At 44.1% G+C, this 72089-nt stretch overlaps 1 protein-coding gene across 2 annotated transcripts; it reads right to left on the reverse strand.

Moving 5' to 3' along the window:
• Window positions 1–25098: 25098 nt before the first annotated feature.
• On the reverse strand, window positions 25099–35695 carry AEN (apoptosis enhancing nuclease). Of its 2 annotated transcripts, none has more exons than XM_040414170.1 (5): window positions 35584–35695; window positions 31287–31931; window positions 28839–29039; window positions 26143–26377; window positions 25099–25845 (listed from the first exon to the last, which is right to left on the reverse strand). In XM_040414170.1, exons 2-4 carry the CDS (start codon window positions 31923–31925, stop codon window positions 26180–26182), a joined length of 1038 nt encoding a protein of 345 aa, XP_040270104.1. In that variant the 5' UTR covers window positions 31926–31931; window positions 35584–35695; the 3' UTR covers window positions 25099–25845; window positions 26143–26179. The 2 variants fall into 2 exon arrangements, with proteins under 2 accessions (XP_040270104.1, XP_040270103.1); XM_040414169.1 differs by having other exon boundaries at window positions 25099–25842; window positions 26140–26377.
• Window positions 35696–72089: the final 36394 nt, after the last annotated feature.

Consider the following 72089-nt stretch of genomic DNA (forward strand, 5'->3'; position numbering starts at 1 on the left):
CCCCCTGTTGTTCCAGCCCCTCACAGACCTTTGCCCACTGACCATCTCACCTATACTTTATACAGAGCAAGAAGTGATGTCTCCCAGTGTCCCCCTCTTCCCTCTCACCAGTGGCATTTCACACTTTCCCAGCCCCTCACACCCACATAATATGTAATGTCTCTGGAGCAGTGGTGTACACACAATCCATGGGGCCCCCCACCCCGTCGTCGTCGTCCCCCAACCTCCCTCCACCAGCAGCAGAGTTAGGCTACTTTCACACCTGCGTTAGGTGCGGATCTGTCTGGTATCTGCACAGACGGATCCGCACCTATAATGCAAACGCTTGTATCCGTTCAGAACAGATCCGTTTGGCTGCAAGCAGCGTTTTGGTGTCCGCCTCCGGAGCGGAATAAAGGCTGAACGGAGGCAAACTGATGCATTCAGAGCGGATCCTTATCCATTCAGAATGCATTGGGGCTGAACTGATCCGTTTTGGCCCGCTTGTGAGAGCCTTGAAACGGATCTCACAAGCGGACCCAGAAACGCAGGTGTGAAAGTAGCCTAAATCTGCTATATTTCTGTTGGGCTGAAACTACTACACCCAACATGTTCTGGCAGTAATAGTAAATGGATATTGGTGCAATTCTGAGCTACTAGTCTATATAATACAATATAATATTATGTATTATATAGACTAGTAGCTCAGAATTGCACCAATATCCATTTACTATTACTGCCAGAACATGTTGGGTGTAGTAGTTTCAGCCCAACTGGGCAGTCAGAGGTTGCAGGCTACAGAAATATAGCAGAGCTAGTTATAAAGCCAGCCCCCATCAGACCCTACTCTGAGTCCACTCTGAACTCACTGACCATAAATGTGGTGAGCAATTAAGAAGACCTTTTTTTTTTTTTTTTACAAATCTTATCTTCACTTCCGGACCGGCACCGGCTTCTTCACGCTCTCCCGAAAGCTTTTCCGGCGCCTTCTCCCTGCTGCGTCTCGGCGTTGTTGTGCGCCTGCGCAGCCTAGGGAAACGTCATGTCCGGTGCGGCCGCCCAACAGGAAATGACTAGGCACGCCGCACCGCCGCACCCGCACGGGGAGGAGAATCAGGGGGAGGAGAATCTCACTCAAGGAGGGTAGGGCTGGCCTGGCCTGGCACTGCAGCGCAGAAATGCAACACGGGCCCCCTGAAGTGCCGGGCCTGGTCGCAACTGCGACCCCTGTATGTACGCCCCTGCTCTGGAGGTTATATCAGTACTGGAGCGATATAAGAGGAGCGGCTGATATCAGTCACATAGGATGTAATGTCTCTGGAGGTTACCGTATTTTTCGCCCCATAAGACGCACTTTTTCCCCCCAAAAATGGGGGGAAATGCCCCTGCGTCTTATGGGGCGAATGCTGACCTTTTTACATCGCAGGCTGCGATGTATGAGCGAGCGGGGAGGGACTGGGAGGAGGAGCTGGGGGCCGGCAATTGTGGCGGGGCCGGTGAAGTCACTGTACTCTGGCCCCGCCGCTCCAGTGCTGCAATATTCAAATATAAAATGTCTCATTCAATTAAAAGTGATTAAACATGCCCCCCCCCCCCCCCACTTTTAATATTACCATACACCCTAACAGCTTCTGTAGAATGCAGGCCGGGCGGGCGGCAGCATAACTCCCTGATGTCACGTGCCTGCGCCGCCTACTTTATGAATCAAGCAGGCGGCGCAGGCACGTGACGTCAGTGAGTGACGCGCTGGCCGCCCGGCCTGCCTGCCTGCGTTGTACAGAAGCTGTTAGGGTGTACGGTAATATTAGGAGTGAGGGGGCATGTTTAATCACTTTTAATTGAATGAGACATTTTATATTTGCATACTGCAGCACTGGAGCGGTGGGGGGGGGTCTGTGGATGACAGTTTTATGGGGGACATCTGTGGATGGCACTGTTATGGGGTGGGGGGTCTGTGATGGCACATATATAACAGTGCCACCCACAGATCCCCCATAACATTGCCACCCACAGATCCCCCATAACAGTGCCACCCACAGATCCCCCATAACAGTGCCACCCACAGATCCCCCATAACAGTGCCACCCACAGATCCCCCATAACAGTGCCACCCACAGATCCCCCATAACAGTGCCACCCACAGATCCCCCTCCATAACAGTGCCATCCACATATCCCCCCATAACAGTGCCACCCACAGATCCCCCATAACAGTGCCACCCACAGATCCCCCATAACAGTGCCACCCACAGATCCCCCATAACAGTGCCATCCACAGATCCCCCATAACAGTGCCATCCACAGACCCCCCTCCATAACAGTGCCATCCACAGATCCCCCTCCATAACAGTGCCACCCACAGATCCCCCTCCATAACAGTGCCACCCACAGATCCCCCTCCATAACAGTGCCACCCACAGATCCCCCTCCATAACAGTGCCACCCACAGATCCCCCTCCATAACAGTGCCACCCACAGATCCCCCCATAACAGTGCCATCCACAGATACCCCCATAACAGTGTCCGTCACAGATCCCCCCATAACAGTGCGTCATCCACAGGTCCCCCCATAAGGCCTCATGCACACGACCGTTGTTGTGTTCCGTTCCGCAAAATGGGGTTCCGTTGTTCCGTGATCCGTTTTTGTTTCCGTGTGTCTTCCTTTATTTTTGGAGGATCACCAGACATGAAGGAAAGTTAAAAAAAATCTAAGTCAAGTTTGCCATGCAAATGATAGGAAAAAAACGCACGCGGACGTGGATGACAATCTTGTGTGCCTCCGTGTTTTTTCACGGTCCCATTGACTTGAATGGGTCCGCAAAATAGGACAGGTTATATTTTTTTGACGGACTGGAACCATGGATGCGGATGACAAACGGTGCATTAGCCGAGTTTTCAACAAACCCATTGAAAGTCAATGGGTCCGAACAACGGACACGGAATAAAACAACGGTCGTGTGCATGAGGCCTAACCGTGTGTCATCCACAGATCCCCCATAACAGTGCATCATCCACAGATCCCCATAACAGTGTGTCATCCACAGATCCCCCATAACAGTGCGTCACCCACAGATCCCCCATAACAGTGCCATGCCCAGATCCCCCCCATAACAGTGCGCCATCCACAGATCCCCCATAACAGTGTCCTTCACAGATCCCCAGTAATAGTGCCATCCACAGACCACCATTAGTTCCAAACCCACCAAAAGCACACCTTTCTGGATAAAAATTTTTTTTTCTTATTTTCCTCCCCAAAAACCTAGGTGCGTCTTAGGCCCCTTTCACACGAGCGAGTATTCCGCGCGGATGCGATGCGTGAGTTGAACGCATTGCACCCGCACTGAATACTGACCCATTCATTTCTATGGGGCTGTTCACATGAGCGGTGATTTTCACGCATCACTTGTGCGTTGCGTGAAAATCGCAGCATGCTCCTCTTTGTGCGTTTTTCACGTAACGCAGGCCCCATAGAAATGAATGGGGTTGCGTGAAAATCGCAAGCATCCGCAAGCAAGTGCGGATGCGGTGCGATTTTCACGCATGGTTGCTAGGAGACGATCGGGATGGGGACCTGATCATTATTATTTTCCCTTATAACATGGTTATAAGGGAAAATAATAGCATGAATTCCGGTCATCACATGATCCATCACATGATCTTTTACCATGGCGATGGATCATGTGATGACAGGAATGAAGTCACCAAAGGTCCTGTTGCTGCACAGAGATCAGATGAAGACAGAAGAGATGCCGGGCATCGCGAACAAGTGGACTAAGGTGAGTTAAATTATTATTTTTTTAACCCCTCCAGCGATGTTTTACTATGCATTCTGTATTCAGAATGCTATTATTTTCCCTTATAACCATGTTATAAGGGAAAATAATACAATCTACAGAACACCGATCCCAAGCCCGAACTTCTGTGAAGAAGTTCGGGTTTGGGTACCAAACACGCGCAATTTTTCTCACGCGAGTGCAAAACGCATTACAATGTTTTGCACTCGCGCGGAAAAATCGCGGGTGTTCCCGTAACGTAAATCGCGGGTGTTCCCGATTTGGCTTCTTAAAGCGAAGTGCGCATGCGCCGGCACTTTCTCTCAACCCAGGTATGACCTGCACTCTGGCGCCAGCCTCTCAGAGCCCTGTGCGCACGCGCTTTAAGAAGCCAAATCGAGAAGTCCGCACGGGCGCATCAGGCAGAGCCCTGTGTGCACACGCGAGATCTTACAGGAGGGAGGAGGGAGGGAGGGGGGAGGGAGGGAGAGCGAGAGGCGGCACAGAGGATTATGAGGCGGTGCAGAAGTCTGGAAAGGCGGCGCTGGGCACGAACGGCGGTGGGTGCGGCCGGCACCTTGCATCCCTTGACATCCCCTTGGGCACCTTATTTCTTTGAGTGACAGGTTAGTAAAAGCAGTTTTTTAGCAAAATAAGGCTACGGATCACATTTAGAAGCCCACATTAGGAATCCTGATGAGGCCCTGAACATCAGCATATGTTTAGCTGACAGGGGTGAAACCTGGTGACAGAATCCCTTTAAAGAGAAACACTTTGATATAGTGCAGTGCACAATACTGTTCTGTTTAGCATACTGTTACTGTTCTGTGTGCTAAAATGCATACATTCATGTGTGCGAGACTGAAAAATGAACAAGTTATATCTCCAGCTCTAGGGTGGGCCCCCAAAACCAATTCCACTGGTGGGCCCTAGGCACTCCAGTCCGACACTGACTGAGTATATGATAAGTATATTGAGGAACAAGGTAAAAGGGGAAAGGTCAAGGCACTACACTTACCACAGGCCGCTCTGGAGGAAGGAGCCATAAGGTGCTGCGCTGAGTAGAGGTACAGCATACAACTGTATGCGATCGGTATAGGCGCACCATATTGTGGCTAAAGCGGTGCTTAAGTAGGCCAATCGAGCGCGAACGGCACTTCCGGTATCTCGAAACCGGAAGTGGTGCATTCCAACTGCGGTTCACGGGCAGGAAGTGACGTATGTAGTGTGTGCTGCGATTCATCAGCGTTCCACAGACAGGAAGTGCGTTCCATATGCGTTACACCAGCAGGAGATGGGTGATTATTAGAGCACTGAGCGTGAAGGGACCTATATCAATGCATCCAGGAAATCAAGAAGGGAACAAACGGAGGGAAGGGGGTAGAGGGAAAGAGAAGGGAAAATCTATACATGTGTAATAACTCTATATGGATTAGCTATATAATGAACACTATATGGATAAGATATCTAATAAACTCTATATGAATAAGCTATATCATAAACTCTATGAGGGTATACTATAAGAGGATCAAAACTATAAAAGGATACAGATCTCCAGTGGATGATGCTATTATGGTACCTATAAAGTAAATGGGAATATTGGTAAAGGACAATAGACTAAAAGAGGCTAATAGGAAAAACCTATATGTGTAGACGTAATAATGGTAATTGGTATCAGGTGTGCTCATCACGGGAGTGGGGGCCCATAACAGTAAATTAATAGGTGTGTGGGTAACAGGAAAATTGATAATGGAGGATGTAGGGAAATGTGTAATGGTATGAGGCTAGGAGGACTACACTAGACGTATGATGGAAAAAATTAAATGAAGCTCAGGACTTCATAGTCTCTGTTCAAGCCTTTAGGTTCTAAACAATCCAATGTGTGTATCCAGAAGGATTCTCTTTTTTTGAGTTGTGCAATACGGTCATAACCGCGTCTGTGTAAGGGGATATGTTCAATAACCTGGAATCTGAGTTGCGAGATATTGTGGCCTGCTTGGTGAAAATGGAATGGGACTGGAAGCAAGAGGTTCTGGCGTCTGATGGATGATTTGTGTTGGCATACTCGGTCTCTCACTTTCTGTGTGGTTTCCCCAATGTAAATTTTGCCACATGGACATTTTAACAGGTAAATGACAAATGAAGAGTCACACGTGAAGAAATCTTTTATAGGGAATTGATGACCAGACTGGGGGTGGTGGAAGTAAGAGCCCTTGAGGATGTTAGAGCACTGAAAGCAGTGGAGGCATGGGAAGGTGCCAAACTTGGGTGTGCCTAGGAATCTCTGTTTCGGTATATTGAGTGTTGGGCCAATGTCAGCTTTTACTAAATGGTCTCTAAGATTTTTTGGTCTACGGTTACATGCCAGAATGGGATTTCTGAATTCTTGTATTGTAGGGAATGCCTTCTTTAATATGGGCCAATGATTACGGATGCTGTTCAGAACCTTATTGATACTGGGATGGTATTTGTGTACAAACGGAATACGAGCACAAGGCCTACGTTTTTTAAAGAAGACTCAGAATTTTGCAAAAAATTCGAAATGATCCTGAACAAATGTTCATTTGACCTGATGGCACTGACACTGAAGCCATTACCAAAACCCAGACGGAAATAAAGACGATTGAAGAACAGCTAACAGCCATCCTACCACCTTAGGAAGTTCGCCAACTACAAACAAAAATCGAATCTACACTCCAAAGTCACAGAAAAGAGATAGAGAACACTAAACGGAATAAATTCCTCCGTGATACAGAGGATTACAGAATGAACAGAGTCTACAAATGGCCCGACTACAACCGCCCATCCACCTACAGACTGAGATACCGCTCACAGTCAAAGGATTCGTCCCATTCAAGTGCCAACAGCGACTCACAGAATCAACCAGAAGCACAGAGCCAACGCTTCCCAAGAGGATGACGAGGGAATCGAGGAGGACCAGCCACCACAACACGAGGAGCCATCACTACAAGATCTCAGGTATCGTCACTAGTTGTGAACATTTCATCACATACACTGGGACCGGCTGAAATGGCCCTTCTCGAAAAGGGCTTATCATACTGCCCGTCGGTTCAAGTGGACTCTTTCCAATTGGACTTAGACCTTTGCAGACTCTTTAGGAACATTTGTCTCAAAGAACATTTTGCAGAACAGGAAACACCAACTCGGAACATCTCTTGTTCCTCTAGCCCACAGGTTTCTATCAGCAACCTGGGACTAAGGAACAAGAGCCATTACATGCCGCCCAAAAACAAACCTGCAATAGAAACTTTCATCTCACTTGTGAAAAAAGATGTCACTCTATTCAAGTAAGATCTGTTCTTAGGTAAATACAAATTTCAAAATAACCTAGAGGCAACACAGCGACAGGCACTCACTTCCCTTCGCAAACAGAAAAATATTGTCATTAAACCAGCCGACAAAGGGGGAGCAGTTGTCCTCCTTGATAAAACCCAATACAAGGCAGAAATCTATCGCCAATTACAGGATGAAACAGTATACAAAAAACTCAGTTCTGACCCCACATACACAATCAGAGACAGAATCCAGAAAGTCATTACCGATTACCATGCGTTGAATATCATTGACAATGCCACCCTCACTTTTCTCACTAATAACAATCCAGTCATTCCGGTCCTCTATACGTTACCCAAAATTCACAAAAGCCTACACCATCCCCCCGGTCGTCCAATCGTTGCATCCACTAGTTCACTTCTGTCTCCATTATCCATCCTTTTGGAAAAGTCACTCACACCACTGATTAAAAAGACGAGATCATTCATTTTGGATACCTCTGAATTCTTGAGTTTCATTCACAATTTCCCACCATTACCACCTAACAGTATTTTAGTCACATGGGATGTGGCGAGCCTATACACCTCTATTCAACATCACAAGGGCCTTCAGGCAGTCTCCAAGTGTCTCCAATCTAATTTCTCTAATTCCGACACTATATCCTTTTATATGGATATCCTTGAATTGGTTCTGACAAACAATTTATTTTTATTTGAGGACACATTTTACCTACAGTGCCAAGGGACCGCTATGGGGTCCAACGTGGCCCCTCCATATGCAAATTGTTACATGGCAGAATTCGAAGAGACACATATTTACCCAAATTCTCATTTCATTGAACATGTGCTCCTATGGAAGCGTTACATTGATGACATTTTTTGCATATGGAGGGGCCCCTTTGAGTCCCTCACCGAATTTCACAGCTTTTTGAATAACATTTACCCAGAACTTCAATTCACCATCCATTTTGATACCTCTAGCATCAGCTTTTTGGACACGACAGTTATCATAACACCGACAAGCACACTGACTACTGATCTTTATAAAAAACCGACAGATCGCAACAATCTTTTACACTATACCAGTTTTCATTCTCTGAACACAAAAAAATCTCTTCCTAACTCACAATACGCCTTAAACGGATTGTGTCCAATAGCTCACAGCGTGAAATCCGACTGGGTGAAATGAATACGCCTTAAACGGATTGTGTCCAATAGCTCACAGCGTGAAATCCGACTGGGTGAAATTAGAGACAGATTCAGGGAACGAGGCTACCCTGAACACATCCTTGGGGACACGAGCCCCACAGCCCCCCGGCCCACTAAGACTATCACTAAAACTACTCTAACTCGTAATCCGTTTGTACACACATACCATTCCAGTATCAATAAGGTTCTGAACAGCATCCGTAATCATTGGCCCATATTACAGAAGGCATTCCCTACAATACAAGAATTCAGAAATCCCATTCTGGCATGTAAACGTAGACCGAAAAATCTTAGAGACCATTTAGTAAAAGCTGACATTGGCCCAACACTCAATATACCGAAACAGAGATTCCTAGGCACACCCAAGTTTGGCACCTTCCCATGCCTCCACTGCTTTCAGTGCTCTAACATCCTCAAGGGCTCTTACTTCCACCACCCCCAGTCTGGTCATCAATTCCCTATAAAAGATTTCTTCACATGTGACTCTTCATTTGTCATTTACCTGTTAAAATGTCCATGTGGCAAAATTTACATTGGGGAAACCACACAGAAAGTGAGAGACCGAGTATGCCAACACAAATCATCCATCAGATGCCAGAACCTCTTGCTTCCAGTCCCATTCCATTTTCACCAGGCAGGCCACAATATCTCGCAACTCAGATTCCAGGTTATTGAACATATCCCCTTACACAGACGCGGTTATGACCGTATTGCACAACTCAAAAAAAGAGAATCCTTCTGGATACACACATTGGATTGTTTAGAACCTAAAGGCTTGAACAGAGAATATGAAGTCCTGAGCTTCATTTAATTTTTTCCATCATACGTCTAGTGTAGTCCTCCTAGCCTCATACCATTACACATTTCCCTACATCCTCCATTATCAATTTTCCTTTTACCCACACACCTATTAATTTACTGTTATGGGCCCCCACTCCCGTGATGAGCACACCTGATACCAATTAGCATTATTACCTCTACACATATAGGTTTTTCCTATTAGCCTCTTTTAGTCTATTGTCCTTTACCAATATTCCCATTTACTTTATATGTACCATAATAGCATCATCCACTGGAGATCTGTATCCTTTTATAGTTTTGATCCTCTTATAGTATACCCTCATAGAGTTTATGATATAGCTTATTCATATAGAGTTTATTAGATATCTTATCCATATAGTGTTCATTATATAGCTAATCCATATAGAGTTATTACACATGTATAGATTTTCACTTCTCTTTCCCTCTACCCCCTTCCCTCCGTTTGTTCCCTTCTTGATTTCCTGGATGCATTAATATAGGTCCCATCACGCTCAGTGCTCTAATAATCACCCATCTCCTGCTGGTGGAACGCATATGGAACGCACTTCCTGTCTGTGGAACGCTGATGAATCGCAGCACACACTCCATACGTCACTTCCTGCCCGTGAACCGCAGTTGGAATGCACCACTTCCGGTTTCGCGATACCGGAAGTGCCGTTCGCGCTCGATTGGCCTAATTAAGCACCGCTTTAGCCACAATATGGTGCGCCTACACCGATCGCATACAGTTGTATGCTGTACCTCTACTCAGCGCAGCACCTTATGGCTCCTTCCTCCAGAGCGGCCTGTGGTAAGTGTAGTGCCTTGACCTTTCCCCTTTTACCTTGTTCCTCAATATACTTATCATATACTCAGTATGTTCTACCTCTCTGATGCTCCCTCTGCTCCATCCATTGATTCCCTTTATATGTACTCCCTTCATATGTACCACGATTATCCAGATTCCTATGTATAATGACATAAGCTTGGGGGCCGCTCCTGGACTTTTTCCTCTTTTCTCAAAAAAATTTTTTTTTTCATCAAGGCTCTCATTTTCTACACCTTCTCTGGACTTGTGTTCTGTTAAATTCATTCCCGGCTGTATTATATGATTAAGAGTGATATATCTGTGGTTTCTGACTGTTTTTCCTTAAATATGCTCCATAAGAAATTGTTCTTCAGCCTACACCAGGGGCTTCTCATCAGGATCCTGAGACTCCTCTCCTTGATGTACACCTTGTATATATCTATTTATACACTGCTCAAAAAAATAAAGGGAACACAAAAATAACACATCCTAGATCTGAGTTAATTAAATATTCTTCTGAAATACTTTGTTCTTTACATAGTTGAATGTGCTGACAACAAAATCACACAAAAATAAAAAAATGGAAATCAAATTTTTCAACCCATGGAGGTCTGGATTTGGAGTCACCCTCAAAATTAAAGTGGAAAAACACACTACAGGCTGATCCAACTTTGATGTAATGTCCTTAAAACAAGTCAAAATGAGGCTCAGTAGTGTGTGTGGCCTCCACGTGCCTGTATGACCTCCCTACAATGCCTGTGCATGCTCCTGATGAGGTGGTGGACGGTCTCCTGAGGGATCTCCTTCCAGACCTCGACTAAAGCATCTGCCAACTCCTGGACAGTCTGTGGTGCAGCGTGACGTTGGTGGACAGAGCGAGACATGATGTCCCAGATGTGCTCAATTGGATTCAGGTCTGGGGAACGGGCGGGCCAGTCCATAGCATCAATGCCTTCGTCTTGCAGGAACTGCTGACACACTCCAGCCACATGAGGTCCAGCATTGTCTTGCATTAGGAGGAACCCAGGGCCAACCGCACCAGCATATGGTCTCACAAGGGGTCTGAGGATCCCATCTCGGTACCTATTGGCAGTCAGGCTACCTCTGGCGAGCACATGGAGGGCTGTGCGGCCCTCCAAAGAAATGCCACCCCACACCATTACTGACCCAATGCCAAACCGGTCATGCTGGAGGATATTGCAGGCAGCAGAACGTTTTCCACGGCGTCTCCAGACTCTGTCACATCTGTCACATGTGCTCAGTGTGAACCTGCTTTCATCTGTGAAGAGCACAGGGCGCCAGTGGCGAATTTGCCAATCTTGGTGTTCTCTGGCAAATGCCAAACGTCCTGCACGGTGTTGGGCTGTAAGCACAACCCCCACCTGTGGACGTCGGGCCCTCATATCACCCTCATGGAGTCTGTTTCTGACCATTTGAGCAGACACATGCACATTTGTGGCCTGCTGGAGGTCATTTTGCAGGGCTCTGGCAGTGCTCCTCCTGTTCCTCCTTGCACAAAGGCGGAGGTAGCAGTCCTGCTGCTGGGTTGTTGCCCTCCTACGGCCTCCTCCACGTCTCCTGATGTACTGGCCTTCCTCCTGGTAGTGCCTCCATGCTCTGGACACTACGCTGACAGACACAGCAAACCTTCTTGCCACAGCTCGCATTGATGTGCCATCCTGGATAAGCTGCACTACCTGAGCCACTTGTGTGGGTTGTAGACTCCGTCTCATGCTACCACTAGAGTGAAAGCACCGCCAGCATTCAAAAGTGACCAAAACATCAGCCAGGAAGCATAGGAACTGAGAAGTGGTCTGTGGTTACCACCTGCAGAACCACTCCTTTATTGGGGGTGTCTTGCTAATTGCCTATAATTATCAATAAACTGCAGTCATTGAGCATGGACTCCCATATTGTTGAGTGGATTAGGCAGTGGCTGAGTGACAGACAACAGAGGGTTGTAGTCAATGGAGAACATTCAAAACAAGGTCATGTTACCAGTGGGGTTCCACAGGGATCTGTACTGGGACCGATTTTGTTTAATATCTTCATAAGTGATATTGCAAAAGGCCTCGATGGGAAGGTTTGTCTTTTTGCTGATGACACAAAGATATGTAACAGGGTTGATGTTCCTGGAGGGAAACGCCAAATGGAAAAGGATTTAGGAAAACTAGAAGAATGGTCAGAACTCTGGAAACTGAAATTTAATGTGGATAAGTGCAAGATAATGCACCTGGGTTGTAAAAACCCAAGGGCAGAATATAGAATATTTGACACAGTCCTGACCTCAGTATCTGAGGAAAGGGATTTAGGAGTAATTATTTCAGAAGACTTAAAGGTGGGAAGACAATGTAATAGAGCAGCACGAAATGCCAGCAGAATGCTTGGATGTATAGGGAGAGGTATAAGCAGTAGAAAGAGTGAAGTGCTTATGCCGCTGTACAGAACAATGGTGAGACCTCACTTGGAGTATTGTGCGCAGTACTGGAGGCCATATCTCCAGAAGGATATAGATACTCTAGAGAGAGTTCAGAGAAGAGCTACTAAACTAGTACATGGATTGCAGGATAAAACTTACCAGGAAAGGTTAAAGGACCTTAACATGTATAGCTTGGAAGAAAGAAGAGACAGAGGGGATATGATAGAAACTTTTAAATACATAAAGGGAATCAACTCGGTAAAGGAAGAGAGCATATTTAAAAGAAGAAAAACTACCACAAGAGGACACAGTTTTAAATTAGAGGGGCAAAGGTTTAAAAGTAATATAAGGAAGTATTACTTTACTGAGAGAGTAGTGGATGCATGGAATAGCCTTCCTGCAGAAGTGGTAGCTGCAAATACAGTGAAGGGGTTTAAGCATGCATGGGATAGGCATAAGGCCATCCTTCATATAAGATAGGGCCGGGGGCTATCCATAGTATTCAGTATATTGGGCAGACTAGATGGGCCAAATGGTTCTTATCTGCCGACACATTCTATGTTTCTATGTCTATCCCATTTGCACAAACAGCATGTGAAATTGATTGTCACTCAGTGTTGCTTCCTAAGTGGACAGTTTGATTTCACAGAAGTGTGATTGACTTGGAGTTACATTGTGTTGTTTAAGTGTTCCCTTTATTTTTTTGAGCAGTGTATGTATATCTATGTATACTCACTGTTCGTGAATCATGTCATTTTGTCATTTTTGTTGTTTTATCATATAACCACTGATTGTAATTTTCTGCATTTTCTGTACTTGCACAGTTTGAAAAAGGGTATTGTGCCGAAACGTCACACAAAGTGTTACTTTGCCGCATTACAATAAACAACAACAACACCAAAGCAAATCTTGCTGGAGTTTTTTCTATCATTGACACACACATAGAAATAGATGACACACAAGATAATTGTCAACTGAATGCTTGTTCAGCCAACCTCTATCTCCTATAACCTTTCTATAAACATACATATCTGGCCCACTTACCTAAAGGCGGGTTTACACGTCCCGATGTAACAGCCGATTGTCGAGAAGGAAACGTTTCTACCTGACAGTCAGCTGCTTGCTCAGTGAAGGAGACCGCCGCAGTTACATGCAGTGATCTCCTTCACAGGATGAGGGCGAGAGATTGCTATTGAGGTTGCTCTTCCCCATACAGAATCCTTGTTTCTGGGCACCAGATCGCTCTTTAGACCACACAATCTGCTGCCCAAAAATGATAAGTGGATAAGGCTGAAGCTCAGCCTGCGTTTGTGGGAGGGGCGAAGGAGGCCTATTTAACACCGCCCCGCTGATTCTCATGGACGCCGCACTCTCACCCCTCCCGCCCTTCCCCTCTCTACTTCTCTCACCATCAGGGCATGCCCCTCATTTAGCTCGCACATGGCCATGGCTTCCGGCACACCTCAGCCATTGATAGTTGACAGACAAGTCACTTGTCCTAACCTGGTTTGTCCACTCTGTTCCAACCGTAGCCAGGACCACAACTGATAAGTCTGCAGGAACAGGATCACCCAAGCGTTTCACTCATTGATCAGCGGCACATTTGGAAGGGCAGATTATTGGAAATGAGCGTTTGCAGGAACGTTCGTTCCCAATAATCTGCCCAAAATATCAGTGTAGATCCACCTTTAGCCTCACGTATGGATCTGTGAAATGAATCCCTTACAGAGATGATAATTAGGAGGCTACATTTTAACAAAGATCGTATTGGGAAATAAGATCATATTAAGTGCTGTTATTTCAGTCCTCTTTACATATTCCCAGAAAACCACCATAAAATGGATTCCGAATCTATATTCAGACATAAGGTTGACTAATCATAAAAAAAACAACCTAAAAGGTGTTTATTAGGTGTTCTCTGTAAGTAGGCATGGAAGAGTGACTGCACGATCTCAGATCACAAAGGACTGGCAAAGTAATCCAAACCTGACCTGGCTGGCAAATAGAGAAAACGATTGTATCTGCAGAATGGACTAATAATGGCACATTATTGTACACAATGCCTTATTGTAGATTTTAAGTGTGTTTTCTTGCAGTAATCACAGAGCCTCTTTTTTCTATTGGAATCCCAGTGTGTTTTACTATGAGGCATCGTGTTCCCTGCAGTCACTCATTTAACAACAGGGATGGCAATAAGTAGAAAACATTGAGCAAAAATAAAACAGCTAGCAGAGGGAGCTTTGTTTCATGCATCTTGACATACTCTGGCGGTTTGGTTGCCAGAATTGTTGAGGTTATGGCTTCACACCAACCAAGATTTAACAAACATAAAAGCACAAAACAACCACTTGGTAACATATTTTCCTCCTTTATTTGTTCAGCTTCATATTTTAGCTTGTTTTTCTATATATTTATTGTGTTTTGATTATTTCTAAGAGAAAATGAAAGATGTATTCTTCTTGAATATGTGGAACTTATAGGGGGTAATTTATCAATCTTAGGGTGACTCTTATGGGGAATATTTGTTGCATGTTTTGGCGCACATCTTTTTTTTTTTACGTAAAAACCTGCAATATTTTTGGGGTGTGTAAGACTTTTTGAACACTTTTGATAAAATTTTGGGGGGGAGATGAAATGACAAAAAATTGTGGTGAATTGGCCATTTAGAATTTTTTTTTCCATTACGGTGTTTGCTGTATGGGTTAAATATGTTTATTTTAATATCACTGGCTTCAGATGCTGCGATGCCCGTTATGTTTTTTTAATTGTTTATTTTTATTTTAGGGAAAGGGGATGATTTTAACGTTATCATTTTTATTTCTACAGAGGTGCAGTTCCAGGTCCATACCAATCAATCACAGTACAAGAGGGGCTTCTAGAATAGTGAAACCCCTCTGTGCTGTGGCCTGTTGGGACTTGTGGTGTCCCTGGATCTGCTGCAGTGAAAATTGTTCAAGTCCCAATCCCTGTCCCTCACCTTTGTGTGTTTTTTGGCAGACGTCGAGCCATCTGTGAATGTTTTTTTATCACATACAGTTGCAAGAAAAAGTATGTGAACCCTTTGGAATGATATGGATTTCTGCACAAATTGGTCATAAAATGTGATCTGATCTTCATCTAAGTCACAACAATAGACAATCACAGTCTGCTTAAACTAATAACACACAAAGAATTACATGTTACCATGTTTTATTGAACACACCATGTAAACATTCACAGTGCAGGTGGAAAAAGTATGTGAACCCTTGGATTTAATAACTGGTTGAACCTCCTTTGGCAGCAATAACTTCAACCAAACGTTTCCTGTAGTTGCAGATCAGACGTGCACAACGGTCAGGAGTAATTTTTGACCATTCCTCTTTACAGAACTGTTTCAGTTCAGCAATATTCTTGGGATGTCTGGTGTGAATCGCTTTCTTGAGGTCATGCCACAGCACCTCAATTGGGTTGAGGTCAGGACTCTGACTGGGCCACTCCAGAAGGCGTATTTTCTTCTGTTTAAGCCATTCTGTTTTTGATTTACTTCTATGCTTTGGGTCGTTGTCCTGTTGCAACACCCATCGTCTGTTAAGCTTTAGCTGGTGGACAGATGGCCTTAAGTTCTTCTGCAAAATGTCTTGATAAACTTGGGAATTCATTTCGATGATAGCAATCCGTCCAGGCCCTGACACAGCAAAGCAGCCCCAAACAATGATGCCCCCACCACCATACTTCACAGTTGGGATGAGGTTTTGATGTTGGTGTGCTGTGCCTCTTTTTCTCCACACATAGTGTTGTGTGTTTCTTCCAAACAACTCAATTTTGGTTTCATCTGTCCACAGAATATTTTGCCAGTACTGCTGTGGAACATCCAGGTGCTCTTGTGCAAACTGTAAACATGCAGCAATGTTTTTTTTTGGACAGCAGTGGCTTCCTCTGTGGTATCCTCCCATGAAATACTTTCTTGTTTAGATTTGCTAACAGGGATGTTAGCATATGCCAGAGACTTTTGTAAGTCTTTAGCTGACACTCTAGGATTATTCTTTACCTCATTGAGCAGTCTGCGCTGTGCTCTTGCAGTCATCTTTACAGGACGGCAACTCTTAGGGAGAGTATCAGCAGTGCGGAACTTTCTCCATTTATAGATAATTTGCCTTACCGTGGACTAATGAACAGCAAGGCTTTTGGAGATACTTTTATAACCCTTTCCAGCTTTATGCAAGTCAACAATTCTTAATCGTAGGTCTTCTGAGAGCTCTTTTGTGCGAGGCATCATTCACATCAGGCAATGCTTCTTGTGAAAAGCAAACCCAGAACTGGTGTGTGTTTTTTATAGGGCAGGGCAGCTGTAACCAACACCTCCAATCTCATCTCATTGATTGGACTCCAGTTGGCTGACACCTCACTCCAATTAGCTCTTGGGGATGTCATTAGTCTAGGGGTTCACATACTTTTTCCACCTGCACTGTGAATGTTTACATGGTGTGTTCAATAAAAACATGGTAACATTTATTTCTTTGTGTGTTATTAGTTTAAACAGACTGTGATTGTCTATTGTTGTGACTTAGATGAAGATCAGATCATATTTTATGACCAATTTGTGCAGAAATCCATATCATTCCAAAGGGTTCACATACTTTTTCTTGCAACTGCATATTGTCTTTTATTTTTCAGCCTTGCATCAATTTTTCTGATTAGCATCTTTGCTCATTTTTCAGTGCAGTTTTTTTTCCTTAATATTTTGTTGAATAATTTGGATTTTTAACCACAGTTTTCATACCTCTTGTAATGCTTTCCACCAGTCTTTCACATTGCTTTTGTTTAGCTTTGTTGCACTCCTGACACAGAAATTCAAGCAGATCGGCTTTGTTTGATGGCTTGTGACTATCAATCTTCCTCTTGATCACATTCCAGATGTTTTCAATAGGGTTCAGGTCAGGAGATTGGGCTGGCCATGACATGGTCTTGATTTGGTGGCCCTCGATCCATACCTTGATTGACTTGGCTGTGTCACATGGGGCATTGTTCTTCAGAGTTGGGTAACATTATCAAAGAAAATAGTTTCCTTCAATGATAACTTTGTTTCATGTGTCCTTCACAAAGACAAATCTGCCAGATTCCAGCCTTGTTGAAACACATCTACATCATTACCAATCCTGCACCAAATTTCACAGTGGGTGGGAGACACAGTGGCTTGTAGGCCTCCGTCTATTACATGACAAGGTGTTGGGCAAAGCTGAAAACTGGACTCATCAGAGAAGATGAATTTGCTCAAGTCCTCTAAGGTCCATTCCTTATGGGCTTTTGCAGACTTCACCCTGGCTCTCTGCTTCTTCTAGCTTTGCATGACTTCAGCCCTACCTCTTAGAGGCCTGTTCCGAAACTGTCCTCGTTATACATTTCACCCCAGCTCCAGCTTGCCATTCCTTTGTTGGTCACTTGATCTCATTCTACAGTTGTTAAAGGAAATCTGTCACCTAGATAATCGCTGTTGAAGTAAAGCCTTAGCCTAATAGCACTTAGTACCTTATTTCTAGGTGTGCCTTTGTTTCAGCAATAGATGTTTTCTTGCTGGAAGGAGCCCAGGCACGCCTCCTGCCACAATGTGTCCACCAACCCCTCCTACATCACATTAAAGCCATAACTCTGCCCCCCTTTTCCCTGCTCCCATTTGGGCAGGCTTGGGCACTAGGAGGAGGCATGCCTGGGCTCCTTCCTGCGAGAATGACGCCCCTCGGGGCACCTTACTGGCTCATTTGCATACCAAATAAACTGGATTTTCAGAAGATAGAAAACATCTATTGCTGAAACAAAAGCACATCTAAAAATAAGGTTCTAAGTGCTATTAGGCTAAGGCTTTACTTTAATAGTGATTATTATCCTGGTGACAGATTTCCTTTAAGTGAAATTCTAATGAAGTGGCGGTCATCACGGTTAGTATGCTTTCTGCTAATCTGTAGCTTTGCTGCTTGACCTTGTTTTTATGAACCACTGTCTTTGAAATCAAATATAAATTGGTTTATGTGATGATCACCTAATCAACAACTCAGTAAGTAGGATGAAGTGTGGCTGTGATGAATTCAACAAACACTGCAATGGAATGACTGCCATAAATTTGGAGATGCTGCGGTGGATCCGCAAGTTATGGCCAGCGTCTCTTCATAACTCCGGCAGATCCACCACCAGTACAGGGCCTTATTAAGACCGACGTCTAAAACGCCGGTCTTAATAAATATGCCCCTTAAATTTTTCCAGAGTTGTGTATGTGTGTATATTATATATATATATATATATATATATATATATACATACACTGCTCAAAAAAATAAAGGGAACACTTAAACAACACAATGTAACTCCAAGTCAATCACACTTCTGTGAAATCAAACTGTCCACTTAGGAAGCAACACTGAGTGACAATCAATTTCACATGCTGTTGTGCAAATGGGATAGACAAGAGGTGGAAATTATAGGCAATTAGCAAAGACACCCCCAATAAAGGAGTGGTTCTGCAGGTGGTGACCACAGACCACTTCTCAGTTCCTATGCTTCCTGGCTGATGTTTTGGTCACTTTTGAATGCTGGCGGTGCTTTCACTCTAGTGGTAGCATGAGACGGAGTCTACAACCCACACAAGTGGCTCAGGTAGTGCAGCTTATCCAGGATGGCACATCAATGCGAGCTGTGGCAAGAAGGTTTGCTGTGTCTGTCAGCGTAGTGTCCAGAGCATGGAGGCGCTACCAGGAGACAGGCCAGTACATCAGGAGACGTGGAGGAGGCCGTAGGAGGGCAAAAACCCAGCAGCAGGACCGCTACCTCCGCCTTTGTGCAAGGAGGAACAGGAGGAGCACTGCCAGAGCCCTGCAAAATGACCTCCAGCAGGCCACAAATGTGCATGTGTCTGCTCAAACGGTCAGAAACAGACTCCATGAGGGTGATATGAGGGCCCGACGTCCACAGGTGGGGGTTGTGCTTACAGCCCAACACCGTGCAGGACGTTTGGCATTTGCCAGAGAACACCAAGATTGGCAAATTCGCCACTGGCGCCCTGTGCTCTTCACAGATGAAAGCAGGTTCACACTGAGCACATGTGACAGACGTGACAGAGTCTGGAGACGCCGTGGAGAACGTTCTGCTGCCTGCAACATCCTCCAGCATGACCGGTTTGGCATTGGGTCAGTAATGGTGTGGGGTGGCATTTCTTTGGAGGGCCGCACAGCCCTCCATGTGCTCGCCAGAGGTAGCCTGACTGCCATTAGGTACCGAGATGAGATCCTCAGACCCCTTGTGAGACCATATGCTGGTGCGGTTGGCCCTGGGTTCCTCCTAATGCAAGACAATGCTAGACCTCATGTGGCTGAAGTGTGTCAGCAGTTCCTGCAAGACGAAGGTATTGATGCTATGGACTGGCCCGTCTGTTCCCCAGACCTGAATCCAATTGAGCACATCTGGGACATCATGTCTCACTCTATCCACCAACGTCACATTGCACCACAGACTGTCCAGGAGTTGGCAGATGCTTTAGTCCAGGTCTGGGAGGAAATCCCTCAGGAGACCGTCCGCCACCTCATCAGGAGCATGCACAGGCGTTTTAGGGAAGTCATACAGGCAAGTGGAGGCCACACACACTACTGAGACTCATTTTGACTTGTTTTAAGGACATTACATCAAAGTTGGATCAGCCTGTAGTGTGTTTTTCCACTTTAATTTTGAGTGTGACTCCAAATCCAGACCTCCATGGGTTGAAAAATTTGATTTCCATTTTTAATTTTTGTGTGATTTCGTTGTCAGCACATTCAACTATGTAAAGAACAAGTATTTCAGAAGAATATTTAATTAATTCAGATCTAGGATGTGTTATTTTTGTGTTCCCTTTATTTTTTTGAGCAGTGTATATATATATATATATATAAAAAATTCTGAAGAAATGATTCGTACTACAGTTCCACACAGGCAAAACATCTGCTTGTATGCGTCCTGCAGCTGCAGAGTGCTGATCAGTATCCTGCCTTACTGATCATATCTGTGCTCAATTTTGAATGTAGGGGTATTTTTTTGTGCTTAAGAGTTTAATGTCTATGTGAAGCTCCCGACTCTCCATACACATTAGAAGAATTGAGTGAAATTAATATTTTACCTTGATCCTTTTGTTCTCCCGGGAGATAAGTCACTGGCAGAAGTCTCTGGCAATGGTGAACTCCTCTCTACCCATTGAATACACATACACGTGTCGGTGTATGGAGGAGCCGTGAGGAAGTCAGGACAGAGACAGATGATCGTTTGCCTGACAGCTATTGAATGTGTATGGCTGCCTTAACACTTTGGACATGCCTACAAAACACATTACCGATGCAGGTGCCCAATCATGGAGGAAACATATTTGCACCTGTTTTGGGAGTAGCCCTTTGCAGAGTCTTTTGGATCTTACATCCCCCCCCTGTATTTTAATCTGCTTCTTATCTCCCTGCATGTCCTGTCTAAAAGACAAGCTTTGTTGCCCACAGCAACCAATCAGAGCTTTAATTTTTGCCCACAGCAACCAATCACTGCACAGCTTTTATTTTACTACAGTGGTTCCTAATCTGCTTCTCTCAGTGTGTTATTAGGTCCTTTGTGATTCAGTGATGATACGTGTGCTGCCTAAAAGACACCTTTTTTAAAACCTTGGAATATGAGGTCTCCAGTACTTCTGGAAGCGACACTGCCCATATTGTACCAAGGCAACATTTCCCTAGTGAAGTCCCTTAAACAGCATGGAAGAGAAAGACCACCAAAAAATACAGTGTTCCAAAAGGGGGATTCGAAAGGACACTAAGGGCTCATGCACACGAATGTGTGCCACACGTTCCATGCATTGGGGACCACAAATTGCAAAAGTGTGGCTGGTGCAGACGGATGCAGACCCATTCAACTTGAATGGGTCTGTGATCTGTCCGCACTGCAAAGTTTTTTTTGCGGTACTGAGGAACAGACAGAAGACCCCTGGAAGCATTACAGGGTTCCATGCCTCCGTTCCACACCGCACCTTCCAGATTGAACATTCGTGATGGTGTGCACAAACGCCCAGTGCCCATATATTGCAGACCCGCTGTTTGTGGGCTTCAATACAGGCACCGGCCAACAAAGGTTGTGTGCATGAGCCCTAACACTGTGAATCCTACCCTGGCAAAAAACGTGGCCTGTGCATAAATGATTGCTTCAAAATGTACCACACATCCATGCAGTCTTCATTTTATCCCTTATGTACCCTGTAATTTTATCACTTTATTACACTCTGATATACCTGATATCAGACTTTGCTTGTACCTTTGTCAAAGTTTATTAACTTTATGTACCACAAATTTTGCTCCAAAAGTCATATTGCGCTGCTTCCCTTCTGAACCCTGTGGCATTCCCATACAATAATCTACAACCATATATGGGGTTTCTATAAACTGCAGAATCAGGGTAATTAGTATTTGTTTTTTTGTTAAAACTTTCCATGTTATAGGAAAAATAGAAATTCTGTGGGGAAAAAAAAATATTTTCCAGGTTTAACAGGGTTTTCAGGGCTCCTGATATAGAAAGACCTATTAAAAGGGGTTGTCAGGGTTCAGAGCTGAACCCGGACATATCCCCATTTACACCCAGGCAGCCCCCCTGACTTGAGCATCGGAGCAGTTCATGCTCCGATGCTCTCCGTTGCCCTGCGCTAAATCGAGCAGGGCAAAGGCATTTTTTGGAGTTCCGGTGACGTACTGGGCTCTCCATGGGATTGCCAGGCGGAGGCTTCCGCCCAGCAGTGAGCCCGGTGACATCACCGTCACTGATGGGCGGGCTTTAGTGCTGCCCTAGCACTTAAAACAGCTATGGTAGCACTAAAGCCCGCCCATCTGAGCCAGTGACGTCACTGAACACACTGCTGGGTGGAAGTCTCCGCCCGGGAGTGTGTTATTGTAAATAAAAGACGCTAACATCAGGGGGGCTGCCTGGGTGAAATTATGGGTATGTCTGGCTTCAGCTCTGAACCTGGACAACCCCTTTAAGATAGGTTATTAATATCCAAATGGTGGTGGTCCAACACCACCAATGATCAGCTCATTCCTGCAGTCTTCAGATCTGGAGGTTGCACTTTGAATAGAGCTGTGCTTCCGACAAGATTCAAAGTGTAGTGGCCGTGCCAGGTTACTGCAGCTCACTTTGCCCATAGAAACTTGGAACCGAAACAGTTCGGGAAAGGGTTTTTAACAGCAGAAATTAATTTTTGAAGTTATTACCCGAAGTCTCACGAGACTTCGCGAAGTAATAACTTCGGCTCATCTGAGCCAATACATTCTAATACCGTATGGAGCACTCGCTCCTTACAGAATTCAAACACAGTTTTATGTGAATCGACTTTGAATGTTTCATCCGAAGTCGATTCCTAATAGTCATGTAATGGATATTTTTTTAATGCCACCATTTTGGGGTATAAATAAAAGAAAGAAAAAAAAGCAGCACACATAAAACAGGGTGCAAAGTCCTCTTGAGGGCCTGAGACCAAGGTCCCAAGTGTATAGACTGTAGAAAAAAGGCAGCACTCCCAATTGATAGTGAAAAAAGGTGGACGGTTTATTCACCCATCAAACAGCAACGTTTCAGCTCTCTCAATGGAGCCTTTGTCCAGCTGGAGAAAGGCTCCATTGAGAGAGCTGAAACGTTGCTGTTTGATGGGTGAATAAACCGTCCACCTTTTTTCACTATCAATTGGGAGTGCTGCCTTTTTTCTACAGTTATATATATATATATATATATATATATATATATAATGGGGGTCATTTATTATTCTGACATATGCCTATATTAGGAGTATTTCATGGCATGGGCAGGAAAAAAGGCCGGCAGGCCCGTCTCATTCGTCATTTTCTACGCCTGGTTTAGGCATAGAAAATGGTCTAAATGTAAGTCAGCTAGGAAGCGGTCTTACATTTAGACTGGCGCTGGATGCGCCGAAGTTATGGAGAGGCCGGCGCCTCTTCTTAACTTCGTTGGATCCTATGCCAGCTACGGGGCTTTATTAAGACTGGAATCTAAAAAGTTGTTCTTAATGAATGACCCCCCCAATGTTTTTGTTACTGGTGCTTTGTTTTATGGTGTTTAGCATGCCGTATAAAAAGCCCATCTGATACTGATGACCTATCCTGAAGATACAACATCAGTATCTATGACTTTACAACCTCTATATCAATGATGAGAGTTGAGGGATGCCAACTGCTCAGTCGGTGCCTAGAACAAAAGGAACAGATATGCTGAAATACAACTGCCAAAGGCACTATTCACACGTGATGAAAAAAAATTATAAAAAATGGCAAAAGGTCCATTTTCACAGCTGCTTTTTGAAATATAGCCATTATGGCCTCAACGGTCCCCTTGAAAACCGATAACATACGACGTCCTATTTTTTGACAGCCAGTATACACGGTCAATTAAAAAAGGGACGTTTGAATACACCTATAGACTGTCATTGTTCTGAAAATGACCATGTCACAGCCGTTAAATAAAAAATAAAGTTTTGTGAATAAGGCCTAACTGTTCTCTCCTGATATTTGCCATCAGGGGAAAGTCGGCCTATCCCAAAACCAGCATTAATATTAATCTAATGAATATGGATTAAGGGGGGGGTTGTGCCAGAAGGGGGGGGGGGGGGGTACATACTTGGCCAGACCTGTAAAAGGTAAGATTACTCTTACCTGCTTCCCACTGCTGGCTCCCCACTCAGCCCAGGGAAGGACCTGGAGAAGAAAGAGCGGGGAGCCAGCATCGGGAAGCAGGTTAGTAATCTTCCCTTTATAGGTCCGGCCAAGGGGTTGGGTGTGGGGAATTTGCCCAACCCCCCCCCCCCCCCCCATTCTTGCATAAACCCTTTAAGCTCTTCAAAAAGACACACAAAAGATTTAGTCAGCATTGGTTTAATAAATTACAAGTCAGTCTTTCTTCCTAGATAAATAAGTCAATGGTAACTTTTCACGAGTGACTCAGTAGCAGCAATATGCAAGGAAGTAAACCAAGTTCCCTACCCTAACATTATTTATAAAGGGTTTTCTGCTTTGGACAGCCAGCGAGCCTTTAATTCCCTTGCAGCCATTCTGCTGCTGGAGAAGATGGGCACTAAACAATGCCCACTGAAATCAAAGGGCTAGTCTTTACTGTATGCATGATAGGTCCTCTAGAAAGCAGCTGGTGTCTACTCCAGCTATTAGAGGGGGGTCTGGACCTGTGGACTCGCCTCTACTACATCCATACGCCTTAATAAGGTACATGGATAGGAGTTGTCAAAACCATCTTAATTGGAGACTTCCATCAAAAAGGGGTACTTTTTTGCAAATTCACTGGCCCACATTTACCAACGTGAGTGCACCTAGATTTTGGCATCAATTGCACAAATAGGCATATCTAGGTTTAGAGATGTGCCTAATCCAAAATGGGGCATGGCCCAATATGCAACACATTTATGCCAAACTTGGGCCACAAAGCTGGTGTAAAATGCTGCAAAGTAAGTCAGCCAAGTAAGTCAGTTGGTATAGGATTAGACAAAAGTGTTATCCCTGCACCAGATTTATCATCCAGCTTGAGCCCGTGATAAATCTGGTGCAGGTCTAGACAGACTGTAGAAGTTTACGCCAGGCATGGTACATCTGCCCCAATTTTTTTCTTTCAGCAATACAAAATACTGTCCTTCTGTAAGAGTCAGCACCAACTATATAAATAAGATGATCCATTGTCAGTTTACTGCTGCTGTGAGGAGAAATCTTTGGTAATCCTCATTAAACAGCAGGTGTATAATCTGAATAACTTTTATCGTTTTTTTTTTTTTTTTGGAGGGCATGGTAAAAACAGCCATTTTGCAGTTAAGTTTTTACAGTGCGTTACAAATCACCCAATTTTGACATCATTCTGCAGGTTGATACAATTACATTGATAACAGGTTAGTACAGTTTTCATACTTTTCTACACATTTTTTTCAAAAGTGTTTTTGAGTTGCTGCACCTAGAAAGACACAGAACATTTTTATTTTTCCATCGCGGTGACTGAATGTTTTTTTTTTTTTTTGTTTTTTTTTACAGGACGACTTGTAGTGTACATTGGTACCATTTTGTTTACATCTAACTTTCTGATTAATTTCTTTTGGGAGGTGGAAATATTATTTAATATAAAGTAGTTAATTTTATCATACAGGTTCCTACGAATGTTATTACATGGAGTATGTAGAGTTATTTCATTTTAATACATGCAAAGTACACGTCTTTGTAAGGGAAACGTGGTTTTGAGTTTTGTTTTTTTTTTACTATGAAACTTTTATTTAACCAAAATCTAGAATTCACTTTTTAGTCTCAGTATCAAAATGATCTTGCAATCATTTGACTCCCAGCAAGCCCTAACAGCTGTAGGCTGTCCAGGCATGCTGGGAATTGTATTTTTGCAACCGCTGGATGGCCGCAGGTTGGGCATCCCTGCTGTATTGTGGCCGTCTTAGAAATAATTGACAGGCAGCTTATCAGGCCTTGCCTCCAATCACTGGCACCCCATGATCACATTGCGGGGGCATCAATGGGGTGAGAGAGTGAGCCGGCCTCCATCTAACCACTGAGATGCTGCAGTCAGCATTGGCCACAGCATCTAAACTGTTAAAACAACCAGGATTGTTAAGACTATAAGCAGCTGGCACAAGCAATTTTCTGAGCCAGCGCCATCATGGGGACATACTAATATGTCAGTACATATGAACAGACAGCTTATGATGATGTAATAGTACAACTCAGGAAGGAAGTGGAAACAGTCCACATTTCTTCATTGGGGTTAAGGTATCATGAGGGGTGGTTATGAAGACATATTAACCATTTAATAGCACTCATAGTAAAATAGCAATAGTTTATCCAACTCTAACACTCCAGTCCAATCATTTAGTCTTCATTCAGTTCACATGTCCAGTACTGGTCATCCATGTATTGGATATCTGTTGCACTGTCCTCCTCTACAAGGCTGGAGTCACTGAGCTGGGAGCAATGCAGGAGATCTTGCTCCACCTGCTCCTCCACCAACTTATAAAGGTCCATGCACGTCTGTGCATCTTCAACTGACGAGTGTCCCTTGCTACCAACCTGAATAAATGAGAGAAAAAAAATGTTTTTTTTTGTATTATGAAACATAGAATAATCAAGATATACCATACTACATCCAAAATGCATAACAGGTGGCATTTATTACAACAGAATGGCACATATCACTGCTTTTTTCTTGAGGTCCTGAGGCCTGTACAAAGCATGTTATGTTATGAAGAAGTTGGATATGGAGTCCTCTGCCGTACAGGCTCCATCTCTAATGTTTCAAGGGGAAAATAATTTTGCACCGACCGAGTTAAGTCAAACTCAATTTCTTTCTGTAATCAGCAGCCCTATCCATAATGCTGCAAGCATTAGCCCTTAAAAAGCTAAATAAAAAATAATTACTAGCAGCAATAAATGTACTAAAAATAACCCTACTTTACTCCATCGCTGCTTCCAGTGTTGTGCTCCGATGCTGGATTTCCATGGATTGTTGTTTTTAATTAGTGTGTTTCAATAAATTAATTACTTTTTATCTTCAGAGGTGCGGCCTAGCTGTGGTATTTCTTTCTCTGGTTGTGTTCATGTCTGTTTTTTGATACCAAGGCCTGCACTCTTTCATTATACTTATAGGTGTGCCCCCTGTTGTCTGTTTAAATTGTGCTCCGATGCTGGAGCGCTGTCATCTTCCTGGCTACAGTGGTGATGTTCTAAATACACATTGTCACGTGCAACCAGGTTTATTTCTGCTACTTCAGGAGATATAGCTGTTAGAAACGGTGTAAGGAGTGATAGCAGCTGAATGGTAAAGCAGGTTTCTGCTGCTTTTACTCCTGACCTGATTTCTAACAGCTATATCTCTAGTTGCTTAGACTATTATCTTTCAAACAAGACCAGACCCATATCTCTAGCTGCTACCCAGCCCAAGATATGAAGAGTTAAAGGCTATGTACACCTATGTGCAATTTTTGTTTATCATTGCATTTTACTCATTTTTGGCTAAAAATCATTGGCCTTTATTAAGAATATTGAGCTGTTCACAAAGGGTTAACGGAGTTGTCCAGGATTTTAATATTGATAACCTATAATCAGGATAGGTCATCAATATCAGTCGGACGCCCAGCACCCCTGCCAGTCAGCTGTTTGAGGAGACAGCCTGTGCAGTGCACATGTGCCGTGTCCCTTCTCTTTTCCTGCTTTTGTCTGTATATGTCTGTGGGACAGCAGCAGCGGACAGGAAGAGACAGAGACGGCCCGTGCACACGCGCCGTCTCCTCAAACAGCTGATTAGTGGGGGTGTCAGACCCCCGCTGTTCTGATATCGATGACCTATCCTGAGGATAGTAGTAGTAGCAGTGTGAAAGCAGCAATAGTATACCTTTTAGACCTCCTCAGGAATGCCCAGCCAGTCAGCAACCCCTTATACTCTACTTTTGCTCCTTAGATAATCCAAACATAGTCGATGGCAGCATATCCTTCAAGAATTTCTTTAATATTCAAATCGAGTCCATAACAATGTACAAAAAGTGCCAAAGATTGTGCAACGTTTCGACTATAACCTTTTCTTTTTCATGCTTGAAAAAGACTAGGTTATAGTCGAAACGTTGCACAATCTTTGGCACTTTTTGTACATTGTTATGGACTCGATTTGAATATTAAAGAAATCCTTGAAGGATATGCTGCCATCGACTATGTTTGGACTATCCTGAGGATAGGTCATCAATAGAAAAAGCCCAGAGAACTCCTTTAACTGTTTTTCTAGCTGTGTGACGGGCATGTTCACTTTCCATTTGTGGCGATCCTCTAATAAACCTTATCTATAAACTACTATGAGGTCATAAATGCTATCTATGTACAGAAAAAAAAAGACTCCATATTTTTAATAAAGACCAATTGAAAAAATTATTGTTAGCTCAAAAGGAGTACAATGAAACACTAAAAAGAAAATTTCTCCCAAAGGTGTATATAGCCTTTAAAAGCAGCCCTCCCCTCTTGAGCTGGCTGTGATCTTGGCCAGCCTGGAGGATGAGGGGGCAGTGGAGGAGCTGACAGGCATCAAGGAGAAGGAAAAAAATAAATAAAAAAATGTATATGTATATATAGTGTTGGACTGGGGAACCTAGGGCCCACCAGTAAAATTTATTTTTGGGGCACACCGTACGGATACATTCAAATATAATAAATATTTTAACAAGTTTTTTATATGAACATAGGCTGGTTGAGGTGCTGTACATTGAATATATGTATGTAGTGCAGTAAGTCTACTGTGTTATGTGCCACTTGTGCAGGGGGTGGGAGACTAGGGGCCCACCGGGGGATTCCCCTGTACCCCTGTGGGCCAGTCTGAGCCTGTATATATATATAAATTTGGAAACATCATAACTGTAGTGTCCCACAGAATAAAGTTACCATGTTATTGATACCACACATTGAATAAAAATAAATCCCACAGAATGTTAAAATTGCTATGTGATCTTTCCCCCCAAAAAATAAAACAAGCCCGCTTAGAATTGTTTACCTGTATCTTTCTTTGCAGGATATGTAATGCTAGCCTTTTCAGAGAAACACTCGGCCATGTTGGAAATCCTGCCATCTGGTTCAGTAATGGAATTTCACTGGTGTCTCTTGTTTGCTCGGGAGGATGGAAGTATTTCAGAACTTTGAAATCGTGATGTAGCGCATGTCCAATCACCCTCTTACCCTTGAGAAGCTTCAATATCTAAGAAAATTAATGATAAAATATTAGCACATTGCTTTGGGGTGGGATGGGGTTCCGAGAGCTTGTGTTTTAGAGGGTCTGCGTTCTGATCTAACTGTAGTGATGTGGTCTGCAGACACGGTCACGATTTAACTGACAGATCAGTGGCAGAAGCCACCTGCTTTCTGTGTTTTTGACATACAAAGTTGTTAGACACAAAACCCTGTTGAAATGTTAAACTTTCTGGTGGCTCCTCAGTTGGGTCCAACAACTTAGATCCTTATAGTTGTGGGCACGTGACTCTGGTGATGTACCTGGAGTGGGCGGTAGGGCTCAGTCAGTAGGTAAGCCAGTCCCTTTTTCTGTCTAGGTCAAAATGGAGAAGCGGGCTGGATTAGCTGTTGCACTGATCCACAAAGCCCCCTACAAACAGATCACTGGAGTTACAAGTCCACACCAGAACCAAACCAGAATCACAGCAGGTATGACTGAGGAAGATATGGCACAACATATCAGTAGGGGAAGTTCAGATAACTGCAAATACCTGAAAAGACAATGGAACTGCTGTCCTTCTGCTGTACAGGGAACCACAACTCCAACAACAAGATGAACGGAGCACACTTCTCCATAAACCTCCTTCTTCTTTACCATTTCATATTACAAACATCATTACGGTTTGCACCACGATGATGTTTTTTTTTCTTTCTTTAATTATGGAATAATAAAGAGGAAGAAGTTTTATGGAGAAGTGTGCTTAATTTCAGCCAAAAGGCATAGACGCTTCAAAATGGTATCACTGAAAACTACAGATTGTCCTGCAAAAAATGAGCCCTCACACAGCTCCATAGATGTAAATAGAAAAAAAAATTATAATAATATGGGTGTTAGACTATAGTGATGCAAGGAAAACTATATAAATGTGGTAATCTACATTTATATAAAATCGCTGTAATCTAACTGACCTGGTTATTTTAACACATAAGGAATGCTGTAAAAGGTAAAATTAGCAATGTTTCCCAGCTCACGCCATTTTTCCACAGTGGCACAGGCCGGGAAGCGCAGTGGGTTGGCAGGCCTGACTTTTTTATGATTTTCCATGCCATTTTTGGTGTGGAAAATGTCTTACAGTGGTTTTCCGAGATTTCTACATTTATGTGTCACAATGGGGTTGAGCGTGATACCAAGCAGAGCCGCTATATATGGAGCGGTGCTTGGTGAGCAGGGAGAAGGTCGTGGTGGTCACTGGAGAGATAACGCCTTCTCAAAACAGCTGATCGGCTGAAGTCCCGGATGTCGGACCCCACCAATCAGATAGTGATGATCTATCCAAATGACCGGTCATCAGTAAAAAAATAAATCGCAGAAAACCCTTTTAAAGGGGTTCTGCACTTTCATTTAACTGATGATCTATCCTCTGGATAGATCATCAGCTTCTGATCGGCGGGGGTCCGACACCCGGGACCCCCGCCGATCAGCTGTTTGAGAAGGCAGCGGCGCTCCAGCAGCGCCGCGGCCTTCTCACGGTTTACCGCCGGCCCACTGACGTCACGACTAGTATCAACTAGCGTGGGCGCGGCTAGTTGATACTAGTCGGTGACGTCAGTGGGCAGGCGGCCCGGCGGTAAACAGTGAGAAGGCCGTGGCGATGCTGGAGCGCCGCTGCCTTCTCAAACAGCTGATTGGCGGGGGTCCCGGGTGTCGGACCCCCGCCGATCAGAAGCTGATGATCTATCCAGAGGATAGATCATCAGTTAAATGAAAGTGCAGAACCCCTTTAAATCTATGCCAGCAAGAGGGCTTATGTAGAGTTTGTCGCACAGCCTACGAGACCAAGTGTAGAGGCATGTGTCGCTACATAATTTTGGTGTTTTCTAAGGCAGAAAAGACTGGTGTGAAAAACGCCCATTTTAATAAATGTTCCCTAAGATCCATAAAACTATTTTTTTCCAGCTTCCCACTACATTGTTTGCAATATTAAATGGTGCCATGCCATTCGAAAGTACAACATGTCCTGCAAAAAACATGCCCTCATACGTCTACGTGAATGGAAAAATAAAGTTATGGCTTTGGAAAAGGCAGGGAGGAAAAAGCTAAAAAGGAAAATTCAAAGGTCTTGAAGGGGTTAAAAAGGGCTTATCGCACACGACCCAATGAAACACACATATACTTGTGATCCATGTTCCTAAAATACAGGAGTAAATCTCAGATCTGCTGGCATCTACTTCAGTTTTGGGGATCATAAAAATGAAAGGCAATCTGCGGATTTACCTCTTTTTTAGCGGTCTTGAATGGGATTGCATTCTCCAGATGTTGTTTAGTAATGCCGCTCCACCGTGTCCGGTAGTCCGTCACGCGCAGCTCTGGCTTAACGTATTTATCATATATAACATCTCCGCGATAGCTCACCACACTGCACCTCGCCAGCTCACTGATCTTCCCACCAGGACCAGTACCAACCATTTCACAATCAATGGCGACACATTTTCCAGGTTTTAGCCAAGAAACAGGTGAAGAAGCTCTACTAGACGAACAGCTGCCTGCCATGGACAAGCCGCTATCATAATCACAAGCCAAAGGATGTTCTGAGGAGAATATAACCTTACAACCAAATGTAGCCTTGATCTCATCAAGTCTTGCAGGTTGGCCATCTTTATCTCTCTGTAGACAACTTGAAAAGCTCTCCTCATCACGGATGGAACATGAATGCTCCTCAGATTTGTTTTTGCCCAGCAGACCATGTTCCTGTAAAAATGCTTTGCGTAACAAGAAACGCTGATGTTTTCTGTTCTTCCTGCGATTTCTGACATGCACCTGTTCATTCACAGATGCATCTGTTTTAGGAGCTTTCATGTAGTCCCTGGACTGAGGAAACCCCGGGAATAGATCAGCGGAAGCAGCGCTTTCCATTTTAGGCTAAAAAAAAAAAAAAAAAATTGCAAGAAAATAATGAGGCCATAACAAAAAGGAATACATGATAAATGAACTCTCAACCTGCGGTCCGTGCTCTTAGGGTACTGATTTTTAACTTGCCTTACTACTTAGGGCTCTTGCACACTTGCGTTGTCCAGATCCGGCGTGTACTCCATTTGCCGGAATTACACGCCGGATCCGGAAAAACGCAAGTGAACTGAAAGCATTTGAAGACGGATCCGTCTTCAAAATGCGTTCAGTGTTACTATGGCAGCCAGGACGCTATTAAAGTCCTGGCTGCCATAGTAGTAGTGGGGAGCGGGGGAGCAGTATACTTACCGTCCGTGCGGCTCCCGGGCGCTCCAGAATGACGTCAGAGCGCCCCATGCGCATGGATGACGTGTCCATGCGATCACGTCATCCATGCGCGTGGGGCGCCCTGACGTCACTCTGGAGCGCCCGGGGAGCCGCACGGACGGTAAGTATACTGCTCCCCACTACACTTTACCATGGCTGCCAGGACTTTAGCGTCCTGGGAGCCATGGTAACCATTCAGAAAAAGCTAAACGTTAGATCCGGCAATGCGCCGAAACGCAGTTTAGCTTAAGGCCGGATCCGGATTAATGCCTTTCAATGGGCATTAATTCTGGATCCGGCCTTGCGGCAAGTGTTCAGGATTTTTGGCCAGAGCAAAAAGCGCAGCATGCTGCGGTATTTTCTCCGGCCAAAAAACGTTCCGGTCCTGAACTGAATACATCCTGATGCATCCTGAACGGATTTCACTCCATTCAGAATGCATTAGGATAAAACTAATCAGGATTCTTCCGGCATAGAGCCCCGACGACGGAACTCTATGCCGGAAGAAAATAACGCAAGTGTGAAAGAGCCCTTAGTCGCCACCACCACCCAAATTGGTGGTTAAATAGTTTCGATAAGAGATTACACACTGCACAAACTCCTATGGTTGTACCAATCTCTGGTGACCATTTGTAATGTTCTAATGGGGTTCAGGAAAAAAGATTTAGGATAGGGTTTAAAAAATTTGGGTCTGACTACGACCAATGGTGAGATCCTAGTAGCAAAAGGTTGAGGAGCAGTGTGCTAGACTCGAGGATGCTCACACTGGCCTTTAAATAGGTGTAACGCAGTCTTTTTTGTTGGGGATACTTTGCTGTAGAGGGAACTTGCCAAAGGGAGAAAATAACATGGCACTACTTAAATGGATAACATCAAAGTAAAACCTCATGCACACGACTGTGGGGCTGCTGTGTCCGTGTTGCGGGACCACTATCCATGGGTCTGCAAAACACGGGCACTAGCCATGAGCACTCCGCGAACAGCAAGATGTGGCGAAAGATAGGATGTGTCAATGGGTCGGCCCTGCGATGCCGGGTGCACACGGAAAGTGCCCGTGTCTTGTAGACCCGCAGTTTGCGGTCCGTAATATGGCACGGCACCATGTTCGTGTGCATAGGTTTCAGCACCTTGATCTCCATCTATCCAATTCAAAACTTCTGACATTTCTCCATGACCTAACTGACTTAGGCAGGGTGCTGAATGTCCTTAAAGGGGTTTTCCGAGACTTTTATACTGATGACCTATCCTCTGGTCACCAGTATCTGATCAGTGTGAGTCTGACACCCAAGACCCCCGCTGATCAGCTGTTTGAAAAGTCATCGCTGTTCCCAGTAGTGCCACAGCCTTCTCCAGCTTTTCCTAGGCCAGTGAAGTCACGTTCATTGGTCACGTGGCCTAGGCGTGGGTCAGCCCTATAGAAGTGAATGGGGCTCAGCGGCGATAGCAAGTACAGCTGCTATACAATGTACGGAGCTGTGCTTGGTGAGCAGAGAGGTCGCAAGCACCCGGTGCCTTTTCAAACATCTGTTCGTCAGGGGTCCTGGGTGTCAGACCACCACTAATTAGATACAGACGATCTATTCAGAGGACAGGTCATCGGTAAAAAAAAAAGAAAAACTGGAAAATCCCTTTAAATAGACCAGTCCTGTAGGGGGACTTATTGGCAATGCTCCATGGGAATTGAATGGGGACCACCCGAGGAACAGTACCATCACCATTGCCACCTATTGAAAGTGGACCCCCTTGAGTCAAGATGCAAATGTCAGATCTGGACTCATAGAAAGCCACTTTCAATAGGTGGCGCTGGCAAGATGGTTTTCTTTTAAGATACCACTTTGCGTATCCATGACCTAAACACAGAGTGACAACTGTTTCTGAAATCAGGAGACGACTAGAGCTGTCACTCAGACCAGAGGGGAGGAGCCAAGTATGTGTGTGTGATTTGCACGAGCATCACCACTAGTGTGCCGAGGCCACGTTTACACCGCCGGATCAGCAACCTTCGGCACTCCAGCTGTTCTGAAACTCCCAGAATCCTCCTTTCCCTTCTATGGGAGTTACAAGAACAGCCAAGTGTGCACGCTGGGAGTTGTAGTTTCACCGCAGCAGGAGAGCCGAAGGTTGCTGATCCCTGTCCTATAAGAACAGGACAATGAAAATAATGATAGCGCCAGATCCGTCACATGACGGACACAATCAGCTCTGGATGGAGCCATTAAAAAGAGAGGCGGTCGTCTTCCATTCATCTCTATGGGACTTTTGAAAATCTCTAGAATGGAATCCATTGACTTTAGCTATGAAACCTGACATGTTAGGAGCAGAAGAGTGTAACAGGCTGCGCCATTTTCTCATTTTTTTAAAGGGCTTCTGTCACCCCCAAAACCATTTTTTTTGGGGGGCTTATTAAAATCCTTTTATAACGACTATCCCTATATAGGGCTCTTACCTTGGTCTGTGGCTTCTTTTCCTTAAAAAAAAAAAAAACTATCTTTTAAAATATGCAAATGACTTCACTACCAGCAAGTAGGGCGTCTACTTGCTGATAGCCGCCGCAAAAAACCGCCCCCTCCTCCTGTTGATTGACAGGGCCAGCGAGCGCTCTCCTCCTCCGACTGGCCCTGTCAGCATTTAAAATCCTGCGATTCGGCGCAGGCGCTCAGAGAAGGACGCTCGCCTCCTCAGCACTCCCTCAGTGCGCCTGCGCCGATGACGTCACCGAAAAGAGAAGACGTCATCGGCGCACTGAGCGAGTGATGAGGAGGCGAGCGTCCTTCTCTCAGAGCGCCTGCGCCGAATGAAGACAGGCGCGGGATTTGAAATGCTGACAGGGCCAGCCGGAGGAGGAGAGCGCTCGCTGGCCCTGTCAATCAACAGGAGGAGGGGGCGGTTTTTTTGCGGCGGCTACCAGCAAGTAGATACCCTACTTGCTGGTAGGGAAGTCATTTGCATATTTTAAAAGATAGTTTTTTAAGGAAAAGAAGCCACAGACAAAGGTAAGAGCCCTATATAGGGAATAGTCGTTATAAAAGGATTTTAACAAGCTAAAAAAAATTGGGGGTGACAGAAGCCCTTTAAAGGGAATCTACAATGGAGCCCCTGATGCAGATGTGAACGCGGCCCTACACTGCTCTGTCAAAACTGCTGACGGCTCCCTCACAGCTAAAGTGGCCGGACAAGCCTTGCTATCAGGGTGTACGTCTAGATCGATGGGCAGCTGTTAGGTAAGTACACGTGTATGCCAGCGATCCACAGGCCGTACATGTCACCTGTCCCCTCTCGGCTCCGTCATCACACTCACCCGCCCGGCGATCGCACGGCTCCCGGACAGTCACTAGATACTATCGCCCCACCACGTGTTACAGTACCGGCTTCTCCGTACTCAACTCATGCCCGGACTTGTTCCTGGGCTGAGCGCCTTTGATTGGCTATTTCCTACAGGTCCCGCCTCCATCGCTGTATGATTGGCTAGGATTGTATTTAGTACTGTATTCGGAATGCAGGAAATAGAAGCCACATGACGTCACCACAGAAAACGGGCGGCACGTGACTGTAACGTCACCTCACGTCCGCACACGTCATCCTGTCAAAGTGTCAGCTGCGAGGAGCGCGGGCCGCGACTTGAACTAACATGAACTGCCCCCATTATACAAACCCAGCAGTATGAGTGCAGCTATGAGGACTCAGGGACCTGTGGTTATGGTGACGTCATCAGCACAGGTCCTTAACCCCTTGAGAGTACAGGAACTGCGCTAATAACGTGTAGTTCCTGGCTGTGATGACATCATCACAGGTCCTTCAGCCCCTGAGCATATGGAGGGATACTGCAGGAGAAGCCTGTCTTTCCAGCTCTGGCCTCAATAGTCGCAGAGAGCCTGTTGTTTTACACAGCGGACACTCTGTGGCATGATTGGCGTTATCGTTGGTGACCATGGCATCTGAGCGGTTAATTACCAGGAGAGCTGCACTCTTGGTGACCAGACAGCTACCCCATAATGAGATTGCTGGAGCTGGTCACTTGCCATGGCAGACTCAGGCCTGTCATAGCGATAGGGATTGATAGGAACGTAATGATTCTCCCATAGACTGCAATGTTAAATCTTTGCAGTCTATAGGAGAAGCGATCAGATGATTGTATGTTAAAGTCCCATAGGGGGACTAAAAGTTAGTGTTAAGAAAAGTAAAAAAAAAAATAGAAACAAAAATTCTAATCACACCCTTTCCCCATTTTTAAAATAAGTAATACAAAAATAAAGATTAGTATCGCCACATCCCAAAAGGTGGAGGTACGGAAGCAGTGTAGCTTGTTCTGCTATGCTCTTTGGTAGCTCCCATTCACCACAATGTGCTGGTGTTTCTGTAAACCTGGCTCCCTAGGGCAGGCGCTTAGTCCCATCTTACTGTGGAAACGGTGAGATGTGACAACCCCTTTAAAGGGGTTTTGTCATCACACCCAATAGGGGCATATCGCTAGCTCGGCTATATCCGTCAGCCCCATAGAAATGAATGGGAGCAGGGAACACGCATGCGGGTCTGATCATAATTGTTCATAATTTCTAAATGGTAAAGTACTGTGAGGAAATTAATATAAAAAACACTTTAGTTCTACTCACAAAACGTTTGTTTTAACTCGCATATCATCAACCCGAGGGCTGGGACGAAGGGTAGGCATCTTATACCAGCCAAGGGAGTGGGGGTGCGCAAAAATGTTCTGCAAGTGCGCACCTCCCTAGAGTTCATATTCCCTCAATCTGGCTGCATTCTCCCCTGCCCTGCTGTGCTGTCAGTGTTGTAGTGTCCCACTAGGTATATGTGGGCACTACACAAGGGTCAATTGGGCCACGTTGTTCTCCACCTCCTGTGGAACAGTGGCATTGTATTTTACATCACATTTTAATGTGTATTGCTATGTTTTTATGTGCATTTCCCCTGTTATCTGTGTATCAGGCCTGTGAGGGTGTAGTTCCACCTCCAAGACTGTAGAGGGAGCTAGGGAACCCCTAATATAAATAGCCAGATCCTGTTCAGGGAAAGTAGTGTAGAGTCAGAAGGGAGTGTGGACTTTAGCTAGGCATCAGCTGAAGTGAGCTTCTGACATGCAGCTAGACAGCCCAGGCTTCTAGTTGTTACCAGGGGAAGAGTTACCTCCTGAGAAACCTGCAGTTCCTACCAAGTACAGTACAGAGCAGAGCAGAAGTGTTTCCAGCCAGACAAGAGAGCTGAAGGGCAGAAGAGTCTATTTAATGCAAGGAGATATATACCCGAGGAAGTTTCTTTACCAAGGATAAAGCCACCAATAGGGCATACGGGCCTTGGGATCAAGACAGACAGGATTTCTGAGGAAAAGGTGCAGCCTGATCTGTGAGTGTGTTTAACCCTCTGAGTATCTTGCAAGAACATTGTTGCCTGGCATCATTGTATAAGCCTGCTTATGATTTGCTTCTGTCATATGGAACTTAACCTAAAGAACTGTATATAGTTAAGTGTTCCAGTAAAGTTTTGGTTCACTGCAAACTGTGTTCCTCACTTATTCCTATTATAAATCGGTGTGCCACCGTTACCGCCACTGGCGTCTTGAATCTTAAAGCGATCTTGCCACCGGCACATTAATCCTGCAACACCCAGGGCACCTCACCTACCACCGGCCTGGTCCCTATACACAGAGAGTGCCCCAGAGGACCCCTGTGCCAGCCTCTCCATCACTGCTGTACGCCTGCCCAGGGTCATCCTATAAACTGTGAGTAACCAAGAGCAACCCTCGTTTGCCTAAGTAACCATGACCTCACTATCGCAATACCCTGCAGGGCTGCGTACTGCAGTGTCTCCTCTGCGCCCTATCTATGCTGCGATGAAATGAGCAGGCATCAGTACCGGGCACAGAAGAGAATCACTCAGCCAGCTTGCTCTAGTGGCGGTGCTAGGCATTGTGGGTGCTGCACAGGACATGGAGGAAGTGTGGCTGTGCTGGTGGGATCCACATCTTCAGTAGGGTGCAGCCTGGGCAGGGGGTGAACTGGGATGGAGCCTCTGCTATCAGTTGTGCAGAGGAGAAGAAAGCCGACTCTCCCTTTCGGCTGCATGTCGGCCAATGAGCAATTTCCTCTCATACTGATTAGTGATGAGTGAAGCGGGCTTCGAATCCTAGATCCAAAGTCGCTTCGCTCCAAACTTAAAGGGATTATCCCATCAAAAGGATCATAGTTTAATTTGTCCACGCTGCGACAATGATCATTTTCCTAAATATAATGTTTAAGCCAATTCCTACCCTTCTCGCTAAAAACCTCCCCCTTTTACCTCATTGTTGTACTGTGTCCTCCCTTAGTTACGGCCACCTTTCGCCGGCCGAATGCAATGGCCGCGCATGCGCGGCGAGCGAATCCACCTTCCAGTGTGTGGCTGCGTTTCTTCCATGAACGCGCATGCCGCCGGCCACGCATGCGCGGTTCTTCATTCCCTTGTGCTGCTTCTGAGCCGCAGAATGCAGGACGTGAGAGGGTAGAGAAAGCTCTGCAGCGTCTCCCAGAAGGAAGTTCGGCTATAACGGGAGCGCGCACTCAAGTAAGGGAGGCGGAGTCAACTGATCAGCAGAGCGCTGACGAGCTGCCCATCAATAGAAAGGACAACGCCCTAGGAAATAGGCGTTAGTACAGAGCGAACAGGAGACGCTGTGATGAAATTAGAAGGTGGGATAACCCCTTTAATGGATTAATGCTGTATGGAGATCCGTCTCCGTACATCATTTACATGTAAGGCCTCCGATGAGTCAAAGTCAGTTATCACTGACATCTCGCGATAACCAGATTTGATTTCAAACTCGGATTTGGTTCCAACTGGTACCTCAGAACCGAAGCGAGTTCAGATCCAAGTTTTAAAATGGTTTTCCACTTGAAAAAATCTAATACCGAAGTAATAACTGACTTCATTATCTTCAGATCCCGTACATTTTAATGCTGTACGGCGCCGGATCTCTCTCTGTACAGCATTAATCCGAAGTTTTGAGTGAAGCGACTTTGGATTTAGGATCCGAAGCTCGCTTTGCTCATCACGAATACTGATGTAAGCGCTTATTGGTCTGTCAGTTACTGAATCCAGCGTTTCCATCAGTATGATGGGCTGAGCGCCGCTATAATCCAGGCACAGCAGAGGGTCAGTAATGGTTAATAGTTCACTGGGGCTGCAATAAGCTAGTACAGCCTCAGGAGTTCTGTTACTGCCAGACACCACATACACTATGGGGGTGTGGGATAAAGTTGTAAGGTTGGCCACAGAATTAAGATGGGGCCCACAGCTGAGTAAGTACTACCTGAGAGGGGGAAGGTTCTGATTGGGGGGCATGGAGCATTATATACTGGCACTACAACACCACAAGGGTGATTATATATATATATATATATATATATATATATATACACTGCTCAAAAAAATAAAGGGAACACAAAAATAACACATCCTAGATCTGAATTAATTAAATATTCTTCTGAAATACTTTGTTCTTTACATAGTTGAATGTGCTGACAACAAAATCACACAAAAAAAAAAATTGGAAATCAAATTTTTTAACCCATGGAGGTCTGGATTTGAAGTCACCCTCAAAATTAAAGTGGAAAAACACACTACAGGCTGATCCAACTTTGATGTAATGTCCTTAAAACAAGTCAAAATGAGGCTCAGTAGTGTGTGTGGCCTCCACGTGCCTGTATGACCTCCCTACAACGCCTGTGCATGCTCCTGATGAGGTGGCAGACGGTCTCCTGAGGGATCTCCTCCCAGACCTGGACTAAAGCATCTGCCAACTCCTGGACAGTCTGTGGTGCAACGTGACGGTGGATAGAGCGAGACGTGATGTCCCAGATGTGCTCAATTGGATTCAGGTCTGGGGAACGGGCGGGCCAGTCCATAGCATCAATGCCTTCGTCTTGCAGGAACTGTTGATACACTCCAGCCACATGAGGTCTAGCATTGTCTTGCATTAGGAGGAACCCAGGGCCAACCGCACCAGCATATGGTCTCACAAGGGTTCTGAGGATCTCATCTCAGTACCTAATGGCAGTCAGGCTACCTCTGGCGAGCACATGGAGGGCTGTGCGGCCCTCCAAAGAAATGCCACCCCACACCATTACTGACCCAATGCCAAACCGGTCATGCTGGAAGATGTTGCAGGCAGCAGAACGTTCTCCACGGCGTCTCCAGACTCTGTCACGTCTGTCACATGTGCTCAGTGTGAACCTGCATCATCTGTGAAGAGCACAGGGCGCCAGTGGTGAATTTGCCAATCTTGGTGTTTTCTGGCAAATGCCAAACGTCCTGCACGGTGTTGGGCTGTAAGCACAACCCCCACCTGTGGACGTCGGGCCCTCATATCACCCTCATGGAGTCTGTTTCTGACCGTTTGAGCAGACACATGCACATTTGTGGCCTGCTGGAGGTCATTTTGCAGGGCTCTGGCAGTGCTCCTCCTGTTCCTCCTTGCACAAAGGCGGAGGTAGCGGTCCTGCTGCTGGGTTGTTGCCCTCCTACGGCCTCCTCCACGTCTCCTGATGTACTGGCCTGTCTCCTGGTAGCGCCTCCATGCTCTGCACACTACGCTGACAGACACAGCAAACCTTCTTGCCATAGCTTGCATTGATGTGCCATCCTGGATAAGCTGCACTACCTGAGCCACTTGTGTGGGTTGTAGACTCCATCTCATGCTACCACTAGAGTGAAAGCACCAGCAGCATTCAAAAGTGACCAAAACATCAGCCAGGAAGCATAGGAACTGAGAAGTGGTCTGTGGTCACCACCTGCAGAACCACTCCTTTATTGGGGGTGTCTTGTTAATTGCCTATAATTTCCACCTGTTGTCTATCCCATTTGCACAACAGCATGTGAAATTGATTGTCACTCAGTGTTGCTTCCTAAGTGGACAGTTTGATTTCACAGAAGTGTGATTGACTTGGAGTTACATTGTGTTGTTTAAGTGTTCCCTTTATTTTTTTGAGCAGGGTATATATATATATATACACACACACACACTACAGGGGCATTATAACTGCAGGGGGCATTAGAGCTACATGGGGCACTGCCAGAGGTGCATTATAAATACTGGGGGCACAATGGTGATATTACTACTGGGGGGGCATTATTATTATTGGACATAATATGGAGGGCATTGCTAGTAATGGGGGCATACTTGGAGAGTATTATTACTATTGGGCGCACTATTACTAATGAGGGCAGTCACCATTACTGTGGAGGAACTATCTGTATGGCATTGTTATTTCTGACAGTATAGTGTTTGTGGGCATGGGACAGCAGAGCTGCCACAGTATTGGGGTAGCAGCAGGATGACACTCACTTGTCAGCATATCAATCAAGTTATTAACCGACCAGGGTTTCACTTTCGCTTCCTCAGGGGTATCTTACTTCCTTAGGGCAGATGAACGTAGGATTCCCCTTGCCTGTGCTGCGGACCACAAATAGCCATCCGCATTGCATGGGCACTGGCCGCGTGCACTCCGTGCTGCGGACTCATTGACATGAATGAGTCAGCGATCCGCAAGATATGGCAAAAGATAGGACATGTTTCATCTCTTGCGTTGTGGAGGCACAGACCCCAAAACCTTCTGATCCGTGCTTACACCCCGCAAAAGATAGGGCATGTCCTATCTTCGGCCATATCTTGCCGTTCGGGGACCCATTCAAGTCAGTGGGTACGCATCTGCACCACAGAGTGTACACGGCCAGTGGCCACATATTGCGGACCTCACAGAGCCCTTACATATGTCTGCATGAGTCCCTCTTTTTATACTTTAATGTTTTTCTTCTTTTTCATATTCATTTCATAATGAAATTCTTCCTCAATTTTTTTTACACACTGTAATACCTAAAATACAATGACAATTCATAAATGTTATAGTTTTACAAACTTCCATTAGTCACGGCTTTTAAAGGGAACCTGTCACCTACAAGACGCATAATAAACGGTCAGCATTACTTTATTGAAGTCTGTAGCATGGTTCCAAAGTTGTCTTTGCTGTAGGATGCGTCTAAAGTCAGACAAGAAGAGTTTTATTCACTGCCCGCACTCTGTAAATTAGTGTCTTGAAGTCAAGGGGGCCGCGGCTTTCTCACTTCAAGTCAAGCTCGCTGCGTCCCCTTAGTGTTTGATTGATGAATTAGCCATTCACTCGATGCCAGATACTTGAATGTAGTCTCACGCAGGCGCTGTGTCCCATCAATTCCCGTACCTGCGCATTGTTTCCTGCCACTGTGAGCACAGGCTGCGGTGTGCTAGCGCACCACAACACAATCATGGGCTCCTGCTCCAAGAGGTGACGTAAAAGCGCGTGATTGTGTAGTGGCGCGTTCGCACACCTGAGCCTGTGCGTGCGGGAATTTGCGGGGACACAGCACCTACGTGAGACTACATTCAAGTGTCCAGCATTGAGTGAATGGGTAATTCTGTCAATCAAACACTGAGAAAACCGCTGCCTCCTTGACTTCAAGACTAATTTACAGAGTGTGGGCAGTTAATAAATCTTTTTGTCTGACTTTAGACGCATCCTACAGCAAAGACAACTTTGGAACCATGCTACAGACTTCAAGAAGGTAATGCTGGTGGTTTATTATGCGTCTTCTAAAAAATTTTTTCAACAAACCTTACTACCTACTTATAATCTGTTCTCTAAAATCCTCTCTTTTAGAGCAGTTTATGTGTACTGTCCCTTTGGTGTGTTGTTAATGCAGGGTTTATGGTGGCAACTTTTTACGTCATTTATATACAAATTTCGATCTGTGGTTTTGAAATAATTTCTAGTCCCTATTTTCCCATTTTCTATATGTATTTCTAAATCCAAATAGCTCAAGGTGTTCTGAAAGCTGATGTTCCATTTCTTGTTATTTATACTGTATATTGTAAAACTTTCAAACCTTCGTTAACCCCTTCGAAAATAAATATACAGTCATCTATAAATCTCCTCCATATGACCAACCTTTCCATACTCGTTCCTGTCAAAACTGGATCTATAAATTTATTTTCCCAATAATTCATAAACAAATTTGTGAAACTGGGCGCAAATTTCGCCCCCATCGCTGTCCCATTCGTCTGTTTGTAAAACTCATCTGCGTACCAAAAATAATTGTCTTCTAGACAGAATTCAATACTATCTATTATAAAATCCCTCTGTTCTTTCTGCATTTCTGCATCCTCGTTAAGTTAGAATGCCACTGCTTCTAATCCTCTTTCTTTTGGTATTATCGTAGATACCGACGTCACGCCGACCGTGACCAAAAACATATTCTCTGAAAATGTGGCCACTCCCGTTAGTGCTTTAATGGCATCCCCAAGGATGGTGTCTGTTGTATAATCTATATATTCTGATCCAACAAAATCTACAGGTCTTTTTATGCTCATTAGTGGGGTCTTTTTCCACTTGTAAATAGGTGGTCCTATATGATAAAAGTCTTCCCAATTCTTGATCGTACTTGTCCCTGTCCATTATTGTCATTCCTCCCCCTCTTATCTGCAGGTTTTATTCCTATCTTTTTGTTCCTCTCTAAATCCTTCAATGCCTTCCTTTCTCCTCAGACTTCTTCTCTGCACTACTGAGCTCTCTCTTTTCCTGCACTGGTCACATGACATCACACAGGTGCTTCTGCACCTGGTATCTTCTTTGCACAGCTAGCTTGCCTATTTTAAAAAGGGGCAGGCTTTTTGGCCATGCCCAGGCCCCCTTCCCACGGGTTCCCATAGCAGCTGTGTGGTCTGCCTCCATTGGAGGTACACCACTGTCCTGAACTCACTTTCACTCCCCTGTAGAAATCTGGCAAACAGTCCACCCTCTGTATGCCGATGAAACATTCAGGAATTGTCACGGATGATGTTGCAGATAGCTGGAAGTTATGGATAAACATCCGACTGGCTTGATCCCAAACTAAGGAGCATAAAGGTGAACCCTATAAAACCCTAAGGCCCCTTTCACACGGGCCGTGACGTGAACGCATTGCACCCGCACTGAATACGACCCATTCATTTCTATGGGGCTGTTCACATGAGCGGTGATTTTCACGCATCACTTATGCGTTGCGTGAAAATCGCAGCATGCGCTATATTCTGCGTTTTTCACGCAACGCAGGCCCCATAGAAGTGAATGGGGTTGCGTGAAAATCGCAAGCATCCGCAAGCAAGTGCGGATGCGGTGCGATTTTCACGCACGGTTGCTAGGAGACGATCGGGATGGAGACCCAATCATTATTATTTTTCCTTATAACATGGTTATAAGGGAAAATAATAGCATTCTGAATACAGAATGCATACTAAAACATCGCTGGAGGGGTTAAAAAAAATAATTATAATTTAACTCACCTTAGTCCACTTAATCGCGTAGCCCGGCATCTCCTTCTGTCTCCTTTGTTGAATAGGACCTGTGGTGAGCATTAATTACAGGAACAGGACCTTTGATGACGTCACTCCGGTCATCCCATGGTACGTCACATGATCTTTTACCATGGTGATGGATCATGTGATGACCGGAGTGACGTCATCAAAGGTCCTGTTCCTGTAATTAATGCTCACCATAGGTCCTGTTCAACAAAGGAGACAGAAGGAGATGCCGGGCTACGCGATCAAGTGGACTAAGGTGAGTTAAATTTTTTTAATTTTTTTTTTTCTGTATTCAGAATGCTATTATTTTCCCTTATAACCATGTTATAAGGGAAAATAATATAATATACAGAACACCTAACCCAAGCCCGAACTTCTGTGAAGAAGTTCGAGTTTGAGTACCAAACATGCGCGATTTTTCTCACGCGGGTGCAAAACGCATTACAATGTTTTGCACTTGCGCGTAAAAATCGCGGGTGTTCCCGCAACGCACCTGCACATTTTCCCGTTGTGAAAGAGGCCTAAGAGGCCTAAGAGCTCACCCTGACTGCTAAGCACATACAAGGGTCTCAGAGGTAGACGATTGCATGCCCTCGTACCTAGACTGTGTGACACCTGAAAACCCTATAATAGTGAGGGGACATGACCACCGGCTCCCTGCACTTAATACGGAGGGAGTCAGGGTCACCTAGAATCAAGCCAGAAAGGAAACACAATACATGAAAGGACTTATCTGAACAAGCAGCCACAGAAGTCTCCATCAGTGAACACTTCAATCCAGGAAGTAGTATAAACCGCAAAGTGAGGCAGTATGAGAGGGAATATAAAGGAAAGAGGATTAGTCTAAATAGGTGACACCTGGGAGAAGGAAATGAGATGACAGAGTGAAACCAAAACAAAGAACATCATGCAAGAGGTTGAAAAGGACGTCTGTCAGACCTTCTCACAGAAGTGGCGATGACAGTACCCCTCCCTCTACGGGTGGACTCTGGACACTCAGAACCCACCTTCTCAGGATGAGACCTATGGAAAGCCTTGATGAGACGAGTGGCCTTAATGTCCGCCACTGGGAACCACATCCTCTCCTCAGGACCATAACCCTCCCAATGAACAAGGTATTGGAGAGAACCGCGGATAATGCGAGAATCCACAATCCTAGAGACCTGGAATTCAAGATTACCATCAACAAAAATCGGAGGAGGAGGCAAAGAGGAGGGTACAGTGGGTTGGACATAAGGTTTTAATAGGGACCTATGAAAAACATTATGGATCTTCCAAGTCTGAGGAAGATCAAGATGGAAGGCAATGGGATTGATGACGAACAAGATCTTGTAAGGCCCAATAAACTTAGGACCCAAATTCCAGGAGGGAACCTTCAGTTTGATATTCTTTGTAGACAACCACACCAGATCACCCACAATCAGGTCCGGACCAGGCACACGTCTCTTATCCGCCACACACTTATATCTCTCACTCATCCTCTTCAGATTACCCTGAATCTTTTGCCAAATAAATGACAAAGACGAGGAAAATCTCTCCTCATCAGGTAAACCAGAAGACCCCTCTCCAGAGAATGTCCCAAACTGTGGATGAAACCCATATGCACCAAAAAAATTGTGACTTATCAGAGGACTCCTGGCGACGGTTATTTAAAGCAAACTCAGCAAGGGACAAAAAAGAATACCAATCCTAATGATTCTCCGTTACAAAACAGCGCAGATGTGTCTCCAGATTCTGATTGACGCGTTCGGTCTGACCATTCGACTGCGGGTGAAAAGCAGAAGAAAATGACAACTGAATCCCCAAGCGAGAACAGAAGGCCTTCCAGAATCTGGAAACAAATTGCGTGCCCCTATCAGAAACAATGTCTGAAGGAATGCCATGCAATTTAACAATGTGATCAACAAACGTTTGCGCCAACGTCTTAGCATTGGGTAACCCAGGAAAGGGAATGAAATGCGCCATTTTGCTAAAACAGTCGACTACCACCAGAATTACAGTCTTCCCCGAGGAACGAGGTAGGTCCGTAATGAAGTCCATGGACAGATGCTTCCAAGGACGGGAAGGAATGGGTAACGGGAGGAGAGAACCCGATGGCTGTGAATGAGGGACCTTGTGTCACGATGGACGGGATCTCAGATATACAGATAAACCAACAAACCAGATTCTAGGCGAGAAGCAGGGGAAGGGTCACCTCCTAGCAAATCCCTGACTTCTCTCCCTACCCTGCTAAGCCCACATTCAGACCTTTATAGTAGGAATAATGTGTCCTCGTGCCTGGGCTAAAATACCCTAGGATCCCTGAGGTGGTGAAAAGGGGAATAGAAGCAGCCTGCTCCCTCAGAACCTGGAGGGGACAGAAGACACACAAACAACCTAGACAGCAAACAACAAAAACATAAACCAAACTTATCTGATCTGAGCTGGAACAGACAATCCTTCCTTCCTTGCTTCCAAGGCCAGACTGATTTCTACTACCCGCACAGAACACTGGGATTGAGTGAGATTTAAACCAATGACCCCACCCAGTGCACCTGAAGGGAGGCGGATCCAGCACGACTCCAAAACAAAACAAAAAACTAAACACGTGCTGCTATTCTGGTCGACCTCTGCACATAGTCAGAGCAGGGCATGACACCTTGGCACGAGCGCAGGTCTCGCAGGCTACCACAAAACCCTCAACTGTCTTACGAAGAGCCGGCCACCAGAATCTCCGAGCAATGAGATCTACTGTGACTCTACTCCCCAGGTGTCCAGCAAGGACAGTATCGTGGTGCTCCTTAAAACCTTGTGTCGTAAAGCGAGAGGCACAAACAACCTCCAAGGAGGACAAAGATGAGGAGCCTCTGCCTGGGCTGCCTGAATCTCTGCCTCCAAATCAGGATAAAGAGCAGAGACGACCACCCCTTCAGCCAAAATGGGAACCGGATCTTCAAAGTTCCCCCATCCCGGAAAACAACGTGACAGGGCATCCGCCTTCACATTTTTAACCCCCTGGCGGAACGTGACAACAAAATTAAACCTAGAAAAGAATAAAGACCATCTGGCCTGTCTCGGGTTCAGACGCTTGGCTGATTCCAAGTAGGTCAGATTCTTATGGTCGGTAAACACGGTAATAGGGTGTCTGGCTCCCTCTAGCCAATGGCGCCATTCCTCAAAAGCTAATTTGATGGCCAACAACTCCCTATCTCCCACATCATAATTTCTCTCTGCGGACAAGAGTTTCCTTGAGAAGAAGGCACACGGTCGCCATTTGGCAGGAGAGGGACCCTGAGATAAGACCACACCCACCTCAGAAGCTTCCACCTCAACAACAAAAGGTAGAGAGACATCACGTTGTACCAAAATGGGAGCGGAAGCAAATCTCTCTTTGATACTAGAAAAGGCCTTAAGCGCATCTACCGACCAGGAGGAAAAATCTACCCCCTTTTTAGTCATATCAGTGAGTGGCTTAACAACAGAGGAATAATTCAAAATGAACTTTCTGTAATAATTGGCAAAACCCAAAAACCGCATCAGCGCCTTCTGATTCTCAGGAAGCTCCCAATCAAGCACAGCGCGGACCTTCTCAGGGTCCATGCGAAAACCAGAAGCGGGGAGAAGAAAACCAAGAAATTGAATCTCCGGAACCGCAAACACACATTTTTCCAGTTTAGCGTCCAATTTATTCTCCCGCAGAATGAGCAAGACCTGACGTAGGTGGTCCCTATGAGTTTTGAAATCAGGAGAAAAAATCAAAATGTCATCTAGATACACCAGTACAAATTTACCCATTAAATGACAAAAAATGCTGTTCACAAAATGTTGGAAGACGGCCGGAGCATTCATCAAACCAAAGGGCATAACCAAATTCTCGAAATGACCCTCAGGGGTATTGAAGGCAGTCTTCCATTCGTCCCCTTCCCTGACCCTGACTAGGTTGTATGCCCCTCTTAAATCCAACTTAGAAAAAACTTTAGCCCCAACAATCTGGTTAAACAGGTCCGGGATCAGAGGAAGCGGATATGGGTCACGAATTGTGATACAGTTCAGCTCCCTGAAATCCAGACAAGGTCTTAAAGAACCATCGTTTTTCTTAACAAAAAAAAAAACAGCGTCAACAGGTGACTTCGAGGGTCGGATGTGTCCCTTTCTCAGGCTCTCAGAGATATAAGTACGCATAGCGACTCTTTCAGGTTGGGAGAGATTGTATAAACATGATTTTGGTAGCTTGGCGCCTGGGATGAGATTAATAGGGCAATCGTACTCCCGGTGAGGGGCAGCTCCTGGACACCACTCTCGGAAAACACATCCGAAAATTCAGAGAGAAAAGATGGTACAGTCTTGGTAGAAACCTCTGAAAGACGCCGTGAGGCAATTCTCTCTGCAAAAGTCACTCCAACCATTTATTTGCCTTGCTTGCCAATCAATGGTGGGGTTATGTTTAGTGAGCCAGGGTAGCCCCAACACTAGAGGAGTAGGTAATCCCGCTTAGGACGAAACATGACATATCCTCAACATGAGCATCACCCACAGTCAAACGGATATTGTGATCTATGCCCTTTAACGATTTTTGAGAAAGTGGAGCAGAATCGATAGCAAAAACAGGTATATCCTTTTCCAAAGTGCATACCTGGAAACCATGTGTTATAGCAAATTGATTATCAATGAGATTGACAGCTGCTCCACTATCTACAAAAATCTCACAAACAATGTTCTTGCTATCTAACGCCACCCTGGCAGGTAGGAGAAAATGGGAACTACAAGCAAACGGCAAACCTTCAATTTCCGCATCAACCTTGCCAATAGTAGCAAATGGAAAGTTTTTAGAGGTTTTTTTTTCTTTTTGTTTCTTTATTACCCTCAGAAAAGTCCCTAAATCTCCTAGAGGGGCAAACATTAGCCACATGATTTATACCCCCACAACAGAAACAAACCCTCCTCTGAGAGCTAAATCCTCTACTATCAGAGTCAAGCAAACCCAGCTGCATGGCCTCCTGCTCAGAGGGGATTGAGAGAGACTGAGGCCCCTGCGCACTGAATGACACCGCCCCACTGTCCTTGGACTGAATCTGACAGGAAGGAGTGGTCTCTCCTCTCTCTCTAAGACGCCTGTCAATACGAACAGCTAGAGACATGGCAGACTCCAACGAGGCAGGTCTCTCCTGAAAAGCAAATGCATCTTTCAATCCCTCTGAAAGACCATGGCAAAATTGACTTCGGAGTGCAGCATCGTTCCAACCAGTATCAGCTGCTCATCTCCGAAATTCAGAACAATATATCTCTGCGGACTGTTTACCCTGGCATAAAAGACGCAGTTTATATTCAGCCAGAGCAATACCATCCGGGTCATCATATATCTGTTTGCAAGCCTCTCTAAAGTGAACAAAATTCTCACTACCCCCGGAGAACGTATCCGGAACGAGATCTTAGGCTCGGAAAAACCTCCATGAATGCAAGCAGAACCGGTCACCTGAAACTGAGACACAGTTTTACGGAGATCTGCTACCTCAAGTGAAAGATCTTGCATGCGGTCAATCAAGGCTGAAACCGGATCCATGCTTAAGACGGTAATGGCGGTTTATAATGTCACAGATGATGTTACAGATAGCTGGAAGTTATGGATAAACATCCGACTGGCTTGATCCCAAACTAAGGAGCATAAAGGTGACCCCTATAAAACCCTAAGAGCTCACCCTGACTGCTAAGCACATACAAGGGTCTCAGAGGTAGATGATTGCATGCCCTCGTACCTAGACTGTGTGACACCTGAAAACCCTATAATAGTGAGGGGACACGACCACCGGCTCCCTGCACTTAATATGGAGGGAGTCAGGGTCACCTAGAATCAAGCCAGCAAGGAAACACAATACATGAAAGGACTTATCTGAACAAGCAGCCACAGCCGTCTCCAGCCATGAACACTTCAATCCAGGAAGTAGTATAAACCGCAAAGTGAGGCAGTATGGGAGGGAATATAAAGGAAAGAGGATTAGTCTAAATAGGTGACACCTGGGAGAAGGAAATGAGATGACAGAGTGAAACCAAAACAAAGAACATCATGCAAGAGGTAGAAAAGGACGTCTGTCAGACCTTCTCACAGAAGTGGCGGTGACAGGAATCTGCTGTACTGTTTCCCAGAGCTTAGGACTGTTTGCTGACATGTCCTATTTTTTCAGTTTTCACAGACTAACAGCCTTCATACAATTGAAAGGGATCGTTTTTAACAGCCATTTCACAGAACGGCACCAGTGAAAGCAGATATTTTTTTCACTGCCGTGTGAATTTAGTGTGGCAATGTGAACATCGAGGTGTTGTTTCCCCAGGTTCCAGTCCGGAACTTGAGGCATGCTCATGTCCAGGGATCCTATTTAATCCTGCTATTGGATCTAGGGTGTGTCTCACTCTGGAGTGTCTTGTGAAGCAGAGTCCTGGTGAGGCTCTGTGTGAGTGGTCTCAGCCGGGTGGGCTGAGGGGCCACGAGGCTAGGCGATAGCCTGAACTTTGGGGGACGCGGTGACGCCTGTGAAACAAGGATCACAAGGCCAGAGTTGGGAGGACTACTGGGCCACAACCCCCCAAAAGGTATTGAAGTGTCACAGCCTGGAGGGTGCTGGGCTGAATGGCTGAGGAAAGCCACATTTGTGTTCCATGTGTGAACAGGGCTCTCTAGGTGAGTCAGGAAAACGCTTATGTGTTTAGTTACAGCCTAGCCGGGCAAGGGTTTGTTATTTTGTGTGGATGTCACACGTGATAAGTAGAAGCTGCAACTTCTTAACCTGTGCTTTGCTAAAGTGTCTGAAAAAAAGCAAAGGTTTGGACATTATAATCGTGTCTGCGAAGATATCTGTGAGTGTGACCCCCTGAAAAGAGACGATCCCCTACAGTAGCCATAAGGCCCCTTTACTCAGGCGGATACACAGTCAATTATTGGAAATCAAGATCCTGATGATTACCTGATCTACAGTGGAGCAATCATCTCCTCATACAGATTCATTGTGTCGGGGCAGCAGATCACTGCTTATACAGGATGCTTAGAATTGATGATTTTGAGTGCTGCATCAACAAGTAATTGCTCATTCATCGGGTGATTGGTGGCACATTTACACTGGGCAGTTCTGAATGTCAGTTCCCAATAACAAACCCAATAATCTAAGAAAAAAATAGGGGGTTGGGTCAGCACAACCTGTGTGTAGGTGCACATCACTATGGCGAAATACATATACAAACGGAAAATGCAAATGTGATCGCACACTACATCCAGCACTCTGCCCTCCATGCTGGATGAGACATTGGTTTATATTTTGGCCAAAGCATAGTAAGCCACTCACCGCGTCAAGGTTGTCTCATGAGTGGTCCCTAACTCTTGTTCCTACCTGTTCATGGGCCATGACAGCCACATAAAATCCAGGGGATGCAGGTCAGCATGCAAGCCAAGTACACTTTGCTTGTAACCCCGTCCGGTGCCATTACAGCTTTCATCGGATCCAGGGATGCAAGTACCAACATGCATGCTAAACCCACCATATACTTCTCCTGGAGCCAGATGGCTAATGGTAGGTTCTATATAGGCAGACTCAGTTTCATACTGACTTTAAAACCAGCCTCCAGGACAGATTAACTGGTCAGGTGTGCAATGACTCCAAGGAGATCGCCACGCCTCCAATATATACTACAAAGAAAAAAATAGGGGGTTGGGTCAGCACAACCTGTGTGTAGGTGCACATCACTATGGCGAAATACATATACAAACGGAAAATGCAAATGTGATCGCACACTACATCCAGCACTCTGCCCTCCATGCTGGATGAGACATTGGTTTATATTTTGGCCAAAGCATAGTAAGCCACTCACCGCGTCAAGGTTGTCTCATGAGTGGTCCCTAACTCTTGTTCCTACCTGTTCATGGGCCATGACAGCCACATAAAATCCAGGGGATGCAGGTCAGCATGCAAGCCAAGTACACTTTGCTTGTAACCCCGTCCGGTGCCATTACAGCTTTCATCGGATCCAGGGATGCAAGTACCAACATGCATGCTAAACCCACCATATACTTCTCCTGGAGCCAGATGGCTAATGGTAGGTTCTATATAGGCAGACTCAGTTTCATACTGACTTTAAAACCAGCCTCCAGGACAGATTAACTGGTCAGGTGTGCAATGACTCCAAGGAGATCGCCACGCCTCCAATATATACTACAAAGAAAAAAATAGGGGGTTGGGTCAGCACAACCTGTGTGTAGGTGCACATCACTATGGCGAAATACATATACAAACGGAAAATGCAAATGTGATCGCACACTACATCCAGCACTCTGCCCTCCATGCTGGATGAGACATTGGTTTATATTTTGGCCAAAGCATAGTAAGCCACTCACAGTAATGGCACCGGACGGGGTGCCACTCACATAGTAATGGCACCGGACGGGGTTACAAGCAAAGTGTACTTGGCTTGCATGCTGACCTGCATCCCCTGGATTTTATGTGGCTGTCATGGCCCATGAACAGGTAGGAACAAGAGTTAGGGACCACTCATGAGACAACCTTGACGCGGTGAGTGGCTTACTATGCTTTGGCCAAAATATAAACCAATGTCTCATCCAGCATGGAGGGCAGAGTGCTGGATGTAGTGTGCGATCACATTTGCATTTTCCGTTTGTATATGTATTTCGCCATAGTGATGTGCACCTACACACAGGTTGTGCTGACCCAACCCCCTATTTTTTTCTTTGTAGTATATATTGGAGGCGTGGCGATCTCCTTGGAGTCATTGCACACCTGACCAGTTAATCTGTCCTGGAGGCTGGTTTTAAAGTCAGTATGAAACTGAGTCTGCCTATATAGAACCTACCATTAGCCATCTGGCTCCAGGAGAAGTATATGGTGGGTTTAGCATGCATGTTGGTACTTGCATCCCTGGATCCGATGAAAGCTGTAATGGCACCGGACGGGGTTACAAGCAAAGTGTACTTGGCTTGCATGCTGACCTGCATCCCCTGGATTTTATGTGGCTGTCATGGCCCATGAACAGGTAGGAACAAGAGTTAGGGACCACTCATGAGACAACCTTGACGCGGTGAGTGGCTTACTATGCTTTGGCCAAAATATAAACCAATGTCTCATCCAGCATGGAGGGCAGAGTGCTGGATGTAGTGTGCGATCACATTTGCATTTTCCGTTTGTAAACCCAATAATCTGCTTGTGTAAAAGGGCCTTTACTATGGGGGAGTGAAAGTGAGCTCTCAACAGCAACCATACTATTTATCCAGACCTTTTTTTTATCACTCCCAGTGTCTCTAATCTCTCTATTTTCGCCTTTAAGTCTGCTTTAAGTGGAGCCGGCACTCTACGTGGTTGGTGTTGAACAGGAGGTATTGCTTCATCTATTTCTAGGTGATACTCTCCAGGTAGACACCCGAGTCCTTTGAAAATGTCTCTATATTCAGTTGTGATCATTTCATAAGAAAAGGGTGAAGTTGTAGTTGTTTGCTGGTCATCATGTAATAATACATTATGTTCTACATTCAGTGTAAGGAGGCCCATTTTCTGACATGTTTCTGCTGAGAGAAGTGGTTTGTGTTTACCTTGGACCACTTGGAATTGCAGTGGATATGTTTTATCTTTATATGTACAATTTAGATTACATTGGCCCATAGGTATCATATAGGTATCATTGTACCATTGTAACCTTTCCCCTGCTTCTCTGTCAATGCTGAGTTCTAGTCGTACAAACCACTGTGATCCTGGACTGCTTACTGCTCCTATTTGATGAATAATAGTGAATACTGATTCTTCTGAGCTGCTGCTCTTGATCTGTGCAGCCATATGTATTCTGCCTGCATACTCTAGAAAAATGGTTTTGCTCTTTGCATTTACTGCAGGTTTCTCCATATTCAGGACAGTGGTCTCTGCCCCAGGGGTGGTTGTTTCCACAGTATCTACATCTGATGTCTTGTACAAAAAAAGAGCAAGGATTTAACCAGGTAAAAAAATCTCATTTTATTCAATATAAATCACATGAACATTACAGGTGAGACTCAAAGGGGACAGAACATGGAGACTGGGCCGCAAAAGGGCTCTGCAATGTGGAGAATCACAATGGGGGATAATGTGACCGTATACAGCAGGTAACAGACAATTAACAGAAGCTGTGAATATTGGAGTAGTTGCGGGTACAATTGCTGTCCCCTAGTGTTGAACAACTACCTAGCTCTTATTCACAGCGTCCAAGCAATGGATGCTGTAGGGTGTAATTGGACGGTGCAATACTACTCATAAAGATGGCATATAACAATAACTGTAAATCCGGACTAGTCCCACCCTAATCCAGATACCATGTTACCTACCCATGTTGCTGCTGAAAAATGGTGACACGGTTCCCCCACTGCTTCAACCTAGACACGTGTTTCGCCACGTAGGCTTCGTCAGGGGTGAGGTTCGGTTTTTGGGTTATTGTAGGCTCTAACTCTACATCTGATGTCAGCAGACTGTTTTTGTTTTTACTTCATGCTTTCTTTCATGGGCTTTTTATATGTTTTAGCAGTATAATGTACAGCTTCGGTTTCACTTTTGCTATCTTGCATTGCTTGTATTTGCATTTCTGTAAGTTCATGGCTTCTACACATATCAATGGCTCTCTGCAGGTTCAGGTCTGGTACTCTGAGCATTCGCTTTCTAGCATTAATGTCTTTTGATCCCAGAACTATTCTGTCTCTGATAAGTTCATCATGTAATACTCCAAACTCACATGTAGCGGCTAGCTGCCTCAGTCTAGTCACATACTGATCTATAGTTTCCAATGGGCCTTGGTTTGTGGTATTGAATATGTACCTCTCATAAATGATGTTACGTGAAGGCATAAAATGGCTCTGTAATGCATCCAGAGTTTTCTCTGTGTCCTGCTTGTCGGCATCAGAGAGTGAGAGGTGCTGATAAATACGCAGACAGTCTCTCCCCATCACTGAGCGCAGTGTCGCTATCCTTACCTTGGGGTCTTTCTTATCAAGTTCAGTTTCCACCTCATAATCTTCCCACTGGGATTTGAAATATGTCCAGTTAACTGCCAGGTCCCCTTTACAGTCCATGGGAGACGGCACAGGGAAGTTGTTTGCAGCCATTTTCTGTAACACGGTGTGTCTCTTATTAATACATTACCAAAGAAACTATTCTTGTTGATCTTTTGTTCTGATATTAGGACTTTAGTGGTTTCTAAAGCACCAAAGCCCTCTCCACTTCTGACCCCATGTTTCCTGAGGCCATGTATGGTATTTCAACAACAACTTAATTCAGACTCAAACAATATAACAAAGGTTATAAACTGTCATATCTATATAGCCTACAGGTGGCAGTAAACATGTATAACTCCTAACAAGCATTAGATTGTTAGCCTCCTAGTATCATAGTAGATTGGGGGGTTCATGATAACAGGTTCTCTATAACTTTCTTTTCTTTTCAGGAAAACTTGGAAAGCTGAAGTGCTTGGACAGCTGAGTTTTTTATGAACTAAACAAAAATTAACCCCATACATTCACGGCCTGGGGTTTTCAGCTTTTTAACACATTTTGGCTCTCTCCGCAGGACCTGTGGAGGAAAGCATATTTATCTACTCCCTGCCGATCTGTTCCAGGTCCTTTAGTCCAGCATTGCGCTCGCTGCATGCCAGTCACTGCTTTTAGACTTCCAGCACGGACAAGGGTCACATTTGTACAATATGGTGGCTCACTTCAAGCGGATTATGGAATCAGGTGCTACTAACCCAAATTAGAGGGACACCCACCCTCTAGTCAAGTATAGCTAATAAATAAGGAAATAGTGGGTGAGCACTCAGGCACTTGGACTTAATAAAATTTATTAAATCAATTTATTGATACATGTATTAGTCATAAAATCAATTAAGATGAATATAAAACATAAGATGTAGTCACCAATGGGAATCAATGTGCTAAAATCTCACACTTTACATATACAGTCTTTGCAATGTCCAAACAGTGTGGGCTGACAAAACAAGTGGCTAGACGCAAATCCACTACCAGAGTGTCAAATCTCAGGTATGGCTATCAGTCCTTATCCCATATATGGAACCGCGTCAAGCACAGGTAGATATCCAAGGCATGGTAAGGATGATAGTAATTATCTCTTCCACAGAGTTTTCGGTGCAATAGGACTTTGACGTAATCACAAGCTTAATAGCTGTAGGTATTATTCATAACCTCATATGTGAGTCAATGCTTTGAGGAGGAATAGTTCTTACCTTCCTTCCTATCCACACAAGTAACAGGCGGTGCAGGTTTAGTGCCGGCGTCACGCTTCAAACTGCTCACGCTGGCAATCCCGAACTATCGCGGGAGTTGGAGCGGGACTTGATTAGTCCGTGCGTGGTGATCCTCCGGCTGGAACAAAGAAACTGCCTCTTCGGTCTGTGTTTGTTTGTTCCTATAGAAGTTACTGCGACTGCAATTGCAATATTCGTAGCGTGGCCACGCTAATAATCACGGAGGTACTTCTCACAGGTGTCAGGTCCAGACGCGTTTCGGGAATTAGCCTTCCCTTCCTCAGTGGTGACATTTGGCCCTGCAGCCAATGACTGGTGGCATGTCCCCCATGCAGCACATGACCCAGTGACATGCCGCTTGGTGCTAGCAGGGACCAGGTAAGTATGTTTCCCTTTACAGGTCCAGAGAGGGAATGGGTGCCAAAATATGTTAAAAAAAAGCTGGAGAACCCCTTTAAGGCTTGGTGATTTTATAGAGTTTTTTTATTTTATTTTTATTTTGACATAGCAGTATGAGGGATCTGTTCATAACAGATGCAGATGGTTGTATTATCGGTAACGGAACGTTTTTGATGAACCCTGCCGGATCCAGCAAAAAAGCTAGTGTGAAAGTAGCCTAAGCTGCAAAGAGGCTACTGTGCTCACTGGAACACGGCGGCCTCCTCAAACAGATGATTAGCAGAGCTGCTGGGTGTCGAACCCCCACCGTTCTGATATTGTTGGCCTATCCTGAGGATAGGTCATCATCAATATAAGAATCTCAGAAAACCCTTTAACCACCTTAATGCAACTTTGCTACATACATTGATTTAACATTCCAGTGTCTGACAAAAAAAGCTGACTCAGATTGACCCTTTATCTGCAAAATACCTTACAATTATTAAAATTGAAATCATGCTAAGTACGCAAAGACCACATACAATATATCTACAGGGTGGGCCATTTATATGGATACACCTTAATAAAATGGGAATGGTTGGTGATATTAACTTCCTGTTTGTGGCACATTAGTATATGTGAGGGGGGAAACTTTTCAAGATGGGTGGTGACCATGACGGCCATTTTGAAGTCGGCCATTTTGAATCCAACTTTTGTTTTTTCAATAGGAAGAGGGTCATTTGACACATCAAACTTATTGGGAATTTCACAAGAAAAACAATGGTGTGCTTGGTTTTAACGTAACTTTATTCTTTCATGAGTTATTAATAAGTTTCTGACCACTTACAAAATGTGTTCAATGTGCTGCCCATTGTGTTGGATTGTCAATGCAACCCTTTTCTCCCACTCTTCACACACTGATAGCAACACCGCAGGAGAAATGCTAGCACAGGCTTCCAAGATCCGTAGTTTCAGGTGCTGCACATCTCGTATCATCTGAAGGCAATCGTCTATGCTATGAAGATACGAGATGTGCAGCACCTGAAACTACGGATACTGGAAGCCTGTGCTAGCATTTCTCCTGCGGTGTTGCTATCAGTGTGTGAAGAGTGGGAGAAGATGGTTGCATTGACAATCCAACACAATGGGCAGCACATTGAACACATTTTATAAGTGGTCAGAAACGTGTAAATAACTCATGAAAGAATAAAGTTACGTTAAAACCAACCACACCATTGTTTTTCTTGTGAAATTCCCAATAAGTTTGATGTGTCAAATGACCCTCTTCCTATTGAAAAAACAAAAGTTGGATTCAAAATGGCCGACTTCAAAATGGCCGCCATGGTCACCACCCATCTTGAAAAGTTTCCCCCCTCACATATACTAATGTGCCACAAACAGGAAGTTAATATCACCAACCATTCCCATTTTATTAAGGTGTATCCATATAAATGGCCCACCCTGTACATCTACACCGGAATATCTTCGAGAAGGTACATTCACAATCTCCCTGTACACTTGTTATATTTTCGCTCATACTGTGTGGTACTAATTCCTGCTTCTTTTGAATAAGGCTACATTTACACAAACGTATTTTGTTTCCGTGTCCGTTCCATTTCTTTTGCGGATAGGATGCAGACCCATTCATTTCAATAGGTCCGCAAAAAATGTGGACAGCACACCGTGTGTTATCCTCATCCGTATGTCAGTTCCGTAGCCCCGCAAAAAAGATAGAACATGTCCTATACTTGTCCGTTTTGCTGACAAAGATAGGCATTGTTACAATGGATCTGCAAAAAAAACGGAAGCAATACGGAACGTCATCCGTTTTTTTTGCGGATCCGCAATTTGTGGACCACAAAACACATATGGTCGTGTGAATGTGGCCTAAGGGAACTGAGGTGCAGTAACCAGGAATGGCCAGTTATACTTTGAATGGAGCTGTGCTTCTGCCACTGTTCAAAGTGCTAATTCCCAGCCAGGGGCTCAAAGAAACAGCTAGTCAGTGGGTGTGCAGGGTCAGTTTACCAGGATAATTAATATAACAGCAGAGACAGAGGTAATCCAGAAACAAGCCAGTAGTGGGTTCACCAGAAGGGTCAACATAACCAGGAAGAGCAGAAACAGGGCTAATCCAGAAACAAACCAGTAGTCAGTTCACTTAGAGGGTCATTATACAGGAGTCGGGTAACTCATAGTATAGAGCCAGGATACAACTAAATATTCAGAGTCACTGCCTGGTTTTAATCCTCTGCCCAGCCTTCTGATTGGACCCTGAGCCATGGCCCTGATTGGCTCAGTGTCCCCTCTCTCTCTGACAGGCCGATCAGCTAGCTCAAGGCTGGTCAGTATGGTAACCTTGCGTAATCAGCTCCCGATCTCCCCCATCACAACAACATAGACTGGAGTGATGGCTTCTGGGTGGAGAGGAAGGCATTGCAGGATAGCAACTAGGTAAATTCCTGACATGTACTGTAGTTGGGCAGAAAGTACATTTTCAGATTCCGGGCTGCCAGGTCACCCTCCTCCATACTTTGTAGCATTTCTAATTGAATTCTGGCATTGTCCTTGTGCCATTTCAGATCTCTAAATATATGGTTGTAAAAATCGCTTGCAGCTTGCGGTTCAATTCGATTGGGAACATCTGGAGAGATAGGGGGCGACCCTGCCAAGTGTCCCTGCCCAATGCAAATGCATGGACATTATTTCACTGAACTTTAACCCTAGCTGCTCCATCTTTGATAATACCTCTGTCAAAAACCCACTCGCTACACTGTGAAAGCCTTGGCTACATGTAGTGAGCAAATCACTCTGTGTCACGGTTATCTACCTGAAGTTGATGTTTGAGGGCTGAGACTTGTTTATTACTCACACTATTGGACCAAATTGGACCAAATTTTTCGCAAATGGATTTAATAGCCTAACTAATGCATTTGTGCCATAAACTCCTGAAAATAAATAATTTCACTCAGAACTTATATCGAGTATGTTATAACCCAAGACAGACTATGTGCTCTGAGTAGTTCTACTGAACCATTATATCAGAAATGGCATGCATTGTATTATTATACAATCAAGAACTGAGAAAACTGGAGATCTACAAGGTTAAAGCTGCATGAAATGAAAAGCTGAGGAGGATTGGAAGAAATTCAAGTTTAAAGGTTGTGAAGGAGAAAAAAATCTTCTTTTGTGTTGAAGGCTTTAGTATCATAAAAAGAACCACAAAAATAAAATAGTAACAGCAGCACAGTGTAAAAAAAGTAGTTAGGGTGCAAAATCCTTTGAAAAGGTGGACAACCTTTCCTCCAATATAGTGTATCCAAAAAATAGGCAGCACTCCAACGGCTTTAGTATCAGTTACATGAGGTAGCTACATTCAATGGAAATATGGAGATGTGTGTTCCTACAAAGACCTGTGCCTTGTTGAGGAGCAGGAAGGCCATATTTTTCCTATCTATCCCCCACCCTCTCCAAAAATGTGTCAGTAGAGTGAAAACTACCACTTACCTAAGACTTCATAGACTTCCCTTAACGGATATGTTGGAGTACATTACAATCTTTTTGCTCACTTTTATATGTGACATTAAAACAACGTACCAAAATCAGAAGCACATGGAGCACCGTACACAGGATCTGTGTGATCCATATCCAAAATATGGCTAGATTGTCAAACGTTCTTAATTCTTTTATTCATTATTTCACTTTTTTTTTAACATAATGATTGATGGGACATGTTGAGGAAATACACAGTGTATCTTCCCTGACTAGATTGCTCTGCTGGATGTCGCTGCTGCTTCACAAACGCCAATTATTCTGCCAGCAGAGATTATTTAGACCCTGCATGATGCAGATATTTTTTTTACAGTGATCTAGTTCACTATTAGTAGCCTTTTTTCACATGGTTATATGGAGGCAAAGATATTACCAAAATGCTGAACATTTTACAAAATTAGGCAAGGTTCAAGGAAAGCGCCCTGCAGTGTAAAAGATTCCAACTTTATTCTAGGCTACATAAGAGATTGTTGGTTTGCTGACATGTTTCAAGAGACTAAAAGCCTTAGGTAGTATTCACACCAGTAAATTACTGCTGCAGCTAGATGTTAGTCTGTTGTATAAATTGCTGTACCTAAAACCAAGTTGTTGTTTCTTACTTGTTTGCATTTTTGCTATTTTTTGCCCTTGCATTTAATGAGAAATAAAATTTGAATCATTTGTATCCAACGATGCTACTGTAGCCTTCATTTAACTACTTCCTGAACAAGCCAATTTTAGCTAAAATTGTAGCCAATTTTGGCTACATTTTTGTTCTTTCCTCAACAATTTCCAAAAGCCGTAACCTTTTTATTTTTCAAGTTGAGCAGATTGATATATACTGTAGCTCTGTGGGAAAAGAATAATTTGTATTTCATTCATTTAAATTCCTGTTCATTCTGGACTTTGACATCAAGGAAGAGGTCCTATCAGTGACTGACAGCTATATCTGTATACACAGTCATAGAGGGAAGGCAGTCGATTACTGATAGGACCGCCTCCTGGACTTCAAAGACCAGAATGAGTAGGAATTTTTAAATGAATGAAATACAAGTTTTACTTAATCTTTTCCTATAAAACTGCAGTGTGACAGGTTCCCTTTGATGGTACCATTTAAAAAATTATTTGAGAGGTGAAATAGAAAAAAAAAGCAGTTCCGCTATTGTTCGGGGTTTGTGTTTATGGCGCTGACTGTGATAAAAAGGACACAGACGACAACCTTATCCTGCAGGTCATTATGATTGGTGATAAATGCATATAGCTTTTATTATGTTTTGCTATAACCTGAGACCCATAACTATGCAGCTGTGTGAGGTTTCATTTTTTGTAGGATGGGCTGTAGCTTTTATTGATATAACTTTGGGTTGCATTTAAACTTTTAGAAAATTGTTTTTCTGTATACATATTTGGTATCGCCGTGTCCGTATCAGCCGGCTCTATAAACATATCACATGACCTAACCCTTCAGATGAACACCGTAAAAAATACAAAATAAAAACTGTGCTAAATAAACCATTTTTTTTGTCACCTTACATCACAAAAAGTACAACAGCAAGCAATCAAAAAGGCTTTTGCCCACAAAAATAGTATCAATCTAACGCTCACCTCATCCCGCAAAAAAATGAGCCCCTACCTGAGACAATCGCCGCAAAAAACAAACAAAAAAAAAAAAACTATGGCTCAGAATATGGAGACACTAAAACATCTTTTTTTTTTTGTTTTAAAAAAGCTGTTATTGTGTAAATCTTACATAAATTAAAAAAATTATCGCCACATCCGTATCGACCGGCTCTATAAAAATATCACATGACCTAACCCCTCAGATGAACACTGTAAAAAATTTAAAATAAAAACTGTGCTAAATAAGCCATTTTTTGTCACCTTACATCACAAAAAGTGTAATAGCAAGCGATCAAAAAGTCACACGCACCCCAAAATAGTGCCAATAAAACCGTCATCTCATCCTGCAAAATTCATACCCTACCCAAGATAATCGCCCAAAAACTGAAAAAATTATGGCTCTCAAAAAAGAAATCATTGTGTAAAACTTACATAAATAAAAAAAAAGTATACATATTAGGTATCGCTGCGTCCGTGACAACCTGGTCTATAAAAATACCACATGATCTAACCTGTCAGATGAATGTTATAAATAACAAAAAATAAAAACAGTCCCAAAACAGCTATTTCTTGTTACCTTGCCTCACAAAAAGTGTAATATAGAGCAACCAAAAATCATATGTACCCTAAACTAGTACCAACAAAACTTCCACCCTATCCCTTAGTTTCTAAAATGGGGTAACTTTTTTGGAGTTTCTACTCTAGGGGTGCATCAGGGAGGCTTCAAATGGGACATGGTGTCCAAAAAACCAGTCCAGCAAAATCTGCCTTCCAAAAACCGTATGACATTCCTTTCCTTCTGCGCCCTACCGTGTGCCTGTACAGCAGTTTACGAACACATATGAGGTGTTTCTGTAAACTACAGAATCTGGGCAATAAATATTGAGTTTTGTTTGGCTGTTAACCCTTGCTTTGTAACTGGAAAAAAAAATATTAAAATGGAAAATCTGCAAAAAAAGTGAAATTTTTAAATTGTATCTCTATTTTCCATTAATTCTTGTGGAACACCTAAAGCGTTAACGACGTTTGTAAAATCAGTTTTAAATACCTTAAGGGGTGTAGTTTCTAGAATGGGCTCATTTTTGGGTGGTTTCTATTATGTAACCCTCGCAAAGTGACCTCAGACCTGAACTGGTCCCTAAACTTGCTTCTAAACTTCTAAGCCTTGTAACATCCCTAAAAAATTAAATTTCATTTCCAAAATAATCCAAACATGAAGTAGACATATGGGGAATGTAAAGTAATAACTATTTTTGGAGGTATTACTATGTATCATAGAAGTAGAGAAATTGAAACTTGGAAATTTGCAATTTTTTATTATTATTTTTTTTACTTCATTTTACCAGTGTCATGAAGTACAATTTGTGATGAAAAAACAGTCTCAGAATGGCCTGGATAAGTCAAAGCGTTTAAAGTTATCACCACTTAAAGTGACAGCGGTCAGATTTGCAAAAAATGGCCTGGTCCTAAGGTGAAATAAGGCTGTGTCCTAAAGGGGTTAATAGCCGTAGTAAAGCAGAATAAGGAGAGAGTTTGCCAGCTAGTTTACCTTTGAGAGCCATCTAACCAGCCACCATATCTCATTATCTGGTGACAGAGATTGCACCTTGTATTTATTATTGCTGGATGTGCTGCAAGTTGTCCTTTGCACTCGGTAAATAAAGCTGTTTGTGGTTCTCTTACATCTGCCTGATTCCTTCAATGTACCTTTTTTAATGCACCGAACCCCAGGGAGTGATGGTCTGAGGGAGTACACTATGACACAATGCTTCATCAAGGCCGCTACCACAACTGTCCTCTGCACTGGCTCCTCTGGAGCTTGATACAGATGCACATCAGCCTGGCATATGCCAAAGCAATGCTATTTTGGCTTATGCAGGAGCTTTCCAAGCTCATATAGAGAATGGAGTTCACAATAAAGTTGAAGTGCCTTCACACTTGGTACTCTTTTATAATGTGTATATAGCAAGGTATTTTTGTCCTTCCCCTTTAATCCCTTGTAATGTAGTTGGTTAATGATGCCTGATACCTGGCCACATTCCTGAAGTACGAAGTAATTGTACATGCGTACTGACCTTTAGGAGGAGCGAGGAGAATAGAAAACACTTAGGCCTCCCTCACACAAGAGAGTTTTCTGTCAAGGTGCGATGCCTGAAACAAACACATTCGGACTGAATCCTGACCCATTCATTTCAGTGGGTCTGTGCAAGTATTTTTCACACATCATTTCTGTGTTCAGCAAAAATCGTAGCATGTTCTATATTCAGATTTTTTTCACGCAGCTCTGGTTGCATACAAGTGAATGGGGCTGCAGTGAAAAACGAATTGCATTCGGATTCAATAAATTTTTCAGTGATGGTTACTAGGAGATGTAGATTATTCTTCTTTTCATTTTTTCACACGTGTGAAAAATTTATAAATGACTGATCGCACCCATGTGGAAAAAACTGAAACACTGAACGCAATCGCAGATAAAACTGACTGAACTTGAATCAGTTTTTTCCTCAACAGACCCTGAGAGAATCTGTAATGCTTGTGTGGAAGAGACCTTAGCTATGTAACAAAGAGCTCAGCTCCATTGAAGACATCATCAGGTTAAGATGTGTCTTGGTGTTATCACCTCTTTATGTGTCATATGTGTCGGCTGAGTGACATGTTGGGCACTGGTCAATAGGAGCTAGCTCATTTTTTGACGGATTTGGGTGACTGTTACTTTACTCCTAGTTTTGTAAACTGTTTGTGCACCTAAGTTGTGTGTCATAGACTGTGTCTAAGTCTATTTTTTCTCGAATCTCAGAATTCATGATAGTACAAATCCATTTGTAGTACCATTGTAGGAAATCTATGTTTGTTACATCGATGTAGAGTTGTATTACAGACTTTAAAGGGAACCTGTCATGTGGATATTTGATTATAATCTAACTAATTATATACAATCATTAACTACTAAAAAGTACCTTAGATGTATTTACTTACTGGTGTGACAGATGGTTACCTCATAATATACACACAAAGATGCCACATGCCGCATGCTAATGAGCTGATTTGAGTCCAGCGTGATGTCATTGAGTCCAGCGTTTATTTAATTAACAGCTATAGCCACTCCCCTACCCACCTGCTGCTGATTCATATGGAAAAAAACTGTCAATCTGCAGCCGGTAGGCGGGGAGAGTCAGGAGCTCATAAATATTCATGACTCATTATTAGCTGGAGCTTTTCAATACAAGATGTTGGCAGATTGACTGGGTCAATTAAAGAAAGTGACCCAGCATTTTGCTAAGAGAATCAGTCACTTATTTATGTTGCCCTTAGTTAGGACACCATAAAACCGGTGACAGGTTCCCTTTAAAGTGGTACATTTTGTCTAACAGTGAAGGGTCCCTGTATTCTTAGGATATCTTGGGGTCTTATTGTCAGGCCAACATGGATCATAAAGCAATGGCATATTGTAGTAATATACTACGTCACCCTCGCCATTTTCTTGAAAAGGGGGTGTGGCGAGGGAGAGTGCAGGCCAGTGAAAGAAGACTGGAATGTACGGCGGCTCGGAAAAGGGGCATTGTTGGAATGGGGGCATGGGCTGACAATGCAGCATTGGAGTACACTAAGCCAACAAATAGGTGGTGTAAAATTAGACCAAACTGTTTAAAGATGTGGCAGATTTATCATCCAGCATCAGCCACTGGCACAGTTTAAGGACACATACACACTTTGCGCAATATGTCATTGTGATTTCTTTTACTGTGAATTTCATTTTTTGCACTACAAAGGGTGAAAAAAGAGGCAAAGACACAACAAAACCTGCAGCAGATGTTGCTGTGGATCCATCACAGAAACGCAGTGAATTCCACATACAGATCCATGCAGAAAATCCACATAAAATACATTGTTGTGTACCCTGTCTAAATATTAGACGATTCAGTGGTCCCTCAAGATGCAATGACCTTGGATGCAATACTTTCAACTTACAGTGGTATTTTTTTTTTCTGGGTCATCGTAAATTTTAACTACAACATACAATGCCTCCGACCTGGACATTTCTCAGAAAAAACCTGTACTGGGTGTCTAGTAGCTCCTCTTTACACTACAGTGTGGTACCACATGTCCGGTACTGCTCTTTACTGCTCAGGGTGAGCTGCTCCTATGTACACAAGGAGAAGATATTTTCCTTGTACAATGTGTGTACTGTACAGGAGCCTGAAGAAACTCCTTTCCATCATAGAACGTGATTTACCTGTAACGGGGTTCCAAAGGTGCACTCGGTCCCCCATTACCCGCAGACCTGTTGCTTAGCTTTGGGAATGAGGATCTGTGTTTGACCTCATTCCCAGGGCGGCTTTACTAGCTGGGTGGCTCCCTGCTCCTAGTCTGCCTTGAGCGCCGAGCTGATCACTCGGTGCTCGACTGGTTGGTCTGTCGGTCATGTGACGCTGGCCACGTCACATGACCCTCACTCCCCACTAAAAATACAGGCAGCCTGCTGGCCACAGGTTGCCTGTTAATTTAGGTTCCACCTGTGATTTGGTCTTTCCTGGCGTACTTACCTCCTGCTGAATTCCTGACGATCCTCTGCCTGCTCCTTGTGTACTTTGCTGCTATCCTGGTATTCTGACCCTGGCCTCCTCCTGACGTTCCTCTGCTGACTCCTTTGGTACTTCACGTCTCTCCTGGTATTTATGACCCCGACTTCTCCTGACAATTCTCTGCTTGCTCCATTTGTACTTTGTAGCTTTCCTGGTATTGACTCGGTCCGTTCACATCCTGTTGTTTGTCTGTCTGTCATCCCTGCACTTATTCCAAGTTAGGGATTGCCGTCCAGTTGTCCCCTGTCATTAGGACTCGCGAGGCAAGTAGGCAGGGCCAGGGGTAAGGATGGAGCGCAGTGGTCACTTCCCTCCCACTGTGTGTGTGTGTGTGTGTACGCGACCGTTACATTACCGCTTCCTGCAGCTATTCCCGACTGTTATAAGGAAGGACTTGCTTCATCTGTCTTAGTTATCTGCTTATTTTTCTTAACTATTCAGTTTCTTTTATGTTGACATTTTGGGGCTTTGGGAACAATTACTAGTTTTCCATAAAGTTATGGACTCAAGTTACAATGTTTTCAACTTAAATTGGTCGTCCTGGAACCAATTAATATTGTAACTTGAGGAGCCACTTTATTAGTAAATGTCCCCCATTATGTTAGTACATTGCTTTATGTGCTGCTGTATGTATAGGAAAATAATTAAAGAGTGGCTGACCCCTTTAAATATATATTTTTGTGTGTGTGTAATATTATGGGTTAAATGTATGGGATCTGCTCTTCCCTCTAGGTATTTTGACCTTGTCGCCAACCTGGATATGATAAATTGCTTAAATCTTTGTTTTTATGCATAAAGAAACATGACATAAGCCAAGGTCTGTTCAATAACAGGGTGTCAATTATAACATACTGCTGAAACCTTTTCTTTTTCTCTAGACATATGACACGTATCATATCTGGCTGCCCTAGTGGCTTGGCAGGTTGAGATAAGAGATTGAGGAGTTATTGGAGCATAAGGATCAGTTGTTGAAAGCAGAGGAGTAACCCAGAGTGAAATGCTCAGTGAGCCCCTAACACTCTAGGAGGCAACAGAGAATTTAATTTGCAGCTATCCCCATGCCATATGAGTGGGAAATTGAATTTTGGATTACGTGTGATTTTTCTGTAGCAAAGAATGACAAAGTTGTATCTGTGTTTCTTTTATTCTACAAATGGATTTGTGGAAGAATTTTTGTTCTTTCTGTGAACCCACGTAAAACATTCATTATAAGAAACATAATATTATATCAATAAACATAAAGATAGAGGGCATGTTACTGGTAAATGGGAAGTATCTTGATTTTAAACAATGGGTTTGGTGTTTTATTCAAACGTTGTTAGTCTCCAATACAGATCTGTATTAGGGCCCCTGTCCATCATATTTCAGAGACCGATGTTCCTGTACATCTTATTTAAAGTCGTCTCCCAGACTCTTGATATTGATGACCAATGTCAAGATAGATCATCAATATGCTATCAGTGATGATCCGGCACCCCCACGCATCAGCTGTTTCCTGCAGTCTCTGAGACCAGAACTAGCAAGTTGGCAGCATGGCTTCTTTGAAGTGAATGGGGCTGAGCAGCTATACCATATACAGTCTGTGGACTGGTGTGGTGCTGTTCTTAAAAGAAAGCTGCCATGTTCTTCTCATCCTTTAAGGAAGATTTTCTCTTATGCCACGGCACAGTCTTCATTTCTAACGTAAAAAAAAATATTACGGGAGACTGGATCTTCCAAACGTAATGTAGATGGAGCGTTAGGCACTTACCTAGCTTTGTATGGCTTATCTATTTTTAACGTAGAAAAAGCATTCTCAAACTGCAGTGACTATTAGTGGGTGCTGTCTTGTGTCCTATTCATACAGTGGGATGTGGGGGTTAGACCGTCAAGCTGATTTAAACGGGTTATACCATGATTGAGGTAAAAAATATTAAAATCTGAGATCATATAGTACAGGACAATCTCTTTTTACCAAAGCTAGAACTAGCCCTGTACCTCACATGGATCCAGAGATCTCCACATTCACTGCTCCAATTGCTCTGCTAGATTATCTTCAGCCTGGCAGATCAGGGGGCATGCCCTTTCTGCTGCAGCTCTCTCCTTGTAACTGCCACAGCTTTTAACAGAAGATATGCCTGGTGACAGTTGAAGATTAAGGCTGGGTTCACACCTGAGCGTTTTACAGCGCGTTCCTACGCGCTGTAAAACGCTCAACAGGCAAGAACCAATGATCCTATGGGAATGGTTCTCACCTGAGCGTTTTACAGCGATTACGAACGCGCTGTAAAACGCCCTACGCCCCAAGAAGTACAGAAGCTTCTTTGGGGCGTATGGTCGCGCGTTCCCGTACATAGACTTCCGGGAACGTGCGACAATGGGCGTTTGCTAGTTTCAGAGCCGCGTATGTGAGATGCCCGATAAAATCGCGCATACAGAGCGCAACAAGGTACGCTCATGTGTGAACCCAGCGTAAGGGTCCATTCACACGTCTGTAGTGTATTGCGGATCCGCAAATTGCGGATCCACAATACACCCGGCCGGCACCCCAATAGAACTGCCTATTCTTGTCCGCAATTTCGGACAAGAATAGGACATGTTCTATTTTTTTCCGGAGCCGCGGACCGAAAGATCGGGGGTGCGCTCTGGAAATGCGGATGCGGACAGCACACTGTGTGCTGTTCGCATCCATTCCTGCCCTATAGAGAATGAATGGGTCCGCACCCGTTCCGCAGAGTTGCGGAACGGATGTGGACCCGTTCTACGGACGTGTGAATGGACCCTTAATCTGAGTATGTTTGACCACCTCAGTTAAATGGACAAAAAAATAAGGAAAAGGTCATTGTTAGTCAGTGGTGGGACAACTTGAAGTGTTGTGTTACCACTCGGCATTGAGCGATGCTGATACTATATAAAGGTGTACCTCCAATGTAAATGTGAACAAGCCCTAACATAGCTTGCCATGTCCACTTTCCCACCCACTATTCTAAAGTGGTAAGAGCAGTGTTAAAAAAATAGTCTCAAAAAGCAAATATAAATTGGCATGGTGTGCACCGAAATTTTTACGTTTTTTACCTTCAGAATTCTGAGACTTATGGAGCCCTAAATAGGGATGAGAAAATCAATTGTAAATCAATCTGATTAGACCAAGTTACTTCCGAATCCACACTTTTGGTTATTCGATTTGGGTGAATTTTGGGGGAAAGAAAAGAATGAGTCCTAGGAGATCTCAAAGTGTTATACACAAACTTTCAGGCCACTTTTGATTCAGGTAGAATAAGTTTGGACTCAAATTGAATCAATTGATTCGGCCTAATCAAACCTGAATAGAATTTTGAGCAATTTGCTCATCCCTGCTTATAAACTCCCCCCAGAGAGTCTTCCTGTCAGCTATCAACTCTAAAACTAATTTGAATATGCACTGCAACAATAAATAGCACTTTTATGTTTAACCCCTTTCCAACATTTGACGTACTATTATGTCATGTAAGTCAGTAACTTCCCTCATTTTGACGTATTAGTACGTCATGGTGATCGGGCGGGCACCTAAGCGGTGCGCTCCCGATCACTGAAGGGGTCCAGCAGTCCCTGGTAGCCGGGTCCCTGCTGTATCTGCCTGCATCGCTGTTTACAGCGTTGTCGGCGGATTAACCCCTTCTATACCGCGGTCAGCGCTGACCGCGACATAGTAGAGGTTTGTGAGGGGTGAAGGAGTGCATCGAGTCCCCACGCTGCTGTGGCAGGGATCCAATGCCTTGCACGGCATCGGGACCTGCCTTCTACGGGTGCCCAGGAGATCCATCATCAGGCTGGGTCTCCTAGACAACCTGTTAGTGTATGACACTGAGTCATAAACTAACAGGCAATGCATTACAATACAGATATATTGTAAAGCATTGCAGAGGGGATCAGACCCCCAAAAGTTGAAGTCCCAGAGTGGGACAGAAATAAAGTGTAAAAAAAAAAAAAAAGTCAAAATAAGTGTTTTTAATAAAAGAAAATAGTTTCAAGTAAAAAAAAAAGAAAAAAACGCCCCTTTCCCCAGATTTCATAATAAAAAATAGTAACAAAAAGGAGAAACACACATAATAGGTATCACCACATCCGTAACGACCGGCTCTATAAATGTATCACATGATCCACCCCATCCGATAAACACCATTAAAATTTTTTAATAAAAACTGTGTTATTAAAGCCATTTTTGTCACCTTACATCACAAAAAGTGCAACACCAAGCAATCAAAAAGGCGTATGTCGAACAAAATGATACCAATAAAACCATCACCTCATCCCGCAAAAAATAAGATCCTACCTGAGACAATTAGTAAAAAAAATTAAAAACTTTGACTCTTAGACAGTGGAGACACTAAAATATGATTCTTTTTGCTTCAAAACTGCTATTATTGTGCTAAAGTGAAATAAGTATACATATTGGATATCGCCGCGTCCGTAACAACCTGCTCTAAAAATATCACATGACCTAACTCTTCAGGTGAACACTGTAAAAAAATTAGACCCTACCTAAGACAATCGCTCAAAAAATAAAAAAAAGCTATGGCTCTCAGACTATGGAGACACTAAAACATCATTTTTTTGTTTCAAAAATGCTATTATTGTAACTTAAATAAATAAGAAAAAGTATACATATTAGGTATTGCAACATCCGTAACAACCTGATCTATAAAAATGTCTGATGACCTAACCCCCTCAGCTGAACGCTGTAAAAATAAATAAATAAAAATTGGCAAAATTTTAAAAAATTTGGTCACCTTGCCCCATAAAGTGTAATAATGAATGATCAAAAAATCATATGTACCCAAAAATGGTATCAATAAAACTGGCACCTTATCCTGTAGTTTCCAAAATAGGGTCACTTTTTGGGAGTTTATACTGTAAGGGTGCATCAGGGGTTCTTCAAGTGGGACATGGCATCTAAAAACCAGTCCAGCAAAATCTTGAAACTTCATCTCCATTTACCTTTAATTCTTGTGGAACACCTAAAGGGTTAACAAAGTTTGTAAATTCAGTTTTGAGTAATTTGAGGGGTTTCTACAATGGGGTCATTTATGGGGGCTTTCTACTTTGTAAGCCCCACAAAGTGAC

The sequence above is a fragment of the Bufo bufo genome, chromosome 1 (assembly GCF_905171765.1).
Source record: "Bufo bufo chromosome 1, aBufBuf1.1, whole genome shotgun sequence".
NCBI lineage: Eukaryota > Metazoa > Chordata > Amphibia > Anura > Bufonidae > Bufo > Bufo bufo.

What these genes read in the sequence shown, in the direction of transcription:
- AEN (XM_040414170.1), bottom strand. Translation starts at nt 31,925, where the DNA reads ATGGAAAGCGCTGCTTCCGCTGATCTATTCCCGGGGTTTCCTCAGTCC. An exon ending in TCAAGACCGCTAAAAAAGAG is followed by an intron (nt 29,040 to 31,286) that starts GTAAATCCGCAG and finishes TAATTTTCTTAG; the next exon opens with ATATTGAAGCTTCTCAAGGG. An exon ending in TCCTGCAAAGAAAGATACAG is followed by an intron (nt 26,378 to 28,838) that starts GTAAACAATTCT and finishes TCATTTATTCAG; the next exon opens with GTTGGTAGCAAGGGACACTC.